The sequence below is a fragment of the Zingiber officinale genome, chromosome 11B (assembly GCF_018446385.1).
Source record: "Zingiber officinale cultivar Zhangliang chromosome 11B, Zo_v1.1, whole genome shotgun sequence".
In the NCBI taxonomy this organism is placed as follows: Eukaryota; Viridiplantae; Streptophyta; class Magnoliopsida; order Zingiberales; family Zingiberaceae; genus Zingiber; species Zingiber officinale.
In genome coordinates, this window is record NC_056007.1 from 5,986,558 (window position 1) to 6,058,646 (window position 72,089).

The 72,089-nt window shown below is 38.8% G+C and overlaps 2 protein-coding genes across 2 annotated transcripts; both read left to right on the top strand.

Annotated features, from left to right (window-relative positions):
* The first annotated feature begins 17,597 nt into the window (after positions 1 to 17,597).
* On the top strand, positions 17,598 to 19,999 carry LOC122033383 (upstream activation factor subunit UAF30-like). The gene is made up of 2 exons (XM_042592386.1): positions 17,598 to 17,894; positions 19,700 to 19,999. Exons 1-2 carry the CDS (start codon positions 17,667 to 17,669, stop codon positions 19,829 to 19,831), a joined length of 360 nt encoding a protein of 119 aa, XP_042448320.1. The 5' UTR covers positions 17,598 to 17,666; the 3' UTR covers positions 19,832 to 19,999.
* Positions 20,000 to 20,184: 185 nt separating this feature from the next.
* LOC122035348 lies at positions 20,185 to 34,749 on the top strand. The gene is made up of 3 exons (XM_042594755.1): positions 20,185 to 20,425; positions 30,776 to 30,954; positions 33,020 to 34,749. Exons 1-3 carry the CDS (start codon positions 20,185 to 20,187, stop codon positions 33,392 to 33,394), a joined length of 795 nt encoding a protein of 264 aa, XP_042450689.1. The 3' UTR covers positions 33,395 to 34,749.
* Positions 34,750 to 72,089: the final 37,340 nt, after the last annotated feature.

Sequence of the window (72,089 nt, forward strand, 5' to 3'; positions counted from 1 at the left end):
GTTTTATTATAATAAGGTAAGATCAATTTTGGACATATCGCTCCGGTAATGTCCTTCTCGCTAGCTGCGTCTTTTGCTTGATATCCTATGCTCCTAAGTTCATGCACACTTAGACACAGGATTAAACACAACATGACCTAACTTAGTTTGTTGATCACATCAAAACTACCTTGGGGTACCAACAATCTCCCCTTTTTTGATATGAGCAATTCAAGTTAAGTTAGGGTAAACTAACATAAAGTTTAAGTAATAAATTTTCAATTAAAGTGAAAAAATTGAAAATGTTTAATCTACCTCCCCATAGACTTAAACTTTCCTTCTTCCCTTTTGATCACATAAAAAATGGGGTAAAAAAAAACTAAGGGTAACTGTTTTAAAAGAAAACTTTAATTTTGTCAAACTTTGAAAAACTTAACAAGTTTTTGACAAACTTTGAAAAATAATTTTGAAGTTTTTGACAAATTTTAAAAATAATTTTGATATGACTAAAAAATTTTCAACGTAAATAATTTTAGAAATTTTAAGTTTTACAAAAATAGTTTCCTAAGTTAAACAAATTTGCAAAAGAAATTTTCTGAGTAAAAAAATTTTCTACGAAGGAAAAATTTTCTAAGTTAAAGATACTGCAAAATGTTTGAGTAACTACTAAAGAATTATTTATAATTAAATGTTTGATCAGTTAGTTAATTAAATATTTATTTTATAAATCGACTTTTAGGCTATGGAGAAGCACTAGACCTTCTTGGTTATTGGAGCAACAATCACTTTCTAAATAAAGCCTCTTAAGGAAATTAAACATTTAATCTACTCTCTGAAAGCCCTAAGTCTAATTAAATTTTAAGTTAGACAAGATTCTGGAGCCCAATATAAGTTCTTTCTAACTGGATTAATTAAGTATTTTTTAGAAACATATTTCTTTGAAAATTTTCTAATTTGCCCCTTATGAAATCTAAGATGCCAGCTTAGTCTATTATAATTTTGGATTCTAACATTCAAGTATGCATAAATTTTCAAGTTCTTTATTTTATTTTGTAAATTGTCATTTTCTAATTTTATTTTAACAAATTCTTCTAATGGACAAGATTTTACTAGAATTAATTTTAACTCTTTAATTTCTTTTTCTAGCTTGTAACAATTCTTTGATAAATATTTTATAAACTTAAATGACTTATTAGGAGGAAAAGATCGTACCTGACTTACCTTGTCAATCCCGTTATCTATAGCTCTCCTTGAAATGCTACTTTCTTTCTGCTCTCCCTTCATCGATGCTCTCGATGCTCATTTCGGATGAGCTTGCTTCATTTTCGTCGTCTTGATAGCTTGCCATTAACGCAAGTCTAGAAAAAGCCTCAATCTCTTATTCAGACAACGTTTCATCCCACGTCGCCTTTAGATTTTTGTGCTTGTTTGTTTGTACGGACTTTTTGTTCTTACCTTTGTCCTCATTTTTAATTTAGGGTAGTTGTCTTTAACGTATCATTCTTCATTGTAGTGGTAGCATCTGATTTTTCTTCTTTTTCTACCTTGCAGATGGTTATATTTGCTAGATTTAAATAACTTTTTAAATTGATTTACCATCTGATGGTTGGTCCTAGGAGGATCGTACCGGTTCCACTGTATAAAAATTTTGTACAAGTGTCGAACCTTTTCCTAAACAACCTATTGTGTTCTTTAGAAGTTAAATTAGGAATCGCAAACGGAACTTAACATTATTGATTCCAAATTTAACTTATCTGTTCTTAATGGTTTAGACTTGGATCGCAAGCAGAACTTAACACTATTGATCCAAATCAACCTATGTTATAAATTCAATTAAATATTAATTTCCAAAATTAGCTTTCAGGACTGCATGGCGAGGCACATGGCCTTCTTGGGTATGGGAGCATCCACCACCGCCTAGACAAAGCCTTTTAAGGAAAACTAATATTTAATTTCCTTATATAACTCTAGGTTTAACCAAAAAGAACAATCGAATCACAAATTCAAAAAACAAAGAAAAATAATTCGAAAAACTAGAATCTAATGCCTCTTGTGTTTGAAATTCATACAAAAGAAAAAAAAACTAGTATGATGCGAAAAATAATTACTAATTATACCTTCCTTTGCATGCAACGACCTCTTGATCTTCTACCGTATTCCTCTTCTTATCCTGGACATTGTGTGGGCAACGATCTACCGAGATAAGAACCACCCAAAGTCTTCTTCTCCTTGCAAGGTTCGGCCACCACAAGTACTCCAAGAATAGATGAGGTTCGGCCACCACCACCAAGCTCCAAGGGATGCTTCCTATCTCTCCTTCTTCTCCAAGCTAGAATCCGGCCACCTTCAAGCTCTAAGAGATGATGAGGTTCGGCCAATGAAGAAGAAAGAAAAGGAAGAGGGAAAAGCAATAGGGCTGGCCACCACCAAGGAGGAAAAGAGAGGAAAAATAGAATAGAGTCGTTACCCTTGAAGGTACCTCTACCCCCTCTTTTATAATCCTTGGTCTTGGCAAATAAGGAAATTTAAATAAAAACTTCCTTAATTCCTTTGCATGAAAAGGAAAATTTATTTAATTAAAAAAAATAATTTCCTTTTCATTATTAACATGGCCGGCCACCTATTAGCTTCAATCAAGGAAAGTTTAATTCACACAAGAATTAAAACTTCCTAATTTGTTTCCGAAAATTTATTAAAAAATTTCTCTAATAATTTTTTACCTTCATGGTTGGTTATAAAAGGAAATTAAAATCTTTCTTTTAAACATGTGGATGATTTCCAAAAAGGAAAGTTTTCTCTAAAATTAAAATCTCCTTTCAATCTACAAATAAGGAAAGATATCAAATCTTTTCTTAATCTTTTGTAGAAACTTATAAAAGGAAATATTTAATTTTAAAACTCTCTTTTAAAATCATGAACATAGTTACAAAAAGGGAAAGTTTTATCAAAATTAAAATCTTCCTATCAATCTACAAATAAGGAAAGATATCAAATCTTTTCTTAATCCTTTGTAGAAAGCTATAAAAGGAAAGATTTAAATTTTAAACTTTCTTTTAAAACCATGGAATCCACATAAGAAAATTAAAAAAAAATCCTTTTAATTAATTATGGCCGGTCACACCAAGCTTGGACTCAAGCTAGGGTCGGCCACCTCACACCTTGGTTTGGCCAGCCCTAGCTTGGGCTCCAAGCTAGGCTTGGCCGACCACCTTAAGGTGGGTAAGAAGGTGAGTATGGGTGGATATAAATCTCTATATTCAAGAGGCTACGATAGGGACCGAGAGGAGGAATTGGTTTTGGTCTCCCGATGAAATTAAGCTTCTCATGTTCGCCCCGAACACTCAACTAAATTTCATCAATAATAATTAATACCACTAAAGAATTATTATTGAACTACCGCACCAATCCCAAATTACGTTTTGGGCTCCTTCTTATTATGAGTGTGTTAGTCTCCCTGTGTTTAAGATGTCGAATGTCCACTAATTAAATGAGTTACTGACAACTCACTTAATTAATATCTTAGTCCAAGAGTAGTACCACTCAACCTCATCGTCATGTCGGACTAAGTCCACCTGCAGGGTTTAACATGACAATCCTTATTAGCTCCTCTTGAGGACATTCTCAACCTAGATTACTAGGACACAGTTTCCTTCTATAATCAACACACACTATAAGTAATATCATTTCCCAACTTATCGGGCTTATTGATTTATCGAGCTAAATCTCACCCATTGATAAGTCAAAAAAAAATAAATACTAAATATATGTGCTTGTTATTATATTAGGATTAAGAGCACACACTTCCATAATAACTAAGGTCTTGTTCTTTTATTAAATCAGTATAAAAAGAACTTACCTTAAATGGTCCTACTCAATACACTTGAAGTGTACTTAGTGTAACTTATTAGTCAAGATAAACTAATACCGAATTACACTACGACTATTCCAATGGTTTGTTCCTTTCCATCTTAGTCGTGAGCTACTGTTTATAATTTACAAAGAACTGATAACATGATCTTCTATGTGTGACACCACACACCATGTTATCTACAATATAACTTAATTGAACAACTACACTTAGCAGTAAATGTAGATAATTTGACCAATGTGATTCTTAAATGTTTATACAAAAAGCTAGACTTTTAATATACACTCTAACACCATCATCGACGTTTCCTCGTCGTCGAAAGAAGATTCTAAATCTAGTTCATCCATCTTCATCTTGAGGGCAATATTGTGCTTCGGCTCCTTCTTTGAATCTGTACATCTCGATTCATGAAGTTCAAAAGTTGAAAATGACTCTTCTAAGGTAACAGATTCTAAATCCTTAGAGATATAGTAGACATCTACTAAGGATGCCCATTTCGTATTTCTAGGGAATGTATTAAGAGCGTACCTTAGTGAATCTCAGTTGCTTACTTTTTCTCCGAGATTCGAAAGTCCGGTGATGAGCTCCTTAATCCTTGAGTGAAGGTGTACAATGGCTTCGTCTTCTTCAAATCGAAGGTTAGTGAGTTGGTTGCAAAGTAAGTCCTGTCTCGCGAGCTTGGCTTCGGACGTCCCTTCATGTAACTCAAGAAACTTCTTCCAAAGCTCCTTTACTGAGTTGTAGGCACTTATCTGGTTGACTTCTTGTGGCGGTAGGACGCTCAGCAAATGAAACTCTGCTTTGTCGTTTGTCACGTAGTTGGCCTGCTCCTTCTTCGTCCACTAGTATTCTTCCTTACCTTCGGGTGCTAGAAAATCAAATTTCATTGTTAAAAGCAATTCAAAATCGGTTTTAAAGAATACTTGCATTCTCTTTTTCCAGCTCGCGAACTCCCCCTCAAACTTCGGTGGGTATATGCTCGGTCCGGCCATTGATTCGGTGCTTCGATCGACGGTTAGTCCTCTTGAAGCGTCCTGGCTCTAATACCACTTGTTAGGTACCCTTGGCAACCGACTAGAGGGGGGGTGAATAGCCCCTGCACAAATCAAATAAAACAACCTTTTTCGGATAAATAACTTGATTAAAAGAACACTTGCATGTAAAAATAATAAAGAAACTTAAAGATAGAGACTCAATGGATTTACTTAGTTACAATCAGGGAGGTTATTAATCCAAGATGAAAAAGTGCACTAACAATTCTCCTTCAGGTGGGGAAGCCTCTTTATAGCAGTGAACGCTCAGAAATAGAAAGCTAAACAGAAAATGAAGTGCGTACAAGTGTTAGTTCTCTTTTTCTCGTTGTTTTTTTAGCTTTGGGAGCAAGGCTGCTTATATAGCCTTTCTTGGGGTGCCTGGAAGGTTTCCAGGCACCTAGAGAGGATAAAATTTTATTCCCTTCGCAATGGATCATGGTCAAATGTGATCTGGATATATAGAATTCAATTCCGGGTGCCCGGAAGGGTTCCGGGCGCTCGGAGTCCGGGCCTTCCGCTTTGATTTTGCTCACCTCAGTCCGGGTCTTCTGCTCCAGTTCCTCTTGCTTGGGTGATCTCGGCCATCCAGAATAGGGCTCACTCAAACCCAAGTTTTGGCCTTCTCGAGCAAGCTTCAGCTCCTGGCTTATCGTCCCTCAAAAACATCCGCACCTCTTTCTCGTCCGCCCACGTACTTTTCCGCAGCACCTCATCCCTCAGACGCATTGAGCCTATCGGCTCTCTCCCGTGATGTCCTTCTTGTTAGCTGCATCTTTTACTCAATATCCTATGCTCCTAAATTCTTGCACACTTAGACATAAGATTAAACACAATATGACCTAACTTGTTGATCACATCAAAACTACCTTGGGGTACCAACAGTTTTGATGTGATCAAACAAGTTATGTTAGGTCCTATTAGGTTTAACCTTGTGTTTAAGTATGTAGGAACTTAGTGTTGGGACCTTGACGTCCACTAGAGGAGGATGAATAGCATCTCACCCAAATCGATCGCTTCCTATAATGTTAGTGCACAGCGAAAATACAAAAACAAATCTAACAAATAGAATGCTAAACCTAAAGTTAATAACCAAGACAATCAAACCTATAACATGTTTATGTAACGTGGTTTGGAGATCACTTACTCCTACTCCACGGTTCTCCATAAGTTGGACAATCCCGATCCATCGGTGGACAACTCCTCGAAAAACCTCCGGCTAGCTCAAGCTCCTTGTCGGTGAAGAAACCTCGTCACAAACACTTGAATACAAGCACGCCGATCACACGAGGGCTTGGGAGACTCTAATAGGCTTTAACCAAGTCTATTTCGTCAACTTTGCCCAAGCACCCCCAACTCTATTGAATAGAGCTCGGGAGGAAAACACCAAGTGTTTTCTCGCCACCAGTCGACTGGTGTATGCACCAGTCGACTGGTCCTTTAAGTGAAGCCGACCGTTACCCAATGGTCGGCTACCAGTCCACTGCTACAGTGTACCAATTGACTGTTACAGTAACCAGTCGACTGTTATAGTGCCACAACAGTACTACTACATTGCCACTACAGTATTTCTACAGTGTCGCTATAGTACTGCTACAGTAAATCCTAAAACATAGGATTTTGCCTTGAGTACAATCACTCAGCACTCGTCCTCGCCTGACCAACCTAGACCTAGCCTTCTAACCTCCTTCATCAGCCTCGCGTCCCTCGGATGCCTCCTCATCCTTCACGACATGCCTTTTGGAGCTTCCTTCGGCCTTGTCCTTATTGTCAGGTCTTCCTTTCCCAACATGCTCCTCATCTCCGGGACTTCATCCATTGCCAAGTCACACTTGGACTTATGTTGCCAAAACTATATACTTGGACTTACACCGCCAAGACTCATCCTTGGGCTTTTCCTCCTTTGCCAAGATCACACTTGGACTTTCCTTGTTGTACCTGTATCCTACACACTCATAATGCATATCAAATATAACAATAAACCTAACTTAAACCTTTACCCAAATATCAAAACCTAGGGCAAATAGATTGCTCCAACACTTAGGAGCACAGAAAGTCGAGCAAAAGACGCAGCCAGCGAGAAGGACGACACGGGAGAGACCCGACAGACTCAGTGCGTTTGAGAGACGAGGTGCTGTTGAAGAGTACACGGGCAAACGAGAAGGAGGTGCATGGTGTTTCCGAGGGATGAGAAGTTAGAGCGGAAGGTTGCTCGAGAAGGTTGGAAGTTGGGTTCGGGTGATCCCTACTTCGGATGGCCGAAATCACCCAAGCGAGTGGAGCTAGAGCGGAAGACCCAGACCGAGGCGAGCAGAACCAAAGCGGAAGATCCGAATGAAAAAAGTCAACTGTGTTGAATTTCTTGGTCCGGGCGCTCGGACCAAGTCGGGATGCCCAGACCTGGTCGGGGCGCCCGGACCATCTGAGCGCCCAGAATCCAAACTTTACCCAAATCGACGTGGCGTTTAACCATTGCATCGGGGATAGAATTCTATCCCATTCCATGCGCCCCAACCAAGGCTATAAATACAACCCTTATCCAATAAGTTCAGCACAACACTTGTGATTCATTCTCGTTTTGTTTTGTTCTGTAATTGGGTACTTCAACTGCTGTAAGAGGCTTCTCCACCTGAAAGAGATTATTTACTGAACTCCAACTTCCTTGGATTAACAACCTCCCCGGTTGTAACCAAGTAACCCTTTCATGCCTCTTTTCTTTCAATCATTTATTTTATTTATGCAAGTGTTAGATTAATATTAAGTTGTAAATTTGAGAAAGATTCTTTTTATTTGTTAGGGCTATTCACCCCCCTCTAGCCGGTCACCAATGGTCCAATAGTATCCTCCTTCTCAGTTATCGACTCCTTAAGTGATTCCTGAATTGACATTTTTGTGATCATCATATTCATGTGGTTTGATCGCTTCCACTTGTTAAAGGTCACCTTTCGATCTATAGTGGAATCTTCAGTTAAAGGTACAGGGTGATCATGCCTAAATGTAAAGTCTAGATATATGCAGCCTAATAAGACTATAATATGCTCTTTCCATTGTCCAAAGTTTGTGCTAGTAAGCACAGGGATAATGTTGTTTAAATAAATAGACATTGAGAGTACTACATAAACAAAAGTAAAGAACATAGCTCAATTTAACAAACAAGGTATGTATATTTGTAGTTGTGCAATAACAAAATGCAATAAACAAAACATGCAACTATATAGGCATTAATAGAGATTCCTAGTGCAATCATTATATTAAGTCTTTGGATTAAATTATAACTTGCCATTGGTAATCTCTAAATAACTCATGATCATCTTTATTTGCTATATAACTCACCTTCTTTTGGGTTGACGCATTATGCGCATGCTACTCTATTCATAAACTTCCTTAGTTAGCTTATATTTTCTAGCATTATTCACAATACTTTTAATTGGCCACATAGTGCCCCTTCCTTTGGGTCGATACGCCATGTGCATGATTAATAAGTTTAACTTAATTTATGGGCTTCCTTAAACATATATCTGTCATAAGAATGATTTTCCTTTGAGCCAATCACCCTTAGCATGGACATACATCCCTCTACCCTAATACTCCTAACTTCCCCAATAGTTCTCACTTTGACAATAGTATAGGTTTGACTAAGTAGCAAGAGCGAAAAAGAATCCAAGAAAAAATTGCTGAAAACTGAGTTAAATTCTGTTATCAAGCGATTGGTGTTAGATATCAATCGATTGACACTCTTATTAATCGATCAAGAATGGATGTGAATCAATTCACAAGTGTGTCAATCGATTGAACACACATGAATCGATCTGCTAATCGATCCAGAAGGCCCCTATTCGCTCGTTCATCCATCTCAATCGATCAACTGATCAATTGACGAATGTCAATTGATTAGTTAATCGATTTAGTAACCTTCTGTGAACAACCCAACGAACGCCAATTGATTAGCTAATCGATTTAGAAGCTATCTGTTGATTTCCTTATGAACTTCAATCGATTAGTCGATCGATTGGTGAATCCTAATTGATTAGCCAATCAATTTAGAAGCTCTCTATTGACTTCTTTACAACCTTCAATCGATTGACTGATCAATTCAGAAGTCTTCTGTTGGACTTTTATCGCGATCAGGCAATCTCAATCGATTGACTTCTCATGTTGATCAATTAGTAAGCACCAATCGATCAGTTGTTAAATTCTAGACCCCTTTGTTCGTAAACTTGAGCATCCCAATCGATTAAGCCTTACGTCAATCGATTGGTAAACACTAATCAATTGGCTAATCAATTTAGGAAGACTCTATTTGCGACTCTCAATCAATTGAGAAACTTCCCAATCGATTGATATATAAGATGAATCTGATTTCTAAACACGATTTTCAGCCCTAAAATCAAGCCGCAATCATGTTCTTCATGGATAATGCGAAAAACTCAATTCATAGGTTAAATTCTAATCTATTAATACTACATTCAATGAATATATATCAATTTCACTCATCTATATGGAATCAAACGTAAAAGTTGATGTATATGTGCCAAAATGTTAAAAAAATAATCCTTAGGCCTTAAAAACTAATGATAAGCTAATCCTAAGCTCTGATACCAATTGTTAGAGTAACAATACATCATGAATGAATTAAAGGATACGTCTACAACAAGATCTAGTTATTATCAATATATTTCTTAAAGCACAATAGAAAACTAAAACAATAGCTAGCACAAGCTGAACTGAATTCATCGCAAAGCTATTGCTTCTTACTTGTCACCAGAGATTTGGCGAATGCTGCGGATGTTTTCCATAAGATTCAGTCGACAAACACCACACTCCTTCTCAATGGGGGAGAAGAAGCAAGAGGAAGAGATCTAGGTTCAATATGCCCTAATTGAATCAATCTCTTCCATTATATACCTGGCACAATCTATGAGGACTATCCACTATAAAAGTCCATCTCTCGTTAACAGCTCATCAATGTCAATGAACCAGGTTATTGGATCTACACATTAAATCCATATCCATTTAATCCAAACTATCTTTATATACATAAAAAATTATATCACTTAATTGAGTTTAGTTACTTTAATGATAATTAATTATGTGTGTCTTAATTGTAAGTCTATCTTATGGAGATTAAGTCCATCCATATAAACTCAATTGGATTTATTCCACTCATATGGACTTAATCCTAAGTTATTATCTAGTTCTTACTGATTTAGAAGTTTAAGGCCAGTTTGCTAACGGTGAAATTCTCTTGGCACGATGGAAAATGGGAGTGTAACGGGGAAAATGACTTCCATGATAGCCCCTCCACCTCGTTGTCTACTCTCCTCTCGATTGCTGATCGTGTGCAGAGTGCACAAGGCAGCCAGAGGACTTTTAGAACTTGTCTGCTCTAGTGCACTAAATGCAGATTTTCTCGTAGAACTTTTTCTTATTAAATTTGTTTTGCACAGACAGTCTTTATGCAACATGGATCTTCCTTTATCCTTAAGATCTATAGAATTTGAGGTTTAAAAATATCGATGATGTTTGTTAAAGTCTACTTTATCCTTAAAAGGAATGAGAACAAAAGAAAAAAAAGATAGAGCAATCGAAGTTGTCTCTTGTGAATTGTTAGTGTAGTATGTGTACACTGGATTAGTAGTTCTTACATCTTAGAGTTTGAATTACTTTGTTTTTGCATATAATGTTAGGTGCGCTTTTGGGCAATTGCCGTTAAATTAAACACCAAATTTATTCATGAATATAATATTAATTGCTTAGGTTTTTAACAATAAAATAATACGGTGAATAATAAAATAGTCTTCTTCTACCGGTTTAGTAGAGCGAGTCATAGTCGAAGACTTCGTCGCCTCTGTAAATAGTCTCCGACGTTGTCGTCATCGTGAAATGTATTCTATTGATTTAAATAACACTGACTTCCGCGTGGTCTAGGAAGTCCGAAGTGAATCTAAGAAGATGACTGTTAATGTCAGCATTTGTTAGTTTATATACCTGTTAATGTCAGCATTCCCCGCCATCAGAGCCATAGTCCGAAGTGATAATTTAAGCTAAGTTGCTGTAAAATGGTAATTAAGTATAGCTGCATTTGTTTTTAGGTGTTTCATCCCTTCAAATGTGTGATATCTTCACAAGTTCCAAATGTCTTTTGTGCTTAATGCAGGTACATGAACTTCCTGTCAGCCTTTATGGAGAGTTGTTCTATATCGACCGAACCAGGAGGAAGTTCGCACTTTCTGTTTGCAATGCTATCAAGGTGAAGCCACCCACTCAATAGATAAGTGGAGATTACTGTGCAATGATCAACTAGATCATATTTGATTGCCAAGAGTTCTAGTCACTTGAAACTCAGTGTCGACCATCCGAAACTTTTACTCAAGTTGACTTTGCTGGTGTCCGCCTACGTTGAGAGTCTACTATCATTCTAAGTAAAATTCACTCAACTCATTAGCTTATCTTATGGAGACTTTCTTTTAACTTCTCGTCCCTTAAATATACCGAGCCCTTCTCACTCCCCATGCATCCTTTTCATTTCACCGGACTACTATTCTGCCAAGCTTCTCGTACCTCAAATATATCAAGCCCTTCAACTTTCTTTTTGTGTTATTCTTCTTGCTCGTTTATGTCTTTTGCCCCAAGTATCTTGTCTCCAATATTCCTTCTCCTTTCTAACTCCTCTTATACCACTTTCCATTCTCCATCGAATCTTGAGTTATCAATTATATGCATATTCTGCTAAGTCCTTACACATTTGGTGGCAAAAGATCATATGTTGATCTCAGACGTCCCACACAGCTGGTCCCACAATCATTTGTAGAGAGATAAATTATAGGTGACTTTACCTTTGAATAGTGACCATTATATAAGGGAGTGTAGGAACTTGACAAACATTTTAGTGTTAGGAATTAACCTCCAGATCTCTTGGTGACAATGCCCCATATAATGAACATATGTCCATCCTGTGGGAATGAGTCCCTACCCACTTAAATACATATGTCATAAATATCAACAAAACCTAATCTAGATTCATCTGACCAATCATCAAAATGTAATGATCTACCAACACATTAACACTCACATATCCATCCTTGAAACACTTAAGTGGATCAAAATTTCAGATCAATTAAAATAATGGATAGAATTGAATTAATTTATTTTAAATATTAATTATCTCAATTAAATGATTATTATGAATTTTAAAAAATAATTAAATCAATCAAATTTTGATAAAAAAATTAAGGTTTTTTAATTTTTATTAGATCTATTATGTTTTCATTGAAAAGTCTTATATATATATATAAAGGTGGGGCCCGATAAGGTCAGGCAGTCAGAAGTCAAGGGGACATGCTAGTTAAAGACAATCCAAAGTCAAGGGGACATGGCGGTCAGAAGTCAAAGAGACATGGTAATCAACATTTAGGAGGGGAAAGGAGTTAGACTGCTTGACGTCATCAACGGCATAATCCCCAGTCGGGTATAGACAGATCAGGGCCCAAATCTGAGATATAAGAGGTAGCCTGGAGTAATGTCTGACCTGCCCCGATTGGTCGGGCTTCCTCCACTCAGCCCGCATAGCCAGGTCTGATACTTTCAATAAAGTAACTCCCGGTCGGCCATTTAGCGATCCAAACGTGAAAGATGAAACCCTCATCATAGCTCCTCCCCCTCATCAAGACTCGAGTCAAGTGTCACACCCGAACAGTCATCCCGAGCTGTCCGTAGTTAAACTCGGGCAGGACAGAAAGTGCTAGGCGACAACAATGTCAGGGAATCATAAACTCCTGTCAGGGAATAACTGTCATACGTTAGGAATATTCCAATAGTCTGCTATCATCTGTGAATGGAACTTCCTTTCACCAATAGGATGCCACCATACACCTTCTCTCATCTGATAGGCCCTGACATCCGACATTCTTTGACAACATGCAAGCTCTAAAGGAACGTAACATCATATAAAAAGGGAGGTCATCTCCCTTAGCCAGGTACGCGCGCACATTCACACTAGTCTTCTACAGTTCTTTTTTCCTTTGTACACTATTCTTCTGGAGAAAAAGTACCTGACTTGAGCGTCGGAGGGCTTGCGCTGGGACTTTTTCCCTGGTTTCTAGTCTCTAACGTTCCATATGCTTATCTGAGTATGCGCAAAGCCTAAGTACTGCCAGTCTTATCACCACTGTCCTTGAGCTCCATGTGGGGGTCCTCCTTTCCCGTGCACATACGCTAGGTGTGTTCAAGTCGCCTCTCCATCAACACCGACACCATCTCAGTCAGCCTTCGTCTGACTCAGATTCTGGACAAGATCAATTTGGCACCGTCTGTGGGAATCTTCTCCACCTGTTCTGGAACGTGAAGATGGATGACATCGGGCGGTTCTCTGCCATTATCACAGTCCCGGAGGATTTCGACAAATATACTATCTTCTCCTCTAGCTCCACGGGTATTCGGGAGTCGAGGGATTGACTTGAAGCTTCAGCTGGCCGACAGGTTAATTTTTCTATTATATTTTTTTCCCGACTCCACGGGTATTTGGGAGTCGAGGGATCGAGATAGATCCTTAGCCAATTGGCACAACTCCTTGATCAGGTATGTTACGGGCTCTGCTCCCTTTTTACGGTTACAAGATCTACTATATTTCCCTGATAAGAGAGTAAGATCCTAATTCCTGGATCAAAAACTAGGGCCCTAGATCTTTGATCGGATATTAGGGGCCCAGCTCCCCGATCAGACATTAGGGGCACAACTCCCCGATCAAAAACTAAGACACAACTTCTCGATCAGTGACTCGTAGTACAACTTCCTGATCAGGATCTAGGGGTCTCGCTCTTTGATTACAGGCTATGAGCCTTACTCTCCGATCCGGGACTAGGGGCCCAGCTCCCCGATCAGGTGTGTTATAGGCTCTGCACCCTTCACCATGGGGCTCTGCATCCTCTTACTGCTATAGGCTCTGTACCTTTCACCATAGGGCTCTGCATCCTCTTACTGCTATAGACACTGCACTCTATTACTACTATATGCTTTGCACCCTCCATCTATGGGGTTTTGCATCCTTTTACATCTACAGGCTCTACTCCCTTCACCCACGGTACTCTGCTTTCTTCTATTGCTACGGACTCTGCTCCCTTATATTGCTATGAGCTTCACTCCCTTTGACAGATAGGGCTCAGATTATTCTCTCCCTAACTCCGCGGACATTTGAGAGTCAAGGGATCGATACTATTTCTCTCCCTGACTTCACGGACATTTTAGAGTTGAGGGATCAAGTTAGATCCTCAGCCAGTTGATACCACTTTGTGATCAGGTATGATAAAGGCTCTGCTCCCTCATATTTCTACGGGTTCTGCTTCTATGGATTTCAGGGCTTCACCTCCATCATTTGGGGTTGAGTTATCGCCACTGGTCTCGGATCGGAGTATCTCCACGGGTCCCGGACAAGAATATCGGCACTGGTCTCGGACCAGAGTATCACCAATGACCTCTCGGTCGGCTTTCCAGACCCTCGCCCCAGTGCGAGTCATAAGCGAGCATGCTCTTGCAATCAACGACCTCCCGGTCGAGCTCCAGACTCTCAGCCCAGCGTGAGTTATAAGCGAGCATGCTCTCGCGACCAATGACCTCCCAGTCGGGCTCCAAACTTTTGCTCCAACGCGAGTTATAAGCGAGCATGCTCTCGCGACTAACGACCTCCTGGTTGGGCTCCAGACTCTTGCCTATGCGCGAGTTATAAGTGAGCATGCTCTCATGACCAACGACCTCTCAGTCGGTGTCCCAGACTCTCGTCTTGATGCGAGTTATAAGTGAGCATGCTTTCGCGACCAACAACCTCCCGGTCGGGCTCCAGACTCTCGCCCCAGCGCGAGTTATAAGTGAGCATGCTCTCACGACCAACGACCTACCGATCGAGCTCCAGACTCTCGCCTCAATGTGAGTTATAAGCGAGCATGATCTGACAACTAACGACCTCTCGGTCAGCTCTCCATACGCTCGTCCCGGCGCGAGTTATAAGCGAGCATGCTCTCACGACCAACGACCTCCCGGTGGGCTCTCGCCCCTTCAACTAGCGATCTGACTCTGCAGTCAGGAGTGATTCCGCTTTACGTTAGGCTTGGTTTAGTCAGTCAGACTTGTGCCTCCTTCGACTAGACTTGGAGGGAAGACTTGTGATGTGGTAAGTAGAGAGGGGAGGAGCATTTTGGTCATTTTACTATAGCACCCTTTTTAGGGCACTGTTCACGCAAGGAAAAAGGGCTTTTTGCTTGGGTTTTCTCCTCCGCCGCCACCACGAACCAGGAGGAAAGCTTCTTCTTCATCTCTCGCTGCCACCACTGAGGAGATCCGCCGGCGATGACCGCCTCTGGGCCACCTCTTCCCTTCTCCACGCCGACGCCACTACGTCATCTCCCTCACGCACGCCACCACCCTCCTCACATGGACCACCACTCGTGGCTACCTATGCCGCCTCGCTCTTGCGCATGCCGCTCGCCGTTGAGGCCTGCAGTTGCTGGGACAGGACCACCCCTCTCCTCTCTTCCTCCTCGGCGGCCACTGCCCCATCCAGTGGCTACCATTGCATCTGGCCACCAGGACGCACCTTGTCGCTGTCTTCTCTCACGCATGCAGCAGCTCTCTTCCCCCTCACTATCGCCGTCCCCAACCTTCACCATCATCGACGGTCACCTCTTTCCTTCCTCCTCTTCTCTTATCCGTGAGACATCGACGCCTCGCAGCGTCGTTGCCATCGCCGCCTTGCAGTGTCGTTGCCATCGTCGACTGATCGCTGGCCACCCAAAACTCGCTCTAGCACAGAGGGCGTTGTCATCACATTCCACGACCCTCATCTTCGCGCCACAACCAGCTGTCGCCTCCTTTTCTCCCTCTCAACCTTTGCCGACCATAGCGCCCGCAAGAGCACCCGCTCCACAGCCCCCGGTGAGGGACCTCTGATCGCCAGCAGCACTTCCAGTGAGCCACCTCGTTGCCTCGTTGCCCACCGATGACCACGTTGATGCACTCCACACGACACCGACTTCGTCCCGATTCCGATTCTGTGTCACTATTGTGTTCCGACCCCTGTGCCGATCTAGTTTGTGTGTTGTATCCTGAGCTATAGCTGTAGTGCATCTCGCTATTATGTTTCGGCCTTCACATCGTTGTTTTGTTTCGGCCTACGTGCCGATCTCATATCTCGGCTTGTGTGTCGATCTCAGATCCCGGTCTGCGTGCCGATCTTATATCCCGGCTTGTGGGCCGATGTCATATCTCGGCCTACGTGCTGATGTCATATCCCGGCTGGTGTGGCGCGCGCGAGGTCCCGACCTGCATGTCATCTTCCGGATCCAGGTCGCGCTCGACTAGGTGCCATTAGATCCAGCTCTTCATCCTACTCAGAGTCATCTGCTATTCCGGGTCACGACAACTCGAGCAGTATCCTGACTAGCTCATCGATCCACCCGAGGGCGCCCCCTGGGTCAGGGTACATTACCATACTCACACTACATTCATTTTAGTATTATACGTCTTAGTCTGTTACTTATATACTCGTTGAATCTGCCTCGAGCATCGGGATACCAGAGACCAGAGCGACCCGGTCACTGACTACAAGTAGCGTTGACCAAAGGACTTCTGACGAATTGGTCAACATAGAAGTTATCTCAACATACCCCCTCCGGGACATTACGATTTGGTCAATATTCCATCTACCTTATTCGATAATCTGTCTGACTCAGATTCTGAACAAGATCAAAATATATATATATGAAAAAATAATTAATTTACTTATCGATCGGATACTCAGCTCACCCCTAACCATCCCTTTTGATAATTACACCGTGTGACCATTTATAATTTTCTGATTTACTATTCGTAATTGTGTGGAATAATCATAAAAGCGCCATAGAGATAACAGATTTCATCCTTTCTGAGAATTACAAATAGAAAGCTATCATAGGAAAATAAATGATAGAAAATGCTTGCATAATAATAGAAAGGTTTTAATTTCTTTAGCACATTAACATTGTGATACGGGTACGATTTGACAACCATAAATTATTAATAAGTTTTGTCAATAAATGTTAAGGAATTGAATCTATTAACATTTATTGAATTGAATAAAATCTATTCCTAATCAATTTGATCCTCTGTTGAATCTATTATGGGTTTAAAATTGTTTACATGGTGCCACATGGCATATAGTCAAGGCATAGCGAAACTAAAGTGAGTGTCATGATTTGATCATGTGAATTTCATCAAAAAATTTGAGTTAGATGGTTGTGGGTTGAAGTACCCGGGAACTATGAGTTCAAATTTTCTTTCCTCAATTTTTTCTGTCCCCGTGTTCCTTTACCGATCGAACGGATCAGATTATATCTCAAGGATGTCTTGCACATCACGATGATACTGTACACATCTTAAGGATGTCATGATGCCTTGAGATGTAATCTGGTCCGTCCGATCGGTAGGAAACATGGGAATAGAGAAATTTGGGGACAGAAAATTTGAACCGGAAACTATCAATTTAACATTGGAAGACCATCTATTAAAAAAATTATTTACATTATACATATATTGTTAATAAATATTTATTAAATTAAACACTAAATTGGTTCATGAATATATGTTAATTGCCTATGTTTTTAACAAAGCGAATAATAGAATAAATAAATTTGTTAACTTTGTTAATAGAGGCATTAATTAAATAGCAAATTGATTAAAATGTTAATCGTGGTATTTTCTTTCTTAAACCCCGGGCACATTAAAACCGCGACGGGCGACGGCAGCAGCAGCAGCGAATAGCCATGTCTAGGGTTCTAGGAACTTGCAGGGTGCTCATGGCGGCGGCCAAGGGGGGGTCGAAGGAAGCATCAGCGAAGGCGGTGGCCACGGGGGCGGCGAAGCCCAAGGGGCCCTTTCATCGGCCGCTGCCTTTGTCTCCAGCGATGAGCAAATTCCTCGGCGTCCCAGAAATCGCACGGGTGGATGCCGTCAAAAAGATCTGGGAGCACATCAAAGCAAACCAGCTCCAGGTCCGAACCCCGCTTTCTCCTTTGCTAATAGTTTCGTCAATATATCTAGGGTTATGGGAAATCATAGTCATGCATTTGTGATTTTTTCCTTTTCTTGAATCTTATCGTTCCAGGATTGTTAGGGTTATATCTCACTGTTGTGGCTAAAGTCTTTACTAAAACTAATTATGGTCTGGTATGCTAAATGTTGTTGCCATGAAGTGATCACTATGGTTTTGGTGATTCCTGCTTTGTGCTTTTAGTTCTACATTACAAATTTTGTCATCAGTTGATTTCTACTCGATTGATGGTCTATGGTGAAGTGATTGAATCTGTATAATTTTATTATGTAGTTCTTATTGTTTTTGGAGGTTTAGGGCCAGTTTGCAAACTGTGAAATTCATGATAACCCCTCCACGTTGTCGCCTACTCTCCTCCTGATTGCTGATCATGTGCAGAGTGCACAAGGCAGCCAGAGGACTTTTAGAACTTTTCTGCTCTAGTGCACTAAATGTAGAAAATAGATTTTCTGCTAGAACTATTCCTCAGAAAATTTGTTTTGCACAGACAGCCTTTAAGCAACTTGGATCTTCCTGTCTCCTTAAGATCTATAGAATTCTAGGTTTAAATATATTGATGAAGTTTGGTAAAGTCTACTTTATTCTTAAGAGGAATGAGAACAAAAGAAACAAAGATAGTTAGAGCAATTGAAGTTGCCCCTTGCGAATTGTTAGTGCAGTATGTGCTGGATTGGTAGTTCTTATTTCGGTTTTGCCATTCGCTCCTTGGCCCTCTTCAGATCCATGCTAGCCCCTCCACCTCGTCACCGACTCTCCTTGCGATTGCTGATCATGTGCAGAGCGCACAAGGCAGCCAGAGGACTCTTAGAACTTTTCTGCTATAGTGCACTAAATGTAGAAAATAGATTTTCTCGTAAAACTTTTCCTCAGAAAATTTGTTTTGCACAGACATTCTTTATGCAATTTGCATCTTCCTTTCTCCTTAACATCTATAGAATTTGAGGTTTAAATATATCAATGAAGTTTCGTAAAGTCTACTTTATTCTTAAAAGAAATGAGAACAAAAGGGGAAAAAAAAAGATAGAGCAATCGAAGTTGCCCCTTGTGAATTGTTAAGTGTAGTATGTGTATGTGCTGGATTAGTAGTTCTTACTTCGTTTTTAGCCTTGTGCTCCTTGGCCCTCTTCAGATCCATGATAGCCCCTCCACCTTGTCACTGACTCTCTTCCTGATTGATGATCATGTGCCTAGTCCACAAGGCAGCCAGAGGACTCTTAGAACTTTTCTGCTCTGAACTTTTCCTCAGAAAATTTGTTTTGCGCAGACAGTTTTTATGCAACTTGGATCTTCCATTCTCCTTAAGATCTGTAGAATTTGTTGAGGTTTAAATATATCGATGAAGTTTGGTAAAGTCGAGTTTATTCTTAAAAGGAACGAGAACAAACGAAAAAAAGATAGAGCAATCGAGATTGGATTACGAAGCTAATTAATCGAGATCTGAAATTATGGTTGACTTATTAAGTAGAAGAAGGCGTGTTCAAAGATATTATAGTTTGTTATGTTGAATTATGGATTCTACTTCTGATCAAGAATGTAAGTAAAGTGGTTGGCGATAATTTGATTTGCCTTTGGAGTATGCATGCTCAGTCCATTAACAAGAACAAAAAAACACAATTGCTATCGATGTATCTTATACTCCCAACGATTGACTTAACACTTATCAGCCCGGGATATATGCTCCAGTTCTTTGTCTTCACTTAGCATATTTTGCAGCTCCATCTGATCATCTCTCTTTTGCCATTGCAGAATCCTTCGAACAAGCAGGAGATTATCTGTGACGAGAAGCTGAAGACAATACTCGCCGGTAAAGATAAGGTCGGAATGCTCGAAATCGTAAGGTTGATCGCGCCTCATTTCGTCAAACCCCAACAAACCTAGGTGCAGAGTCCATGTTCAATATTTCTGTTGTCTGTTAGTTTCCCTTTCTTCAGTGAGGGAATCCAAACCTTCGAATAAAGCACTTCTTCATGCTGTTTGTGGAACATCTTGTGATATTTATGTGTTATTAATTCCTTTTTAAAGGATAATCCGATGAGATTTTCATAATCCTATATTTTAACACATTTTAAAAATACTCTTTTAGATTAGATTTTTTTTTTTTTTTGTATATTAACATGGGAAAAAAAACAAAACTTTCAACACTGATATTTTATTTTTTAAAATAAATAAATAAAACAATCATTCAAAAAAATTATCTTGCAAAAGAGTTAAAGCGAGGGGGTAAAATGTAAATGCGATATACGCCACGTGTCCGTACAACATTCTTTAAATTCTTCTCTTTTTCTCTTCGTCTTCTATTTCCCGTCTCGCTCGTGCCTTGGAATCGAGAGGGAGGGTATGAGTTTCGAAGATTTGGAATCAGGGCGGGCCGGCGGCAGCATGATCCAGCGGAGGCGGTGCGGCCGTGCTGTTCCAGATCACTACTTCCGACCGAAGCTTCGGGCGCTTCACTCCCGATCTCCGGGAGAAGCTGTGAGTGCCTTTTCTCCGCCGATTATTGGTTTAGGGTTTCGAGTACGTTTTTGTGATAAGCATTGAGAATCAACTACTCGGCCATTTTGCGTCACTTCCCCTCTAGTTTGTTCCGCCTCCATTTCTATCTTGCTTCCCAAGTAAACCTAGCCCTTTTTGTGTGCGTTTTTTCTTAGAGGAGACGAAGTAGGGGGAAAATTGCAGTGTGTCTGAAGAGAAAAGAAAAGAATTGAAGTATCTCGGGTTCTCTCTATTTCATATTAATTTGTGTTTATTAAATGTTAATTTCATGTTTTTCATTCTCGGCAAAAATAAAATAGAAAATTGGAAGTTATTGAATTCTTTACTCTCTAGTTTTTCCAAGTCCACTTCCTTACAAGTGAATACATCCAAGGATTTCTTCTGTAGTTTTTTCCTCATCTTGTTTGTCAATATTTTTTTCTCTTGACTATATGAGTAATTTCTCTATCAAACTTAAACAAGCTAATGAAACAGATTGTTTTTCTGCTTATATGATTGTTTTCCTTGGATGTTCAGACATTTATGTTTCCAACTTTTGTATTCGGAGTTGCATAATGTTGTTTCTTTTGCATGAAACATTCATTGTGTCACATCAACCCACAACCTATTCAATATATAGTCGAGTGTTACGACCCTCTTAGATTATCAGGCATTATCTATTTCTTTCTGATGCACCATGTGATGAATCTCTAACTAGAGGTGCACATATTATAACTAACAACCTTAGAGTCTACTGATGATAACATGGGCAATATTCATAGGGAGTGGGTTTAATGAACTCAGCGGGTATCAAACAGATATGCATAGTAAAATATAACTATCAGTAATAGTCATGCAGTACAGTCTCCTGAACAATAAAAGATAATGCAAAACTGAATAATGGAGAAAACTGTACTCACCGAAACCTCCTATCCTGACATAAAGGTGAGAACCATACAAACAGATATAAGATCATTAGACCAAATACATAATGTCTCTTGTATGCATGTCAATCATATGCAGCCACCAAAATGCAGCATCCAAAGTGCAGCAATCACACACAAATAAATGCAATCCATGCATATGGTGTAAATGACATGGTCACCCTGACGCCAGTCAGCCACCGGCATCGCGATGATAAGGTTGAGTGGGTAGGGCTACGAGAACTGTGCACTCTGTCGTCACTACTTCTAAGTGATTGAGTGAACAGGATGCTGTCGGAGTACACCTATCCTCCTACCTCAACTAAATGGGAGAGCCGAAGTTCTCATCTCCCTGTGTCATAGTCAAGAGGAGGGATCCCTGTCCGCTACCACGCTGCGTCACCACTACCCATGAGCGGCCGAGCGGAGCCCTGACAGAGCAACTGCACACACTTTGCTTGATGGACCACTAACCCATGAGTGGTTGTGTGTGCAGATCATGTATCTGGCGATGTGCTCAACTACAAAGGAACTGACAATCGCTCTGCATGCAATCACGCAAGATGGTGTATGACACTAAAACATGTAACACCTGACAATATGCGCCTCAATCTAATATGTAACAAAAAGAACAATGAATCTATAACAATAAACTAGGTATCATAATGTCTAGGTACACATGCCAGGTATAACTAGTAGCTAGTCCTGTACCCAGTAATGCATTGTATGTCACTATTTCTATGAACATAAGTACAAAGGGTAAGAATCAAGATGATATAGGTCTAAATGAATATCAGATAAAATAAAGGCATACCTCAGGTATCAAGTAGTGGCATATCAAGGTAGATATAAACATAACAATTACTACTAGCTATAACATACTATGCATATCATAATGATCATATCAAAAGAAGATAAGTCAAAGGTACCCGCCTTGAAAAGGAAATCATATCAGAAAAATCCGACGGTGCCTAACTCGTCCCAGATCCAAGACCTGCAATCAAGTGTAATTCACACGGTTACCAGAGAGGATGTGCAGCGGGCTGATAGATCCGTCTTCCGAGGTACGATTTTACTTTATGCATTGTCAGTTGATATGCTAATTGATACTGGTAGTTCGTATTCCTTTATTTCTCGTATATTTATGAGGGAGATTTGTAGACTACCTACTCTTAGGCCACAGCAACTGACCGTCTCCCTCAGTCCGGTGATACATTGGACGTCACTCAGGAGGTCAAAGGATGCCCATTAGACTTCGACAATATTATACTCACTGTAGATTTATTAGTACTGGAAATGGTCGAGTTCGACATTAACCTCGGCATGGATTGGCTGTCAGCATATCATGCCACAGTTGATTTCCAGACGAGGGTGGTCACATTTCGACCTCCGAACCAACCTTCGTGGGATTTCATTGGCATCAGGGACGACGGTATATTGACCATTTTTTGCGATTCAGGCTCAGAAGCTGTTGTCACATGGCTGTCAGGGATTTCTATTGTCATTGATTAATGCTGACGATAACTGTAGTTCTCAAATCTCAAACGTTCGAGTGGTCTGAGAGTACTCGGATGTATTTTCAGATGAGCTACCAAGCTTGCCTCCTCGAAGGCAAGTGGAGTTTGCTATTGAGCTGATTTCGAGGACCGCGCCGATATCGAAAGCTTCTTATCGTATGACACCGAAAGAGTTGGACGAGCTAAAGGTTCAACTCCAGGAGTTTTTGGACAGGGGATTTATTCGTCCTAGTATATCTCCGTAGGATTTTTCGGTATTGTTCGTCAAGAAAAAAGATGGTACTTTGAGGTTGTGCATCGATTACAGGCAGCTGAATACAGTGACCGTCAGAAATAAGTATCCCTTACCATGGATCGAGGATTTGTTTGATCAGCTCAAAGGTACATCAGTGTATTCCAAGATTGATCTGCGGTCCGGATATCATTAGTTGAGAGTCAAAGATTCTGATATTCAGAAGACATCATTCCGCACCAGATACGGACATTATGAGTTTTGGTAATGCCATTTGAGCTTACCAATGCTCCAGCGGTATTTATGGATTTGATGAACCGTGTCCTCCTGGAGTATCTAGATCGGTTCGTTATCATCTTTATCGACGACATTTTGATCTACTCGCGTTCGGAGGAGGAACATGCACAGCATCTTCGCATAGTCTTGGAGACTCTTCGACGACATCGTCTATATGCGAAGTTCAGCAAGTGTGTTTTTTTTGGCTACCCTTAGTTGATTTTTTGGGACACGTGGTTTTTAGCCGAGGTATTTCGGTAGATCCTCAGAAGATCGAGGTTGTCACCAACTGGGAGCAGCCGAAATCAGTTAAGGAGATTCGTAGTTTCTTGGAATTGGCTGGATATTACAGATAGTTCGTTGAGGGTTTCTCCTACATTGCTATGCTGCTAACACTCCTGACCAGGAAAGACGTGAAGTTCACGTGGTCAAAAGCTTGCGAGACCAGCTTCTAGGAGCTGAAACGGAGATTAGTGTTGGCACCAGTTCTGGTTTTGCTCTCTGGAGAGGATGGACGGTTCTCTACAGGGTTTGGGCGCTATTTTGATGTAGCACGGCAGGGTAGTCTCCTATGCTTCTCGTCAGTTGAATGAGCATGAGAAGAATTACCCAGTACATGATCTGGAGCTGGCCGCCATTATCTTTGCTTTGAAGATTTGGCGGCATCATTTGTATGATATTACATTTGAGATTCTCACTGATCATAAGAGTCTCAAATATCTTTTCACCCAGAAGGAACTCAATCTCTGACAGAAGAGATGGATGGAGTTCCTGAAGGATTATGACTGTACCATTAACTACCACCCGGGGAAAGCTAATGTGGTTGCCGATGCACTTAGCCGGAAGTCTAGAGGGACTTTACATTGCCACCGAGTTTTTGTCACGGACTTGATTCAGGGATTCTCCGAGTTGGGCCTTGAGGAGCAGAGACTGACTGATCAGGGTATCCTTGTTACCATGGTTGCCCAGTCATCGATCAGGGCGAGGATCCGAGAGGCCCCGGTCGATGATCAGCGCTTACAGTCCATTGATAACCAGATAACTTCCGGGCAACAAACAGAGTTCATCCGATATGACAAGGGTATTATTTATTTCCGAGGCAGATTATGCGTACCTCAATCTCACCCGGTTATGGAGGAGTTACTTCAGGAGGCTCATCGCTCTCGATTTGCTATCCACCCAGGCGGAACCCGCATGTATCGAGATTTGAGGCGTTCCTATTGGTGGAACGACATGAAGAAAGATATTGCGGAGTTTGTAGCTAGATGTCTTGTCTGTCAGCAGGTGAAGACTGAGCATCAGAGACCTGCCGGATTATTTCATAGGATTCTTATTCCGGAGTGGAAATGAGAACACATCACTATGGATTTTGTGGTGGGACTGCCTAGGACACGACGAGGTTATGACACGATTTGGGTAATTGTTGACCGATTAACCAAATCCGCGCACTTCTTAGTGATTCAGAAGACCGATTCTCTGGATTGATTGGCAGAGCTGTATTGTCGGGAGATCATCAGATTGCATGGTGTTCTTTTAAGCATTATATCAGATAGAGATTCACGGTTCACGTCTCGGTTCTGGAAGACTCTACAGCATGCTTTGGGTACACAACTCCGTTTCAGTACAGCATTCCATCCGCAGACAGATGTACAGTTAGAGCGGACTATCCTGACATTAGAGGACTTGCTGAGGTCTTGTGTTATGGATTTCGGAGGCATCTGGGAGGACCACCTGCCATTAGTAGAGTTCGCTTACAACAACAGCTATCATTCGTCTATCCAGATGGGGCACCGTTTGAAGCGTTGTATGATAGGTATTGTCGGACACTCATCCTCTGGGAGGAGGTTGGGGAGGCCCAGCTGATAGGACCTCAGAGAACTCAGGAGGAGGCAGAGTTGGTCCGCACTATCAGACGGAGGATGTCTGAGGTGCATGACTGTTAGAAGAATTATGCTGATTGGAGACAGAGACCCTTGGAGTTCTCTACTGACGACCATGTATTTCTGAGAGTTTCACCCACGAAATGGGTGAAGAGATTTGCCTTCTGAGGTAAACTAGATCTACGATACATTGGACCTTTCCAGATCTTGGAGAGGATTGAAGCGGTAGCTTACCGTCTGGAGCTATCACCGTCTCTGTCAGGCATTCACGATGTATTCCATGTGTCTATACTGAGGAGATATGTACCCGACCTAGCACATGTTCTGTCAGATATATCGGTTCCCATTCGGCCTGACGTTACCTACGAGGAGGTTCTTGTACGGATTCTGAACCACAGAGAGCGTCAACTGCAAAACAAGACTATTCGGTTGGTTAAAGTGAGATCACAGTATCATTCTGACGAGGAGGCTACCTGGGAGCTCGAGAATACGATCCGAGCTCGATACCCCCATCTTTTTACTTGAGGTATGTGGGTTAGATTTTTCGTTCCGTATCTATACTGGTTATTTATTGCTAGTACTTGCTAATGGTAAATAACGTAAATTTGGGGACCAAATTTTTATTAATGGGGGAGGATTTAAGATACCGTAACAAAATAATAATAGCATAATAAGGTTTAATAAACGAATAACTTTAATGAAATTTTTAGGAATTTTCTAGGAATTTTTCAGAGCTTGTATGTCGTATTTTGAGGAGATGAATTTATAGGCTTTGGGAAAAGTATGTTTGGGATAATTATTTAGTAGGAGTTGATTTAGGAGTGTACTTAGGGTTTGATTAAGCAAAATTTAAGTATTTATACATCGCTACAATAACCTAACCTAGTATTTCTCCCAATTCTTTCCTCTTCCTTGATCTCCGCCGACCTTCTCTTCTCTTCCTCACGACCCTCTCCACCCAATACTCTGCCTTTTCCTTGCGATCTCCCTGCACCGCTCGTCCCACGCGCCGCCGCACTTGCCAATGCCGTAAATCGGTGCTAGTCGGCCATCAGCTACCCGAGCCCTGTCGCATGAATCCTAGTGTCGGATCCTCTTGCCTCGACTTCTTCATCTGTCGACCACCGATTCCGACGTCATCGACACTGGTGGTGACCCTCTATCATTGACCTTCGCCAGAGCAGGTCGGGGCCACGACTAGCGCCTCGGCGATCGCGATCAGCCATCAACCGATTCATCACCTCAATCACTGCCGGACCTTCTTCTTTTCGATTCATCGTGGTCGTCACTTCGCCCTTCTCTGTCTTAGAGCCTATCTGTGCTGTGCCCAACTTCGAAGAGGAGAGCTCCATTTCCAGCACAACAACATTTGGGTTTCGTCTTAGAGATCAAGTTTTAGGTAAATATGCTTGGCATTAGATTTAGCAGCCATCTGATTTCATCTTGTTGTTGTGCCCTAAAGTCCCTACGAGGCTTCCTCCAGATTCAGAGAGGGACGATCCTCTGATACCCCCTCTCCTCTTCAAATTCAAAGAGGAGAGTTTTACTTCCACCACAGCAGCACTCGGATTTCGTCCTGGAGAAGTTCAGATCAGATTGAGGGAAGTTTGAAATGGAAATCAACAATTCCACCTAATTCCGGCCTTAACTTCCGACAGCAGACTTTCCCGGCCATGAGTTCACAGAGGGGGCTTCGTACTTGGGTGAGTTGTTGAATTGATTCATTTTTAGTTTAATCTGAGATAAGCGTGGAATGCTTAGGGATATTGTGATTGATTATGGATGAGAGTAGTCAACTCTTGTTAAGATGAATTAAATATGGTTGATTTATGATGAGTTAATTTAATCATTGGATTAGTTGAGGTGGATGAATTATGTAGGGTAGATTCATGATGCTTAGTAAGTGGTATAATAGATTGTGGATATTGAATGGATTCTAATTAAGAATTCATGGATTAGATTAATTGAGATAAACAACAATTAGGGTTGAATAATAATTATTGCAAATGGTGCATTATCTTATCGGTTTTGGGAACTAAGTTTAGCTAGTTGATATATAATGTAATTAGCTAAATTGCACATCATGTGATTTGCAGGACGTTAATTTGAGACAAGCGTATCGACGTGGGATTTTGCTTAGTATGATCAACAGATAAAGATGGGTACCTCTGACTTATCTTCTTTTGATATTGTCATTATGATATGCATAGGATGTTATAGCTAGTAGTAATTGTTATATTTATATCTGCCTTAGTATGTCATTACTTGATACCTGAGGTATGCCTTTATTTTATCTGATATGCGTTTAGGCTTTTATCATTTTGATTCTTGCGTTGTGTACTTATGTTCATAGAAGTAGTGATATACAATACATTACTGGGTACAGGACTAGCTACTAATTATATCTGGCATGTGTACCTAGACATTATGATACCTAGTTTATTGTTATGGATTTATTGTTCTTTTTGGTACATATTAGATGGAGACGCATATTGTCAGGTGTTACATGCTTTAGTGTCATGCACCATCTTGCGTGATTGCATGCTGAGCGATTGTCTGCTCCTTTGTAGTTGAGCACATCGTCAGTTACATGATCTGCGCACACAACCACTCATGGGTTAGTGGTACATCAGGCAGGTATGTGCAGTTGCTCTGTCAGGGCTCCGCTTGGCCGCTCATGGGTAGTGGTGATGCAGCGTGGTAGCGGACAGGGATCTCTCCTCTTGTCTATGACACAGGGAGATGAGAGCTTCGGCTCCCCCATTTAGTTGGGGTATGAGGATAGGTGTACTCCAACAGCAACATGTCTACTTGATCACTCAGGAGTAGTGACGACAGAGTGCACAGTTGTCATAACTCTACCCACTCGACCTCATCATTGTGATGACGGTGGCTGACTGGCGTAAGAGGTGACTGCCATTTGCACCATATGTATGGATTGCATTTATTTGTGTATGATTGCTGCACTTTGGATGCTTTATTTTGGTGACTGTATATGATTGACATTCATGCAGGAGACATTATGTATTTGGTCTGACGATCCTACACCTGTTTGTATGGTTCTCACCCTTATGTCAGGATAGGAGGTTTCGGTGAGTACAGTTTTTTCCGTTATTCAGTTTTGCATTACCTTTTATTGTTCGACTGTTACTGATAGTTATATCTTGATACCCGCTGAGTTCGTTAAACTCACTCCGTTGATTTAATTATATTTCAAGTTAAAGCCGTTAGGAGGTTCCAACTGCTAGTCCCCTCTACATGTCGCAACGGTTTCTATTTTGATCTTTTGATTCATTGCCATGTGATCTACAAACTCGTGATGTGTAGTTCTTGCGTTCGTGGATTTTAATATCGAGTTTTGGGGTATGCTACCCACGTTTTTTCGCTGCGAAGGTTTTGTTTCTTTGAGTATGTTTTATATATATCTGTGATGTTTTAAATATCGACACGCTTTTTCGTTTTATGTTGTCAGCCAGAGGCTATCTTTATTAAACTGGGTGGTTGTGACTTGATGTATAGTCAGCCAGAGGTTGTACTATTACAAACTGTGTAGAATGTTTTATTTTCTAATGGTATATGTTCCGGCCGGGTTGGATGAGGATTTTGAGGCCCTGAGGGTTATATATTCAGGATTCATATTGTCACCGGTACAGGGGAGATGTTGCTAGATTTTCGTTGGCAGGGACTACTCTGGGGCATGACATTATGTTGTTTAACTGATTCCTTAGCAGATCCCGTCTCGCGAGCTTAGCTTCGGACGCCCCTTTGTGTATCTCAAGAAATTTCTCCCAAAGTTCCTTTGATGAATCGTAGGTGTCGATCCAGTTGACTTCTTGTGGCAGTAGGACGCTCAACAGATGAAACTCTGCCTTTTGTCATGAAGTCGGCCTGCTCCTTCTTCGTCCATTGGTATTCTTCCTTTCTTTTGGGCGCTACAAAATCGAACTTCATTATTAAAAGCAATTCAAAATTGATTTTGAAGAATAGCTGCATTTTCTTTTTCTAGCTCGCGAACTCTCCCTCGAACTTCGGTGGATATATGCTCGGTCCGACTATCTCTGATACCACTTGTTAGGACCTTTGGCGGCCGACTAGAGGAGAGGGGGTGGGGGGTGAATAGCTCCTACACAAATCAAGATAAAAACCTTTCTCGGCTTATAACTTAAATAAAATAAACACTGTATAAAAGAATAATAAAGAAATTGAAAAGAAAGATGCACAATTACTGGGTTACAACCGGGGATGTTGTTAATCTAAAGTGAAAAAGTGCACTAAAAAATCTCCTCTAGGCGGAGAAGCATCTTGCAGCAATGAACGCACAGAAAAGAAGCTAAACAAAAAACTAAAAGCGCACAAATGTTGTTTCTTAGTATTTCTCGTTGTTCTGAGCTTTTTGGAGCAGGACTGTTTATATAGCCTCGGGGCACTTGGAAGCATTCTAGGCGCCTAGAATGGGATAAAATCTTATTCCCAATGCAACGGTTAAAGACCACGTCGAAAGTGATAAAACTTGGAAGGGTTCCGGGCGCCCTGAAGGGGAAAGTCAATATTTTATTGACTTTCTCTCCGGGCCTCTAGTTTCGGCTCCGTTTGTTTTGGTCTGGGTCTTCCGCTCCGCTCGCTTGGGTGATTTTGGCCATCAGGAATAGGGTTCATCCGAACCCAACTTCCGGCCTTATCTTCGAGCAAGCTTCTGCTCCGGCTTCTCGTCCCTCGGAAACGCCGCGCACCTCCTTCTCGTCCGCCTGCATACTCTTCCGTAGCACCTCGTCCCTCAAACGCATCGAGTCCGTCAGCTCTCTCTTGTGCCGTCCTTCTCGCTTGCTGCGTCTTTTGCTCGACATCCTGTGCTCCTAAGTTCTTGCACACTTAGACACAGGATTAAACACAATAAGATATAACTTAACTTGTTTGATTATATTAAAATTATCTTGGGATATCAACATCATTGAGAGTCTGAAACTCTACACTCAGTGAAACCTTTTAAGCATGCTTGAATATCAAGAGGTTGCTCACTTTAGTGCTTTAGCATTTTCAATTTAACTGAGCTCCCTCTTTGGCTTTAACCGAGCTAATCCATAGGGTTACATGTTATTTATCTCTCTTACAAGGTAAGATAGGCCGCTGAAATCAAATCACAACATATTCTGTCACAAAGAAAGGAACTTGGAACTAAAAGCCACAAAGGGTTTACATAGGCTTTCAACAAGATGGATTATGTCAGCATGGAAGCTTAAGAAAAAGACAATAGAAATGACATTCAATCAATTATCATACAAGGAGCCAGCCTGTCATCGTTCATTTTATTTCCTAAACCCGCTTGTGATACTACTGCATTTTGATGTTTTTTCTTTTTTGACCTTAAGGGATCAAAATATGTCATCATTTCGTCCTCACCATGGTTTTCCTTTTAGATTGTTTACTTTCTTTGAGCAGCTATTTTGGTCATCATGGAACCTAACTAAAGTTGATAACCAATTTGATATTGGTTTGTCAACTGAGTAATACTTTTGTGTTGCTAGATTGGAATGGTTCCTCTTCAAAGGCAAAAAGCAGCCCTACAAAGGCTACCTTAAGCCATTCCATCACAGAGAAAGAGAGGTCACATTCCTCAGGTCAAGCAGCTTTTTTTGGCTTTCCTAAAAGTTCAAAGAAAATCTTTGAAGTGGATCTTTTTAGGCCAAATTCGGTGAGCATCAAGGTATGTTATTGGCCTCTATCATAATAGTATCTCTAACTGCATTAAGGAGGGGATAAGACTGGCATGAAGGCTTCCTTATCACATGACCGCACGGACTGTCGTTCGATTTGCACATTAACTCTAAAATGGATTTGTGCATGAAGTTAAAGAACTATTTATATTCATAACCTTTAGTTGCTACAAAATTATATTACAGATGATAGTTATATGAAATGTAAACTTTGTGCACAAGTTCACACTTTCAAATTCATGCACAAATAAAGAGACACCCCTAAGAAGAGAGCCTTCATGCTAGTGCTTTTCATGAAACTTTAAATTCTTCTATAGTTCGTATAATACACATGTGAAAGAATCTCTGACAGAGACAATAACACTCATAAGAATTGTCCTCTGCACACTGATATCTGAATCCTTTGTGCCTTATTCATGATATTCCAAAACCCTGGCTTGCATTATTTCAACAAAGTCAGGTTGGCAGTATCTTGAACTTTTCATTTGTCTGGAGACATGAAGAACCAGACGTCCTATGTTGGTTTGGTCGGGTTTGATTTCGTTCAGGTTTCCGAGCATCAACGATGAGCCACCGGAGGAGTGCAGGCCCCACAAACATGTCCTGTTGTAATTTAATGAGATCAGGGAATCTGACAAAGGCAGAGAGAACAAAGTCAAATTGTTGCTGGTTGATGGCTACCATTCAAGGGAGCTGCCACTGTCTCTGGCCATCACGCAGTGAGAATTATTCCCAGACTCTGATATGAAGTTATCATCTTCAGCCAGCCACACAATTCATATCTGCTTCATCTTCTCTTCTTTCAAACTTGGATAGGATAAATTGAGGGTTGGATCAACAACTTTTTGGTTCATAATGTTTCCGAGTGAACCGGTCCAATCCTGATCGCATCCTGGTCTGGTTTTAAAAAAGATGCATTTAGTAGTGTACCTTGTTTATACCTCTGCCTTTGGTTGAGAGTTCAGCTGAAAATTGAGCTGAAGATAAGTCGCAACACATTGACATATAGTTAATTTATACTCACATAACCGATAAATACTTTCGGAGATTCGACATAACTTCGCACTTTTTAGCATCTTAGGATCTATACCTATGTTCTCACATGATGGTGTTAGTTCTGGGACGGATTGACGATGGCACTGAGGGTGAATATATTCACCTTTTACCACAATTGTTTATTGATAACAAGTATATGTCTTACCTTTTCTTCCTTTTGGATACCCATTTAGTATTGATTGTATTTGCACAAAGCCATTGATCTTTTAGGTTTCCATATATAACTAATTTATTAGATTTTTTTTTAGTTAACACCATGTCAGACTAATCTTGACAGACACTAATTCGGTTTTATAAAAAAATTTTACTAGTCATAAGGTGAGTAGCCTATTAGTCTAGTGTTAGTTGTTGTAACAAAAGTAAGGGTGTCAAAAATGAATCCGATCCGACGATCCAATCCGAGTCGATCCGAAAAAAATCAGGTTTGGGTTGAGCATTTTCGGGTTCGGGTTGGAGAGAAAAATTTTTGAGTTGGGTTGGGTTGGGTTCGGGTTGACCCGGGTTGACTTAAATATAGGATTTTGTAGGTTTTTTTGAGGTTAAATCAAATTTTATTTTAAAATTTTAGATGTTTTTATATATATTAATATCATGTTTGTATGATAATGATGAAATATTGAGATAAAAGTGAAGAATTATAGGGAAAATAGTCTAAAAAAATCATTTTGAATCAGATTTTTGGGTCATATGGGTCGGGTTCGAATTGATCGGGTTGGTCAGATTCAGGTTCGGGTTTAGGTATTTTGGATTGAATTCGGGTTTGGGTTGAGTTAAAAAAAAACCTCAACCCGACCTAACCTAATTCGATCCATCCGAATTGATATCCCTACAAACAAAAGACTGTTTTTATTCATCAAATATGAGTAGATAGTTGAATTATTTAAAAATATTCATTGTTATTTAGTGTTAAATTAATCGGATCCTTTAGTTAATGAATAGTATTCCGAAACTTTTGTTAATCGGATCCTTCTGATTGGATAGCTCCGGTTCATAATCCAGGAACCCCTTGCCACGCGTCACGATTTCCTTATTCCTCACCTCTATAAATGTGGTCTACGAGTTCTTCGCCACAACGTCCTCACCGTGCTTATCAGATTGCGAGCGGAAGAGGAGAGGCAGGGCTTTCTCCTCACGCCGCCAGGCTTCGGCAGACGCTCGGCCGCCTCTGGTTCGCTTGGTGCAGGTCGGGAACGCTCCAGTCTTGCAGCGCGGACTAACGAGCCCGATCCCGCCTTGCACCAACTGAATCGGAGACGGACTGCGACCTTCTTCTTCGAATCCGGCCCGATCCAAGGTTCTACGGCCTTTTTTCTTCGTTATATCATCAGATTTGCAGGGATCCTTTCTCGGTATTCATGCTCTGCTCTGCTCTGAGGTAGGGCTTTTCCCTGTTCCTTCTCAAAGCTAGGTTTCCATGGAGTAAAGTTAGTCCTTTGGTTATTTTGGTGCTTATTGCTTCTTTTGATTGTTCTTTACAGTAATCATAGTTGAAACCTGAGTTGATCTAAAGTGCCGTTTGTCAGAAATCCAAATCAGAATAACAAAATTAGAATTAGATTTAAGATTTTGCATCCTTCTTGGTCTATTATTTGAGATTCGTATATAGTTAGGGTTTAAGCTCCAATCAGAAAAATCTAGTGATATTACTATGTGAAAATTTACTTTTCACAGTATGGTTTTGTTTGAGATTAATATGTGATAATATTTGATTTTTATTATATTATATTATAAATCTTATTCCTAACATTATTTTGACATTTCTGCATTTCAGTTTTATTTTGATGTGTATTTCACTCTATTTTAAAAACTTATAGGGGATCATTCCACTTCATAATTAAAATAATTAGAGGATATATTAATTTTATCCACATAATGATAGCAAATAATTTTGTTTGTAGTTTTTCACCTCAATTTCTTCTGTTTGCTTATTTTTTATTGACCAAACAAATCTATATGTTTGTCAATCCAGTTATAGTGCATAAACTTTGATTCTTGTTTGATTGTCAACTTGTTGTGGACCATTACACCTAAAGCTGCAGTTCTCTTTTCTGGTTTAAGCTAGAGGCATTCTAACATATGAACAAAACTTGTATGAAGAGGCTCTTTAGAGACATTTCTGCAGAGTCCTCCTGTAAAGTCTTAGGGTCAAAGACTCTGAAGGGCACTTCAGAGAGTTTCTCTGTGAAGGTCCCCTTCATATAAGTTTTATTGCATTGATTATCTTTCTTGAATCCCTCCAAAACCTTGTCATGAGATTCCTCATTGGTCACTAAAGCACTTCCTCCATGGCATTATCTTGTTTTGTGGAATAACTATCAATTGGTTCGACCATTGAGCCAAAGATACCAACACTGATGAAGAATGAGTACCCCTGAGCAGTCTCCTTCAGATGTATCGGAAACACAAGCCAGCCCGAAGGTTAAGGGAAGTTTCAGATTACAATAAAATGGAAATTTGAAGCTGATGATATGAACCCTTTCTTCTCAATAGTTTCTTCGAATTTTGGACAGACTTTACATTGTAATTTAAATAGAGCCCTATCTTTAGCCTATTACTGTCTCAACTCCCTTGCTCAGGTTTATTCAAAACCCTTTTTTACATGGTAACTGCCCAGAGTATGACCTTTTGGTTGAGGATTATGGTGAATGCCTATGTGTTTGCCTTGACAAGTTTGTACAGTTGATGCTATTTACTTATTGCAATTAGGTGTTTCTGCTGTGTGGTTACCCTATCATTAACTCTTATAGGTTTATTTATTTGTTATTATAATAATATGATTAACAATATTACAGTGACATGAACTATATTGCTCTTGTGAAACCATGCAAGGAACTCGTTAATCTTGAAGAATGTTGAAAACTGTTAGGCAATCAGAGTATATACAACCTCAAGTCTGACCCAACAATTTCCAACAGCAATTAAATATGTTAGTGTTGTGAACTCCGTCCATGATGAATTATCCTGTCAAGCCAGTTTCAAATCCTGATAAAAAGGATGATTATATTAGGTTGTTAGTTAACGTTAAACTAAGATAAATGTTCAACGAATACATCTTTTAAATTATTGTGATAATACGAAGTAGTTTCTTAGAAGGAACGTGTTCTAGGGTTTGATTGTAATATCTTGGTAAGGACTACATTATCAAAATTCAGACGTAGTGTTAAATATACAGGAGTTAGTGTTGCAGTGTCCAACTATAACCCGTGTTGTGGTGAGTCGCCCCATGGTAAGGCGGCCCAGCTCGTGTCATCCATTTAGCTGGGCGAGCTGACTTGTTATCTAGATAGATTGCGTCTATGAGTCCATCAAAAAATTAAAAATATATATATATATATATAAAATTTTATATCATAAATGTTTTACTTTTTAAAAGATAACATCAATTTCCTTTTAAGTATGTTTTTTCACAAGATAGTCGCATATGTTTTCTAAAAATATATTTTTTTAATTTAAATGGATCGAAAATGGACACTCATGTTTGATGAAAAGTGTTATTTTTATTTTAAGATTGTAACAAAGAAGACAATAAACTGACATAGAATTTGACTTTACATGTGCTTTTCAATTTATAGGCTAACTCAAGCTCGTCGCGGGTTGACTCGTGCTGGTTGTTGGCTTAGACGGGTTGACTTGTTTGGATCCACCTTAAAATGGATTGTTAAAATTTTAACCAAACTTGTTTAAATTGTTTGGAGGGCGGGTTAATTCGATGGAAATTTAGATTTTAAGTTATGGTATATAAGAAAGAGTAACATAAGATATGAAGTGTATATTGTTGTAGATAATTCGTTAAAGGATGAAGTCGTAGAAGTAGTTAAAAATAAAATAAAATTATAGCTCTTAAGATAATAACGGTGAAAGAAATTATGAATATAATTAACCTACATATACCTTAAATACGATTATATGAAGATGAATATTGTAAAATATTCTGTCAAATAAAATGATTTTAATAGAAGATGATTTAAATGAGGATGTGGGAATGAAAAAAATGAGGAATACGAGAGTGTATAGAGGTTATGGACTTAGAATAAGAAATAAAGGAGAGAAAATTATATTAGATTTTATGATAGTATATTATCTTATACTAATTAATGTATTTTTTAAAAAAGAGAACACTTGGTCACATCAAAAGTGACGATAATAAATATATATGATATTGTTAAATAATAAAGAAATAAAAGAATAGTGGAAGAGGTATTTTTAATAACTTTTTAATAAATATTTTGATGATCAATTTAATTTAGTTAATAACTCGTAGATGTGGAAATGCCAAGTAAAATAAAGTATTGAATGATTTTAAAAATTATTTAACATAATATTGATAAAAAAAATATTTGATTAATGAAAGATAAGTATTTTAGTTCTTTTATATAAAAATAAAGAATATTTATAAAATTGTGTAAACTATAGAGATATTAAATTAATGAGTCATACTATAAAATTTAAAAAAAAAGTAATAGAAAAATTTTAAAAAATATATCATGAAAATTAATTTGGATTCATATTTGGAAGATTGATAATATAAGTTATACATCTTCTCAGACAATTATTTGAAAAGTATAGGATGGAAAACAAGATTTATACAGTGACATAGAAAAAAATTTCTAATAGAGTTCTAAATAAAATTATATGGATTTTTTTTTTTAAAAAAAAAAAGGATTTGCATAAATTTATGATATGTATGAGAATGGAATGACAAATATAAAAATGTTAAGCAGATTAACTAAAGTATTTTTAATAAAGATAGAATTAAATTAAAGATCAACTTTAAATCTCTATCTTTTTATATTCATTATGGACGAATTCAGTGTACACATTCAAAAGGAGATCAATTATCTTAGATTTACCTTAGTGGCCCTCTAATGTCGACTCACTGTACACATTCAAGATATAATATTATGATGCATATTGTTTACCTATGATATTATTTTGATAGATGAGATATGTGAAAGAATAATTGCTAAATTAAAATTTTGATAGGAAACATTAGAAGTGAATAGTTTTACTCTTAGTAGAATAAAGACAGTATATATAGAATTTAAGTTGAGTAATATTAGACGTAATGAACAATTGATAAGATAGAAGATGACGAATTGTCCAGAATTAAAAGTTTAAGTATTTATGATCATTTTTTGTAAAATGATGAAAAGATTGAGAGAGATGCATGTTTTAAATATAATACAAAGAGAAAACATAAAATTTTATGTAATTGTAAAGTACTTCTAAAATTTAAAAGAAAGTTGTATAAAACAGTGGTTAGAATTGCATGTTATATGATGTTGAATATTGTGTCATGACTCGAGCACATAATCAGATGATAGTTGAATAGATTGAGAATGTCAAGAAAGATATGTTGACATGCGAGATAGATAGAATAAGAAATGAGAATTAAATAGATGAGAAATGTCTTGACATATGAATTTAAAATTTATCATAAAATTTACAATGAAATAAATATTTCTGGTAAATTTTGCTATAATTCATGGCAAAATTTGCTATCATTTTTTATATTCGTCGTTAATATATAACAAATTTTAGAACCAACTTTTTTTTTTAATTTTGTAATAATTTTTTTATTATAATTTTGTTATTAATTAACGATAATTTTTTTCTAATTTCATTATAAATTTGTTTTTTTTTTTAAATCTTTTTCATCACTAAATTTATATTTTTTTAATAAATGATTCAGTTAGACGATACGTCACTATGAGAAATATGAACATCAAATGGAGAAAAATTCGATTAACAATAAAATTAATTGGTGAGAGTAAAACTCGATTAACAGTAAATTAATTGGTGAGAGTGAAAGTAAGTACTAACTTCATTGATTTTTTGAAAGAATAGGAGTGTCAATTAGGATGGGTTAGATGAAATTTGGGTTGGGTTGAATTTGTAATAGGGTTGGATTTGAATTAAATTTCAATCCTCAAAAGATCCTGAACCGAATAATTAGAAAATTTTGATTCAAAATAATTTTTTTAATTATTTTTTTATAATTCTTATGGTATCTCAATACTCTATTATTATAATACTAATATTAATATTAATATATAAAAACATCTTAATTTTTAAAATAAAATTTAATTTAATCTAAAAAATTCATTAAATTTTAAATTTGGGTCAATTCGAGATCCAAATCTGATTTGAAAATTTTCAACCTGAAAATTTTCAACTGATTTGAATTTGAAAATTTCTAATCTGACTCTCATTGTTTTTAGGTCGGATCATATTTATTTGAAAATTTCTAACCTTCCATTTATCTTTCTTTTTTCTCATATTTTTATATCTTATACACTTTTTTTTATTTTGAAAAGAAAGACGCCCCCTCTGATTGAGTGTAACTCAACGGGAAAGAAATGTCATTTTACTCCAGCTTGATTATATTATATATAATATTATAAATAATAATTATTATTTATTAAATGACTATTTAAAAATCTAAATATTTTAAAATAAAAAATTAAAATTAAAATAATAATTAATATATTAAATTAATAAAAAATTTATTAACTTTCAATTAAGTCTATTAAAATTATTAATTTAAAGTTATTTAATTAAATACTAACTTATCCTCTTACTCCTGTTTCGATCTCATGATGAGTCTGGCGCGTCGTTGAATCCAAGTAACACATCTTGTCTCATTGTCGGGCTCGTCGTCAAGCTCAAGTGATGTGTTCATGCTTGTTTAATGTGTCCAACTAGACTTGAACAATATGTCCGAATGCATTGTTGGGCTTGGCAGGGGCGGATCCAGAGGAGGGGCGGCATCGGCGGTCGCCCCCCTTGCCGGTAATGGAACCCCTAGTAATATGGGATTTCACCGGTGGAGATAGAAGATATTGTCCCTTGTTCCACGTAAAAATCGTCCCTCCATACTTGAATTTCTGAATCCGCCACTGGGGCTTGGGCAACATGTCCGGATGTATCGTTAGGCTTGGGCAACGCTTTCGGGCTCGTCCTCGTGCGATGTGATCAGATTCTTTGTTGGGCCCAAACGACATATCATGGTGGTGAAACAACTACGGCCGACAGTGGTGACGACGATTCCTGGTGCGACGGTGGTAGAAAAAGATGTGTTGTCAAATAGGATAAAGATGGTACGATTAATATCCTCGGCAATCACCTTAGCCACCATTTAGAGTACCTGTAAAAATAGGGTTAAATTAATAGGATAAAAGGGTTATTTCTTTATTACTTGAGATTTTAACCAAAAGGTAATTACCATTAAAATATTGTATATTTTTTCCTTAAAATAAATTATTTTAATTTTTTATATTTAATTTTGTAGTATGCAACTAACAGGACCATTTTAACTATCCACCGCTGGATCCGACGGACCAAATTCGGACGGGTTGAACCTTTGCACATGTCCAATCGTGTACGGTCCGATTCATCCTGGCCCCATTTCCATTTTCATACATAGTATAATTTTTTTGTTCCTCAGCCCACTACGGCACTGCCGTTCCCCTTCTTAATTTAATATAATTACATGAATAAAAGTAAATTATAAAATTAATTTATAATTATTATCAATTAGCTAGCACTGTAATTTTAAGTTTGAATTACGATTTAGGTGGTCAATATCATTCAGTTTTTAATTTTAATTTTAAATTTTAAGAAAAAATTTCAATCCGCATGCTCCTCATCCATCCATGGGCCTAACTACGTGGGTTACGGGTCTAGACGGATCAGTCCCTTTTTACTCATCTTAAAGTAAATTTGTAAATTTTCAATTTAACATGTTTAAATTGTTTAAATCACCTATACTAAAAAAAAATTAATCAAGTTAGGTAACTTCAAGTCTGGGATGACCGATCCAGTCCCACGGAAAATTTTCATCGGTTATCAAGATAAATCAAGAAGCACTTATAGTGGGTAGTCTAGAAACTCAATATTCTTTAGTTGCGTATGTTATTTAGAAAAAAAATTTCTATTAAATCAACGATATTACTGGAGAGGTTTGGTGTTTCACTGTACGATAAGAATCATGGAAGAAATCATAAAATACAGGACTTCAGTTGGCATTGGGAAGATGTTTATATTATCTTTATAAGGAAAAGTGACAAGGACTATTGTTAAATACTATGCATTACCTAAAAAAGTTTGCTATTTTTTGTTTAATACTATAAATCAACTACTACATTCTAAAAGTAAATTCTAAATGATATACCACACATAAAAAAAAAAATCTCTATATATGATATCTTGTATGTCCGTTTGATTCGTCCGTGATTTACCTTCTCCGTGTTGATCTTGGAATGGATTGGCGGGGGCATTGGGACGAGCGTATTCGCTTTTTACCATCTTGTATGTTCGTTTGGTGAGCAACATTGGGTGATTCAGAGTGAATCTAGACGCCCGGATCACTTCCGATTGACCCGAGTGAAGTCATGATGCGTATAGGAGAAAATTACTTAGGTGATGTAGCTAGAACTGCATGGGAAGCCTACAAGATAAAATTTTTAGAAGAAATAGCTCGTATAGTAGCTCAGTGAAATAACATCTTAAATTTTTGTCATATCATTCATAGACTTTTAACAACTAGAGATGCTAATGCAGGATTATATATTTGACAAAGGGAAGCAGAGACTTAGAATAACTTCAACTATTTAGTTGGAACTCGATTAAACATTTCTGTAATGATTTCCTAGCACTTACTGTAGTCTTAAGAAATTATTGTAATATAGAATTAGGCGAAAGACTTTTCAGTAAATTACCAAGAGACTTAGGTAAAGAAATTCACCAAGCTTGGACAGAACCCCAATTTAATAACATAGGAGTTCGAATCCAACATATCATTTGTGTATTTGTAATTTTTATTTTTTTACATTTTTCTTTTTTTTTAAAAAAAATATATTACTTTTTAAATGTTTTTTATTTTTTCATGTTTTTTATTTTTAAATTTTTTTTTACGTTTTTACGTTTTTTTTTTCATTTTTTTATTTTTTTATTATGTTTATTATTATTATTTTTACGTTTTCCCTATTTTTTTATGTTTTCTCTTGTCGTAGGGTATTTTTGGTATAAAAAATTATTAATTTGGAAATTAAGAAAAACTTCAATTTTTTTAATATTGCTTCATGTTTCCACTAGAGTTTTCTCTAGTTTCATCTTGTAGGATCAAACTTAAAGCTAGAGGGGGTGAATATCATTGCAAATTTTATAAGTAGATAATAACTAAAATAATTGAATCAATAGAGTAACACAATAGAAATAAAATTTAATTAAAATGATTTAATCAAGTATAGCAAAGTAATGTAAGCATGCACAAGACCTAACAATCGAACATGCATGTAGTTGATCAACAAAATCAAAAATATAGACACACAGCAATTATAACAATATAATTCTTATTTCTAATTTTCACTTTCTAAAAAGTCTCTAGACGTGAAAAAATCTTACAGAAAAATAATCTAAAAAGTTAAGCTCAAATGCAATAAATATAGTAGCGCAAAAACAAATAAAATGTTACTCTGGCGACGATTCGAGTCGGAGAATTGAGGCGTGGGAGGTGGATCGGCGGAGGATTCTAGGGCAAATAAACTTAGGATTTAATATGAAACTTAGGTTTATGTAACTTCCAACTTAATCCTTTTTACCCCTTTATCTCCATAAAATATAGAAGGACTTCTTTAAAAATCTAGAAAATTTCAATAAATTTTATAAATTTATATAACTCTATTTTCCTCTTAATTTCACACCAATATAAATTTATTTTCCTAAATCAACTTAATTATATCCTTTTTTTTAAATCATTTATATATATAATGTGTGTGTGTATATCTATATATATACACACACATTAGTATATTACACCAACTAAGAATTAGCTCATGTTTAACTCCTAATCGGGTCTTCACATGCCTAGCTCCATTAGGACTTAAGTCATTGTCTGGTTCACAACCAAGACTTCACCACTTCTCAAGTAACCTGCTCCTGCACACTTGACATAATTTGTTAGATCATAACTAATTTAACTTTAACTTTAGTCATACATCAAAACTCTGGATTACATATTGTGCTCTTAGTATCAACACATCTCGCTCAAGCATAGTTCACCATCTTTTTAGTTCCGACCAGCATGCTCCAACACAAACCCTTCACCAAAGATCTAGGTTGGCCTGCATTGCACTCCTACAAAAAGGGGCTCCTACCAATCTGTACAAACTCAGCGACTCACACACATATCAAACTCCTAGGTCCATATTTCAAAATGAGTCAAATGGGGAGGTCATTGGGTGATGCCTTAGTGCACAAGTGCAACACGTGGAACGTCAATGGTAGACGCTGCATCCTTGACCACATTAGAAATATGCCATGAATGTGCATAATGGGTTTGGGCTTAGACCACCATCATAGTCTACAATGATATGGAACACTCCGTCTACCCCTATTCACTTCACTAGTGGCAATTTCAAGTACACTTTGACCATCATCGCCTGTATGGTATGCTTTAACAACACTAGACTAGACTTCTTCACATCTTGACCCTTTTCTTCGTTTTTTCCTTTAAATTTTTGTTGGAAACTATAATAATAAACTGTTCTTATGATTCCAAATTATCAAAATTTCCAGTAGCATTTAATTAAGTTCTAGGGTGTTGTTGATCAGTTGGGTTCCCTTCCCATTGGAACAATTATGTCGGGAGAGAAAGAGAAAGGATGTTTTAATAAAATTAGGGTCATTATTTTTAATATATTAAATATATTTTTATGTATATATTTTTAAAGAGAAGAAAAAAGAATAGGGCCCACATGATTAAATATTTACACAATATCAATCTATTAAAGCTTCAAATTTTGCATAGATCTCATCAGGGTTCCAATGGATAGAGTCACGAGACTCTTTTTTTTAACAAATTAAATTTATTTTTAATTATGAATGTTATTTTATAAAACATATTCTATTCCTCTTCAATATCTCTTAATTAATCATAGCCTACTCTTGTTATATTTCTCATTCGTTGATGATGCTTTCTCTTTGATCAATAAAAACATGAATTAGAAATTTTTTTATCTTATGCATACAATGTAAAATAAAAATGCTAGTTTTTTTTTAAGTTCCCCCTCTTCTCCTTTCCAACTCCCCTCTTTGTACTTCTCTTACTCATTGAGATTGGAGAAGAGAAACTCCACCTAACACTAACACGGTGATCCGATCGATGCTACGATGCTCCTTGATTGATTAAATTTAAATGTTTATGCATTCATCCATATTGTGTATGATCAAAATGGAAGATTTTATTTTTTTTAGCAATAACAAATTAAATATCTTTACCATTTCACTTCCTCCATAGACATTAAGTTTAATTTTTATGTAGATATATTTATAGTCATAAATTATTCGATTTTCCCTTTGTCTCTATTTTTCTTTTGCTCTGTACCTAAAAATGTTTCATTTAGTTTTTGATAAATGATAATAGCTGGTTTGGTCTTATTGTGATCTTTATTTTCTAAGGATTGTATTCAGTTTTATTATTTTGTATATTATTTTTTATTTATTTATTTTTTGAGCTTCGCTGATGATGAATAGTTGAGCATGAGAGCATGATTTTTTTTTTTATTGTTATCCTATTTCATTTTCCTTATTTCCTCAATTTTATTCCTTTTTTAGAGATTGTTCTCTCCCTCTTTCATTTAAATAATTAGACATATTTCTATCTTTCTTCATTTTAAAATAATTTTGAATACACTTATTTTTAGTTAAGTGAATTGTAAACTTATTATCTACTTTAAGTGTATTCTTATATCTAATAATAATATTCTATTTAATATCATAAAACTAATATTTCTATCAAAATTTATTTATTATTATTATTAATTTGTTTTACCTAAGGTAATATAACAGTTAAATTTTTCAAACGGTTAATTAGATATTTAAGAGTTGAATCCTAGATGTGGTGCGCTATAGAGATTTTTCACAGGATGATAACTTAAAAATGTTGGTCATTTGGATACGTTTTCATGTGCACTTTTTATTATTATTTTTATTTATGTATGTTTTTTTAATTAGACGGTCTTGTATATAAACATTATGTTGTAAATTGTGATATCTATAAATATTAATATTCTTTATAAGTTGCGATATGCACGGACAAGTATTCGACGTATTGTACTTCTTACCTGTACAAGTGCTAAAGGTTTTTCAAAAAAAAAAATACAGATATCTAATTTTTAAAATTTAACTAATCTGTGATCATTTTGTTCATGGAAATTTATAAGGAGTAATATACTTGGGACGAGATTTGAACGTTTATTGTTTAGCGAGTTCGTTTCACCGTTTATCATTGCATTATAGTTAGTAGAAGGCTTCTAGGGCGTAGCACACACGGTGAGCAAATGATTAAGGGTTGAGTTTCAGAAACTCATGATCTGATATTCATCCCACCATACCTCTCATTTGAGTCCGTCCTATTTTTTGCTATCGTATAGGCTACGATCCCACGGTGACATGATAACTATGAGTTCACAGTTTCATGGCCACTGACTTCATTGTCGTTTGCAGTTAGAATTTGTTAAAGAGGGTGAAAAGTTCTTCGGATGGATAACAAAAAAAAAAAAGAAAAAAAAAGCGGACTGATTTAGAATATGGCTATATTTTTTTTTTCAATAGATAGATAAAGGAGAATTTTATTTAGTTGGATAAAGGTTTGATTGTTGTTATTGTTATAAATAGCGGAAAACATCTAGATTCTTATAGAATCTATTTTTTCTCTTAATTGTGCAATAAATAGGAGCATCCACATTAGATACCTTATTCAAAGATTTTACTTTAAATTTTGGATAGGATAGTTAAAAAATCTTTGCATCAGCTACCCTATGCATTCCCTAAATTATGCATTTATGATGTATTGAAAAGTGGATATCCAAATTTAATAAAGTAACTTTTTTACTCTAAATTATACATTTTGGATAGGGAACCTGATGTGAATGCTCTAAGTATGCTACTATGTTATATAATATGAAGCATTTGAGTTTAGAAGCACCCCACAAACTGGATTCTTTTTTCTGTTTGACAAACTATTCTTTTTAATTGTTTTTGTAATTATTAGTAACTGCTCATACCTTAAAGTAATATGATTGGAAAGTGGAAACAATTAATTTGTTTCAATTTTTACTCTTAATTGTTGTAAATAGAGCTCCACCTTGGCGGGAATTTTGAATGCGGGAATTTTGTGCAACGAACTGTCTTACTTTTTAGTTGTTGTAACTAGAGGAATGGGTCTAGATTCTTATACCATCTATTTTTTCTCTTAATTGTGCAAGAAATAGGGTATTAGTATTCTATACAATATGCAATTTGAGTTTAGAAGCACCCTGCAAATAACATTGTTTTTGTTGTTTGATAAACTATTCTTTTTAATTTTTGTTGCAATTATTATTAACGGCTCATGCCTCAAATTAATATCATTGAAAACTATTAATTTGTTTCAATTTAACTCTGAACAAATGATTTAAGAATAATTCTGACTTTCAGATTAATTTCCTCTTTGATTTAAATAATTAGTTATAGATAAATATACCTTTCTAAGTGCTGATGATCAACTCTAAGTCAGTTTCTTTGTACTATTATTGGTTATTCGAATAGTCTGAAAACAAATTTATTTTCTGAGCTTACAAGGTTGAATCAATCAACAAGACAACATAGAAAACCAAAGAAGAGAGAGTCTTAAAAGTTTGCCTCAGTTTGACACACTAGAATTCTCGATTGTATGTATCTAGTTGAAGTCATCCGCAGGAGGTGCAGTTGCAAACCTTAGGAACGAAAGCACAAGTACCAAAAGGCTTACCCGGGAGGTTGCAATTGATGATAAAACAACAAGGCATTATCGAACAATCGGTGGTATTGCCGACGGCACAACATCTACACTTGTCGCAATGCTGAAATTGTGCTAGTATATGATGCTCAACTTCGAAATGTCGATGCTCTATAACATTCATTGGCTCATACTCAATGGCAGTAGCAAAGAAGACAAGTCCTATACATGATCGATCATAGAAGAAATCTCAAGATTAGGACTTGATTATATTAGGAAGAAATATATATTAATTACCTTGGTTGAGTAAAGTGAGAAGGATGATTGCCAATAGTCCTATCATAAGCTTCCTCATTGTTTCTTATTTTTTAGGATCGATATTGTTAATAATGATAACTTAGAACCTATCTTTATAGATATAGATTATATTCCTAATTTTATAAACTATTAAGTATACATTGAATTTCTTACATAACATTTAAAAGGGATTTCCTTTTATACTTATCAATTAAAAATAATTTTTTTAGAAAAGGAAAGGGGTTTTTTTTTTAAAAAAAAATCCTTCTATTAAAATTTTTAAAAAATATATAATTAAAGGAATTTGATATATCATTAATTATTACATTACAAACCTACTAATTATTTGTATGTACAATTCATTGTTTTCCATATTTAAGTTATCTGATAATTATGTATAGAAACTTTAATTATAATTATAATAAGAGCGTTTTAAAAGTATAAAAGTTACCAATTATTAATTATTTTAATAAAAAAATTCTAACCAGAAATATATGGAAAGTTAAATGAATTTATTATTATAGTTATTTTACCTTCTTTTATTTATACTATTTTTATATGAACTTTCTCTCGATAGTTTGGATGTCTTTGTCTATAATTTCTAGTCTCTTTTTAGTTCCTATATACTTCGGATGCCCTTTTTTTTAGTGAATTCATTAAAAAAAGAAAAGTGAAAATCTAAAATGACTTAATTCTGTGTATAAATTATAATTTTTTAGTAATTTTTTACCTTATAAATGTATTTAATAAGATTTTTTCCCAACTTTGATCTAGAAAAAGAAAAAAAAACTTCATTAAATATATTTATAAGATAAAAAAATACTAAAATATTATAATTTAAATACGAAATTAAGACATTTTAGATTTTCACTATTTTGATTGAATTCACTAAAAAAACAAAAAAGGCATCAGAAGTAGCATAAACATAAATACAGAAACTACACTGATTAAAGTTATTATTATTATTATTATTATTATTATAAAATATTTTTTTAATATAATTATATTAAATAAGATACAATAAACTGGTAAATTTATTATTATGTTTTTTTAATATTATTATTTAGAATAATTAGGTACATTTATTATTATGGGGTGTATTCAATCTTATATTTTTAATTACTTTTAATGATTTTTATGAATTTTAAAAGTATAGGTCTATTTAATTTAGACTTTTATAAACTTTATAAAAATTTAGTGATATCAAAATTAGATTTTTATAGAATTTTAAATCTTTTGGTATCCAAATTTTATGGAATTTCATGGATTCTTTTAAAATTCTTTGGATACAAACTTTAAAACCTTGGTAAACTTTAAAAAATAAAAGAAAAAAATCATCTATTCATTGTTGAGATTTCTATAGACTTTTAACCCAACACATCTCTCTCTTTTCGATTGCTACCCCCTCTCTTTTCCCTTCCTCCACAGTTCTGCTTCTTCCTTACTCATAGATCGACCTCTTTTACTGTTGAATTCGAGCTCCATCTGCTAATTAAGCACTCTCTTTCCATTTCCTTAGCTTTTCTTTGATCTCTCTCTTTCACCGTTTGGCTTTATTATTATAGTTCGTCTGGAAGAAATCTTGGTGCTTTGTATTTTTTTGAGTTTGATGCTTGATTATTGTGTGATTGCCGAATTGTATGTGCATATTTTATTTATGGGACTATTTTGTTTGTATGTGTGACGGTACAAATTGATCTTTTAATTGGATAAATTTTTGGTGTACGATATGGGATACTCGATTTTTCTTCGCGTAGTGTTATCTCAACAAGGTTTATGAGAAGGTCATGTACAGGGCATCGTGGCTGGTCGACATGTTCTTGGAGACGGGGAAGGAGAAGGAGAAGTGGTCAAAGGAAATCTAGGCCTCTTATACCAAGTGGGGCAATACAGGGAGAGATATAAAGGAAGACGAATTGACCTATAAAAAAATAGCTTTAATTTTTGAGGATTGCCCCTACTTTTTTTTTGGTGAAAGAATCTAATATTTTTATAATTTTATACACCTCTAGGGGCACTTGTAAAAATTTGAGGTGGGACAACTGCCCCACCGTGACTCCACCCCTGATTACATGTATAATATAATACGTGAACGTGTATGATTAACGAACTCTCCTTCATAACAAATTAATTTAATTCTTTATATCAGATATTAAACTGATAAGAATAAATTCTATACTTAATCTTAGTCAAAAGATAGTCCATAAATTGGATAAGAGTGCATCAGACCCATGCAATAGTGGCATCAAATCCATGCCCAGCAGCAAGCTACTGTAACAAACTCCCCCTTATAAAAAATTAATTTAATATCATACTTGATCTTAGTCAAAAAGATGAGAAAAGTATGCTTTTTAACATCGCCAACCCAAGGTATTTATAGACACTTCTTTTCTCATAGTGTTGTCAATTCTAAGATGTGAGACTAAAAAAACCTCTAGATTTCTAATTAATTAATGAGAAAAATTCTCAATAATATATGCAGCTTAATCTCGAACTCTAGATCTCTAATTGATTAATGAGAAAATTTTCTAATAATATGTCGTAGCTAAGTCTCGAACTCTGAATCACTAATTAATGTATTTGTGAAAATTACTAATAAACCTTAGAATTATTTTTGGTCTAAATAGAAAAAAAAAGATATTAACGTAATTTTATTTTAGGCTTTACCAAAGTTAGAACTTCACTTTAGCTCAATATATGAAAAGAAATCAAAGAGGAATTTGAAATAATGAATGACAAGTTGGGTGGGTTGTTTGCTGTTGTTTCTTCTCCTCCCTCAACTCCTCAAGAGGATTCTATGATCTGTGGAGCAATGAGTTTAAACTATATAGTTTTGGTGTAATTTGCACTAATGATCTAACTCAAGTTTTAATGAATGACAAGTGAATTAAAGTTAAAGTGTTTGTGATCTAATTACTTTACCAAGTGTGCAGGAGTTGACAGGTCTGACGAGTTTGGAGGACCTGACACCAGGCTGAAATCCAGCTAGGTCTGTGTGACCCGATAGCTAGTGTGAAGTCCAGATAGGTAAAGAAGTGACCAAATATATGTCGAAAAGTCCGGTTGGGTCTGCAAAAACTGATAATTGACCGAAGTTCAGTTAGGTCTATGAGTCTGACAACTGACGAGAAGATCTGGTAGGTCAAAGGCAAGTCAAGCGACTGCAGTTGGTAAGTAAAAGGTAAGCAACTGGAGGAGAGATCTAGTGAGGACACGTTTCCGGTTGAGAGAACATTAGGAGTCAGTCCAGCTTAGGTCTATTTGAGAAACATAAGCTGAGACCGTGACTAGATCCTGGTCTTGGGGAAACATGATCTAATTAATACTACTACCTTATTGTGCTAACTTTGTTTTGCAAGATAAACATATTTTGGTTGCCCGGACTAACTCTTTTTACAGGAAAGAAGAGGATGAAAAAGAGTGGTTCGAGCGCTCGGAGTTGATCCGAGTGCCCAGACTATCTTCGCCCGGACTGGTGCTTGGCCAGCCACATAAGCGGTCCGGGCGCCCGGAGTTGGTCCAAGCGCTTGGACCAGAAAATTCATCCAAAAATTAAGTTAGAGTGTGCGATGATTGGCCAAACCCACGTCAATAGTGTTGGTGCAACATCCCTCAGGTCAAGGTTAACCTGGTTGACCAAGCTTGAGTTTTGGTTTGGGTTTCGATGTTTGACAATACAAGGTTGATTGAAGAAGAGTCAAGTAGGTCAAGGATGACCGGATACTTGACTGGGAAGTCCTAACTCGGATGTTAGGCAGAAGGAAAGACCTAGTGAGTGAAGCCAGGCAGAAGAAAATCCTGGTGAGTGAAGCCAGGTGAAAATCCTAGTGAGTGAAGCTAGGTGAAAGTCCTGGTGAGTGAAGCCAGGTGAAAATCCTAGTGAGTGAAGCTATGTGAAAGTCCTGGTGAGTGAAGCCAGGTGAAAATCCTAGTGAGTGAACTTAGGTGAAAGACCTGGTGAGTAAAGCCAGGCAGAAGAGAAGTCCTAGTGAGTAAAGCTAGGCAGATTGGAAGTCCTGGTGAGTGAAGCCAGGCACGGAGAGATCCAGATGGGTCAAGGTTGACCAGACATCTGGTGAAAGTCCAAGTAGGTCAAGGGAGTGACCGGATACTTGGCAAGATGAAGAAAAGTCCAAGTGGGTCAAAGTAAGTGATCAGACACTTGGTGAGGGAGTCCTAGCAGGTCAAGGGTGACCGGATGCTAGGCATGATGGACCAACATGTCAAGGTTGACCGGATATTTGTTTGGGAGGCTTGGGACTTGGTTTTGGGTAAAAACCAGAAGTCGAATCGATTAGCTGATCGATTGGCTGGAGCCAAATCGATCAGTGGATCGATTGGGGTGTCCCTGCGAGAAGCCTTCGTCCCAATCGATCAGTGGATCGATTGGGAGGAAGTCGCGAGCGCACAGAATGCCTCTGGATCGATCATCCGATCGATCCAGAGGTCCCAATCGATCAGTGGATCGATTGGGAAGGTGCTGTATGTCGCGATAAGCCCTGGATCGATCAGCCGATCGATCTAAGCGAATTTCCAGAGCACAGAGGCGCTCTGGATCGATCCGTGGATCGATCCAAAGCCTCCCCGATCGATTGGGAGCAATCCAATCGATCGGGATCCGACCGTTGGCGCAGATAAAGGTCGTTGGCGTGCGTCTTCTTCGGCAGAACTTCTACTGTTCAATCACGATCTTCACCAGCAACTCAACAGCTCTCACTAAGCTCCAGATCGCCAGTTCTTGAAGGTTCTTGGAGGTTCTTCCAAGTCAAGAGGCGGATCAAAAGCAAGAAGAAGAAGCTAGGGTTAGAGCTTTTGTACTCCTTGTAAGCTTGTGCTTGTATTCCATTACCTTTCCCTGTCTTCTTGTATTGAGAGTCTTGTAGGGCTTCTCCACCTTTGGTAGTTACCATAAAGGAGTGTTTCATAGTGGAGGGTGCGTGAGTAGGTGTGGATCCTTGGACTAGTCACCTCTTGTGAGGTGGATACCAAGTAAACCATCCTTGTTAGCGTTGCGTGTTTTTGTTTCTTGTATTTCCGCTACATATCTCTGAAGAAACAAGCAACGACGAGCACCTAGCACGCGACGAGCTATTCACCCCCCTCTAGCTACTTTTCGGTCCCAACAAACAGTCCAGGCGCCCGAAGGGGGTCCAAGCGCCCGGAGGTGGATAAACTTCACGGATGAAGTTTTGACGAGATTTCGCCATATTAGCACAGTCCAGGTGCCCAAGAGTGGATCTAGGTGCCCAGATGGGGCTATAAAAGCAGCCTTCAGCCAGCAGCTTCAGAACATCAAGTGCTATGACTTTCATTACTGCACGCTGCTTCGAAAAAGCTCCTACGAAGCTGTAATGCTTCTCCGACAATTGACGATCAAGTTCTCCTTACTTTCTTTATTGTTGGTAATCTTTTTTAGTTCCCTTGTACTTCATTACTGTGTTATTTGAACTATTATTGGATTGCCTAACAAAATCACTCAATGAGTGCAAGCCTTGGAGTAGGAGTCATCTGTTAGGACCAAAAGTAGCTAGAGGGGGGGGGGGTGAATAGCTCGTCGCGTTCGCTCGGTGGTCGGCGTTGCTTGTTCCTTCAAAGATGTGCAGGAAACAATCACACAACGCTAACAAGGTTGGTTTACTTGGTATCCACCTCACAAGAGGTGACTAATCCAAGGATCCACACCAACACACACACCCTCCACTAAGTAAAACTCTCCTTTATGGTAACTACCAAGGGCGGAGAAGCCCTACAAGACTCAATACAAGAAAAGAGGGAAAGGATACAAGAAATACAAGCTTACAAGCTTACAATGAGTATAAACCCTAACCCTAGCTTCTCTTCTTGGCTTTGATCCGCCTCTTGACTTGGAGAACTTCCAAGATCCTTCAAGAACTGGCGATCTGAGCTTTGTGAGTGCTGTGGAGGAGCTGGCGAGATATCTGGAGTGAATCGGTGAAGAGATGCCGAAGGAATCGTGCGCCTGCGGCCTTTATCGACGCCAACGGTCGGATCCCGATCGATCCGAATGTTCCCAATCGATCGGGGAGGCTTTGGATCGATCCACGGATCGATCCAGAGCACCTCTGTGCTCTGGAAAAACGCCTGGATCGATCCACGGATCGATCCAACGCTTATCACGCGAAGCAGCAGCGTCCCAATCGATCCACTGATCGATTGGGACATCTGGATCGATCCACGGATCGATCCAGAGGCTCTCTGTTCGCTAGAAAAGGCCTGGATCGATCCACTGATCGATCCAGCTCCTGGATCGATCCACTGATCGATCCAACACTTGGTTTTTGCCCAAAACCAAGTTCCAAGCCTCTCAAACCAACATCCGGTCAACCTTGACCTGTTGGTACATTATGCCTAGCATCTGGTCACTCCTTTGACCTGCTAGGACTTCCCACCAAGTGTCTGGTCAATCCCTTTGACCCACTTGGACTTTTCTATTCATGCCAAGTATCTGGTCACTCCCTTGACCTACTTGGACTTCCATCAGATGTCTGGTCAATCCCTTTGACCTATCTGTATTTCCTCGTGCCAAGTATCCAATCAATCCTTTGACCTACTTGGACTTCCCAACACCAAATGTCCGATCATCCTTGATCCATCTGGATTTTCCCTTACCTGGCTTCACTCACCAGGACTTTCACCTAGCTTCACTCACTAGGGTTTTCCATCTGCCTAGCTTCACTCACTAGGGCTTTCACCTGGCTTCACTCACCAGGACTTTCACCTAGCTTCACTCACTAGGGTTTTCAATCTGCCTAGCTTCACTTACTAGGACTTTCCTTCTGCCTGGCTTCACTCACCAGGACTTCCATTCTACCTAACATCCCAGTTAGGACTTCCCAGTCAAGTATCCGGTCAGTCTTGACCTACTTGACTCTTCTTCAATCAATTTCTTATTGTCAAACATCTAAACTCAAACTAAGACTCAGCTTGGTCAACCAGGTCAACCTTGACCTGAGGGATGTTGCACCAACAATCTCCCCCTTTTTGATGTTTGACAATACCACAATAACACTTACAATACCACATGTAAGTTAGGCTAATCCTATAGCCTCAATCTTCATGCCACTAGGTAATGAACACATAAATTAAGCTCTTCATTCTCCCCCTAAGAGGGCACACTCCCTCTAGGTAATGAAAGCCTAACTTACACCCATTCACAGGTCCTTTCATTCTCTCCCTATTGGCACACATCAACCCATCTTTTGGGCACACATCAACCCATGCCCCAATTTTGGGTACACATCAACAAATCCATTTATTGACGATTCTCCCCCTGAAGAGTTGCTCCTCGTTGTTCACAACATCACTCGTTGTGATCAACACGATAATGAAGGTCTCATACCCTTCATTTATCCTTAACTTCTCCCTCAATGTAGACAAATACCCAACCTTGAGCATTTTCTAACCACTTGAGTTCCCACTTGAAATAATGAGGATATCCACTCCCCATTTCAAGTTCAAAACCTCAATACATGAGCATTTTCTTTAAAGAAGGTTAACCACCTTCCAAGGTTCATGAAAAATAATTTTTCATGTCTTTAAAGAGTCCCTCCCCCTAAAGACATGGTGGTAACTTCTGTCATTGCACCAACAATGACTTGGAATCCCTAAATCTTTAGGAAACCCAAATTTAGAAGTTTTGAGGTTCAAATACTCAAAATTTGAAACAAACCTCAACCTAAACTTCAATGAAGCCTTCCTTAACCAATCCATCCTTGTTTTCACATGAAAACACCCTTTGTATGTATACAAATGTATTTTAGGGGTTTGGAATGGTTACCTAGACTCAAAGAGGTTCAAAGATGCTAAAATCAGGCCTTCCCAGCCAAAATCAGCAACTTGGATCGATTGGAGTTGGGTTCCAATCGATTGAACCTTTCTGAATCGATCCACTGATCGATTCAGACTACCTGGATCGATCGGCTGATCGATCCAGCGAGCTTCTGCTCGCGGGAGACTTGCCTTCTGAATCGATCCACGGATCGATTCAGGCACTCCAATCGATCCATGGATCGATTGAAGCTCTGATAGTTGCTGAAATTCCATTTCAGTCAACTTCAGAAACCCCTAGAAAATTCTACAAAAATCCAAAAATTATAAAATTTCGTGTAGACATTATTTAGGGCATACTTAATCATGGAAAAATAGTTTTCTATGAAAATACATCATATTTTCAAATATTGACACAAGCTTGAAAACTTGCTAAAACTTTAGTGTTTTCTTCAAGTTTGTGTCTAACTATTCAATGGTGATTACTATCAAAAGATAGCCTTCACCATGGTTTTCGAAAAGCATCTTTTAAAAACATTTTCAAAACCAATATCCCATCATGTTCCTTGGGCATAATGCACATGACTTGTACATTAGCTTTCCCAATGATGGGAAAACACATAACTATGTGTTTTGATGAACCTAAAAACTCAAAAGAATGCACTAAATCAACATCTTGAGCTTTGTTCATCATCCTAACATCTCACTTGTATCTAATGTACACTAAAACACATACAAGTCACCTTATAGTCTTTGTGAGATGTAGATTTTGGTTTTGCCCTAATTTAGGGATCATGCATATCTATCTAGGCATTTTAGAGATATTAGACATCCACCTAGGATGTCACTTGTTAATAAGTGTTGTTAAATGCCATTTGTCCTTAATTACAAGGAATTAAACTAATGCATGATAATGTTATGGCATACATCAAAATAAAATAACTTTCAAAAGAAAGATTCCTATAACTACATGATGTATGAATGTCATGACATGATATTTTTGGATTTTCCATAATAAAACATGAATGCAAAAATAGACATGATGTCATGGCATATGATGGGCAAACAATCATGGCAAGATTTAACATAAATAAAATATACCTAGATTAACTATCTAAGTATCCTTAAAATCTTAGCTAAACTTATAACTTAAACCTAGATTGCCCTAAAGTGCTTCAAGAAAATGTCAAAGCCTAAATTGGCATTTCTAATTCCCTTAATTAATGTATGCCAATTGAAAAATAAGCATATCCTCAAATGTTGGCATATTTCATTTTTCCTCAAGAGTGATTACATAAATCAAGGCCCAGATTGCCTTAAAGTTTCAAGATAATACCAAAATCCCAACTTGGTATTTCTCAAGGTTTTCCCAATTTGTGCCATTTTAAGATAAAATCAATTTTTCCACCAATAGGCACATTTTACTCTTTCAAGAAGTAAACATTTGTTCCATTCCATTTTCAAAGGTTAACAAAAACCTTGAAAATGCTTCTTGAGTGTCAATTTCCTCAAAGTTGGGTTAACTACCCTTCTAATCGGAGTTGACACTCTCTGACCCATCTATGGGGTAGAGAAGATGCTCCTAGGAACCCAACACCTATTGGTGCTCCTTAGATGCTCTAGGTACTCACTAGGGATAACTTCCCTAGATACCTTCCTAGTGACCTTGTTGGGCTTCTTAGAAGCCTTGGTCACATTTTCTAGGTCAACTCTAGGGATAGCCTCCCTTGTGACCTTGTTAGTGACTTTCTTAGACTTCTTAGAAGTCTTAGTCACTTTGGTTGCAAAGACACTTCTAGGGATATCTTCCCTTGTATCTTTGACTTGACCTCTAGACTTAGGGTTTGTTCTATAGCTATATGGAACCCTATGATAACTAGGCACATCCTTTTTAGCTTTGGGTTTGTATCCCAAACCTCTATGGCCATTGGATGACCTTTGTGCTCCTAGCCCTAGGTATTGCTCATTTTGCCCTTTTAGGATATTTTCCATCCTTTTAAGGGTCTTTTCCATTTTATCAAGTCTTGACCTCAAGACTTGATTTTCTATCATTAAATCCTTAGGTTTTGGTCCATGAGCATTTTTGATCTTGGGCATGTATCTATTTTCCTTAGTGTTCCCGCCCAAGTGTCTATCTACCTTCCTAACCTTAGGTTGGGTAGTTTTGACATGCAGGGCCACATGTTTTTCCTTAAAGCCCTCATGCTTTCTATTCTTATGGTAAATTGCATTAAAATGATAAAAATTAGAACTATCATGCTTTTTACCATAATGTAAAGGGGTAGGCTCAATAAAAGATACCTTCTTCTTTCCCTTGAAGGCTCCCCCTTGACTAGTGCCTCCTTGAGCCTTGACCACCTTCTTCCCCTTGGGCATTGACTTCGGTAATGCCCCTTTTGATTGCAAGAGAAGCATATAATATGCTCCTTGCTCTTCTTTTTGTTGGGGATGATCTCCTTGGGCTTCACCTTGCCCTTTTGTGCCACTTGGCCCTTCTTCTTGGCCAATTTAGGGCACTTGCTCTTGTAGTGCCCATGTTCCCTACACTCAAAGCATATAATATGATTTTTATTATTAATTGAAATATTTATACCTTTGCTTGTAGGGGTGGCATCTTTTCCTTTGGATCCGGAGGTAGAAGCTTCCTCTTGATCGGACCTTGATTCTCCTCCATTTGATTTTTCTTGACTTGTGGAGATAGAATCTTCTTCCTCCTCTTTGTCTCTTGACCCGGATGTAGAAGCTTCTCCTTCTTCTTGATCCGGCGTCACCAAGGATTGCTCCCCCTCAATCCTAGAGGTGGAGGCTTCATCATCTTGAATATGAAACAAGGAGTATGTTCCCTCCTTGTTCCCTTCGTTGCATTCCCTTGAGGATGAAGCTTCTTGGATTTCCTCTTCTTCGGAGGTTGAGCATCTCTCAACCTCGGAGTCCTCCTCTTGGTCTTGCTCCAAAGAGTCACCCTCTCTGGATACTTCTTGCTCTTGTACAGTGGAGGGGATCTCTTCATGAAGCTTGGCCAATTTGCTCCATAATTCCTTTGCATCTTCAAATTCTCCAATTTTGCAAAGGATGGTGCTTGGCAATAAATTGACCAAAAGCTTGGTCACTTTGTCATTTGCCTCGCACCTTTGGACTTGCTCTGAGCTCCATTTGCTTTTCTTGAGAAGCTTGCCCTTGGAGTTTGTTGGAGCTTTGAAGCCTTCCATTAGAGCAAACCATTGCTCTATCTCCATCATAAGAAAATTTTTGATTCTTGATTTCCAAGAATTGAAGCTTGCCGATGTGTATGGTGGAGCCACCCTTGTGTCAAATTCAAGCCCATCTTGGAATTGCATCTTGAAGTTGAGCTTCTTGAACTCTTTGACTTTTGATGAATTTGCTCCAACTTCTTTACCCTCTAGCTTTCCTTGTTATGCTTGACCCTTCCGGCGATGATTCCGGTGAAGAGCGGCCTCGCTCTGATACCACTTGTTAGGACCAAAAGTAGCTAGAGGGGGGTGAATAGCTCGTCGCGTTCGCTCGGTGGTCGGCGTTGCTTGTTCCTTCAAAGATGTGCAGCGGAAATACAAAGAAACAATCACACAACAATAACAAGGTTGGTTTACTTGGTATCCACCTCACAAGAGGTGACTAATCTAAGGATCCACACCAACACACACACCCTCCACTAAGTAAAACTCTCCTTTATGGTAACTATCAAGGGCGGAGAAGCCCTACAAGACTCAATACAAGAAGAGAGGGAAAGGATACAAGAAATACAAGCTTACAATGAGTATAAATCCTAACCCTAGCTTCTCTTCTTGGCTTTGATCCGCCTTTTGACTTGGAGAACTTCCAAGATCCTTCAAGAACTGGCGATCTGAGCTTTGTGAGTGCTGTGGAGGAGCTGGCGAGAGATCTGGAGTGAATCAGTGAAGAGATACCGAAGGAATCGTGCGCCTGCGGCCTTTATCGACGCCAACGGTCGGATCCCGATCGATCCGAATATTCCCAATCGATCGGGGAGGCTTTGGATCGATCCACGGATCGATCCAGAGCGCCTCTGTGCTCTGGAAAAACGCCTGGATCGATCCACGGATCGATCCAGCGCTTATCGCGCGAAGCAGCAGCGTCCCAATCGATCCACTGATCGATTGGGACATCTGGATCGATCCACGGATCGATCCAGAGGCTCTCTGTTCGCTAGAAAAGGCCTGGATCGATCCACTGATCGATCCAGCTCCTGGATCGATCCACTGATCGATCCAACACTTGGTTTTTGCCCAAAACCAAGTTCCAAGCCTCTCAAACCAACATCCGGTCAACCTTGACCTGTTGGTACATCATGCCTAGCATCTGGTCACTCCTTTGACCTGCTAGGACTTCCCACCAAGTGTCTGGTCAATCCCTTTGACCCACTTGGACTTTTATATTCATGCCAAGTATCTGGTCACTCCCTTGACCTACTTGGACTTCCATCAGATGTCTGGTCAATCCCTTTGACCTATCTGTATTTCCTCGTGACAAGTATCCAGTCAATCCTTTGACCTACTTGGACTTCCCAACACCAGATGTCCGATCATCCTTGATCCATCTGGATTTTCCCTTGCCTGGCTTCACTCACCAGGACTTTCACCTAGCTTCACTCACTAGGGTTTTCCATCTGCCTAGCTTCACTCACTAGGGCTTTCACCTGGCTTCACTCGCCAGGACTTTCACCTAGCTTCACTCACTAGGGTTTTCAATCTGCCTAGCTTCACTTACTAGGACTTTCCTTCTGCCTTGCTTCACTCACCAGGACTTCCATTCTACCTAACATCCAGTTAGGACTTCCCAGTCAAGTATCCGGTCAGTCTTGACCTACTTGACTCTTCTTCAATCAATTTCTTATTGTCAAACATCTAAACTCAAACCAAGACTCAGCTTGGTCAACCAGGTCAACCTTGACCTGAGGGATGTTGCACCAACATCGTCAAATGCTCTGAACCAAGTAAAAAATTACTTGTGTTAGCGTGTGCTTGTCTTTTTCTTTCTCGCTTAGCTTCTTTCTCCTTAGATTTTTATCTGCTACGTACTCTCGATTTTTAAATAAGTGACGAACGTTATTCACCCCCCCTTTTGTTGGTGCAATATTCCCTAGGTCAAGGTTGACCTGGTTGACTGAGCTTGAATTGGTTCAAGCTCGAGTCTTGATGTTTGGGTTTCGATATTTGACAATACATGGAGACAAGACATGGAGATTACAGGTGCAATTGTTCATGTGGTGAGATTGTGAAAGAGAGTCAAGTAGGTCAAGGTTGACCGGATACTTGACTGAAAAATCCTGGTAAGTGAAGCCAAGTGAAAGTCTTGGTGAGTGAAGTCAGGCAGAAGGAAAATCCTAGTGAGTGAAGTTAGGTGAAAGTCCTGGTGAGTGAAGTCGGGCAGCTGGAAAGTCCCGGTGAGTGAAGCCGGGCAGCTGGAAAATCCTGGTGAGTGAAGCCAGGTGAAAGACCTAGTGAGTGAAGCTAGGCAGTATGGAAAGTCCTGGTGAGTGAAACCAGGCAGAAGGAAAGTCCTGGTGAGTGAAGACAGGCAGGAGAAAAGTCCTGGTGAGTGAAGCTAGGCAGATTGAAAGTCCTGGTGAGTGAAGCCAGGCAATTAAGAAAAGTCCAAGTAGGTCAAAGTTTTGACCGGATACTTGACACGAAGAAAAGTCCAAGTGGGTCAAAGGGATTGACCGGACACTTGGTGAGCGAGTTATAGCAGGTCAAGGGTGACCGGATGCTAGGCATGATGTACCAACAGGTCATAGGTGACCGGATGTTGGTTTCGGGGGCTTTGGACTTGATTTTGGGCAAAATCAAGGAGCTGGATCGATCAGCCGATCGATTGGCTCATGCCCAATCGATCGGCCGATTGATTGGGTGAGTCCCCACGAAAAGCTTCCTTCCAATCGATTGGTGGATCGATTGGGAGAGGCTCGCAATCGCACAGAACATCGCTGGATCGATCAGCCGATCGATTGGGAGGCGCGATTCTGAGCGATAAGCCCTGGATCGATCGGCCGATCGATCTAGGCAAATCTCGAGAGCACAGAGGCGCTCTGGATTGATCGGTCAATCGATCCAAAGCCTCCCCGATCAATTGGGAGCAATTCAATCAATCAGAATTTAACCGTTGGCGTTGGATAAAGCCGTTGGTGTGCGATTCCTTCGCCATTGCTCGCACTGTTCACTCTCGATCTACACAGCGATCTTCGAGGGTTCTTCTCCAGAGCTCACCGCCAGCTCTTGAAGCTTCTTGGAGCAGCGTTTCCAAGGTCAAGAGGCATCCCAAGCAAGAGGAAGAAGATAGTTAGGGTTTATTGTACACGATCTTGTAAGATTTACTTGTATTTGCTTCTTCTCTTCTTGTTTGTTGTGTGAGTTTGTAAAGGCTTCTCCGCCTTCGGTAGTTACCGTAAAGGAGTGTTTTCATAATGAAGAGTGCTCGTGTGTGTGGATCTTTGGATTAGTCACCTCATCTTGAGGTGGATACCAAGTAAATCCTTTGTGTTAGCGTTGTATGTTTTGTTTCTTGTATTTCCGCTGCATATCATTGAAGAAACAAGCAACGAAGAGCACTACGAGAGCGCCGAGCTATTCACCCCCCCCCCCCCTCTAGCTATATAATTGGTCCCAACAAGTGGTATCAGAGCGAGGCCGCTCTTCACCGGAATCATCGCCGGAAGGGGCAAAGAGCTAGAGGGTGAAGAAGTTGGAGCAAAATTCTTCAAGTCAAAGATTTCTTCAAGCTCAACTTCAAATGGAATTCCAAGATGGACTTGGATTCGACACAAGGGTGTCTCCACCATATGTATCTACAAGCTTCGATTCTTGGAGATCAAGAATCGAAAATTTCTTGATGATGGAGATAGAGCAATGATTTGCTCTAATGGAAGGCTTCGAGGCTCCAAGAAATTCAAAGGGCAAAATCCTTAAGAAGAGCAAATGGAGCTAAGAACAAATTCAAAGGTGTGAGGCGAATAACAAGGTAACCAAATTATTGGTTAATTTATTGCCAAGCACTATTCTTTGCAAAATTGGAGAAGTTGAATATGCAAAGGAATTGTGGAGCAAGTTGGCCAAACTTCATGAAGAACCCTCCATTGTACAAAATCAAGATAAATCCAAAGAGGGCGACTCATTGGAGCAAGACCAAGAGAAGGAGGACTCCGAAGTTGAGAGATGCACAACTTCTGAAGAAGAAGAAGTTCAAGAAGCTTCATCTTCAAAGGAATGCAATGAAGAGGGCAAGGAGGGGGCATACTCCTTGTTCCATGTACAAGATGAAGATGAAGAAGCCTCCACCTCTAGGATTGAGGGGGAGTGTAGATCATTGACACCGGAGCAAGAAGAAGTCTCCACATCCGGGTCAAGAGAAGAAGAGGATGAAGAAGCTTCCACCTCCACAAGTCAAGTCAAATCAATGGGAGGGAAATCATTTTCGGATCAAGAGGAAGCCTCTACATCAAAATCAAAACGAGAGGAAGCCATCCATACACATGGAGGTAAAAATACTTCAATTAAAGATAAAAATCACATTATATGTTTTGAGTGTAGGGAACGTGGGCATTACAAGAGCAAGTGCCCTAAATTGACCAAGAAAAAGAGCCAAGTGGCACCAAAGGGTAAGGAGAAGCCCAAAGAGACCGCTCCCTTAACAAAAAAGAGCAAGGAGCACATTGTGTACTTTTTGTGCAACCAAAAGGGACATTATAGAAGTCAATGTCCCAAGGGGAAGAAAGCGGTCAAGGCTCAAGAAGGAAACACAAGTCAAGGGGGAGCCTCCAAGGTAAAACGAAAGGTATCATTTATTGAGCCTACCCCTTTAAATAATGGTAAAAAGCATGCTAGTTCTAATTTATATCATTTTAATGCTATTTACCATAAACATAGGAAGCATGATAGCATTAAGGGAAATCATATGGCTCTTCATGGTAAAACTACCACACCTAGGGTTAGGAAGGTAGATAAAAATTTAGGCAATAACTCTAAGGATTTTAGTTATAAGCCTAGAAATAGAAATGTTCATGGACTTAATGATAAATCAAAAACTAAGGATTTATGGAAAGAAAATTAAGTCTTGGGGTCAAGACTTGATAAAATGGAAAAGACCCTAAAAAGGATGGAAAATATCCTAAAAAGGCAAAATAAGCAAAATCTAGGTTTAGGGCAACAAAAGTCATCCAATGGCCATAGAGGTTTGGGATACAAACTTAAGGCTAAGAAGGATGTAATTTCTTACCATAGGGTTCCATATAGCTATGGAATCGAGTCTAGGTCTAAGGGTCAAGTCAAAAGTACAAGGGAAGTTATCCCTAGGAGTATTTTTGCAACTAAGGTGACTAAGACTTCTAAGAAGTCTAACAAAGTCACTAAAAAGGTCACAAGGGAAGAAATCCCTAGGGTTGACCTAGAAAAGGTGACCAAGGCTTCTAAGAAGCCAAACAAAGTCACTAGGAAGGTATCTAGGGAGGTTATCCCTAGCGAGTACCTAGAGCATCCAAGGAGCACCAATAGGTTTTGGGTTCCTAGGAGCATTTTCTCTACCCCATAGATGGGTTAGAGAGTGTCAACTCAAATTGAAAGGGTAGTTAACCTAATCATGATGAAGTTGACACTCAAGGAGCATTTTCAAGGCTATTATTAACCTTTGAAAATGAAAAGGATTATCATTTACTCTTAATTGGAGTAATATGTGCTATGAGTTAAGAAGTTTTGATGTATTTTCAATGGCACAACAAAATATGAGTAAAAGAAATGCCAATTTAGAATTTTGTCATTTTTTTAGAAAGTTAAGGGCAATTTAGGCCTTATTTTTAAATTGGTTACTCTTGGAAGAGTAGATTGTGCCAAAAATTTGAGGAATATAGTTAATTTCAATTGGCACAACAAATTAAGAGTAAAAGAAATGCCAAGTTGGGAGTTTGGCATTTTATTAGGGACTTAAGGGCAATCTAGGACTTAAATTTTAAGTTAGCCAAGGTTTTAGGATACTTAGATAGGAAATCTAGGTATTTTATTTATGCTCAAACTTGCCATGATTGTTTGCCTTTTATATGTCATGACATCATATTTATTTGCCTTGGCATTCATACCTTATTATGGAAAATACAAAAATATCATGTCATGTCATACATACATCATATAGTCATAGAAAATTTTCTTTTGAAAATTATTTTTTGATGTATGCCATAACATTATCATGCATTAGTTTATTCCTTGCAATTAAGGACTAATGGCATTTATTAACAAGTAATATCCTTGGTGGATGTTCATAACCTCAAAATGCCTAGGTAGATATGCATGATCCCTAGATTAGGGCAAAACCAAGACTAACATCTCACAAAGAACTATTAGGTGGCTTGTATGTGTTTTTGTACACATTAGATGCAAGTGAGATGTTAGGATGATGAACAAAACTCAAGATGTGATTTAGTGCATTCTTTTGAGTTTTAAGTTCATCAAAACACATAGTTATGCATTTTCCAATCATTGGGAAAGCTAATGTACAAGTCATGTGCATTGAGCCCAAGGAACATGGTTGGATATCGGTTTTTAAAATCATTTTAAAATACTTTTGGAAAACCTTGGTGAAGGCTATCTTTTGATAGTAATCATCATTGAATAGTTGAGTACAAACTTGAAGAAAACACTAAAGTGTTTACAAGTTTTCAAGTTTGCGTCCATCTTTGAAAATATGAAGTATTTTCTTGGAAAACTATTTTTCCATGATACTATATACCCTAAATAATGTCTACAATGATTTTTATGATTTTTGAAATTTTGTAGATTTTTCTAGGAGTTTCTGAAATTGACTGAAATGGAATTTCAGCTTTTTCAGAGCTTCAATCGATCACCCGATCAATTGAAGGGTCTCAATCGATCGGGCGATCGATTGAGAGCAAGCTTCTCGCGAACAGAAGCTTCCTGGATCGATCCACTGATCAATCCAACTCTCTTGAATCGATCAGTGGATCAATTCAAGCAGGTTCAATCGATTGGGACCCAACTCCAATCGATTGAGAATGCTGATTTTGGCTGGTAAAGCCTGATTTCAGCATTTTGGATCATCTTTAGTCTAGGTAACCATTCCTAACCCCTCAAAACATATTTATACACATTTAAGAGGAGTTTTCATGGTGAAAACAAGGATGGATTGGTTAAGGAAGACTAAGTCGAAGTTTAAGTTGAGGTTTGATTTCATTATTGAATTTATGAACCTCAAAACTTCTAATTTTGGGTTTCCTAAAGGTTTAGGGATTCCAAGTCATTGTTAGTGCAATGACAGAAGTTTCGTTCATGTCTTTAGGGGGAGTTACTCTTTAAGGACATGAAAATTTATTTTGTATACACCTTGGAAGGTGGTTAACCTTCTTTAGCGAAAATGCTCAAGGTTGGGCATTTGGATATAATGAAGAGTGGATATCTTCATTATTTATGTGGTGTTTGCTCACGGGTGAGCATTTGATGACAATGAAGGGTATGAGACCTTCATTTGCATTGTGTGTAAATATACCAAGTGGTGTATATGCTCAAGGATGAGCGTTTAGAATAATGAAGGGTATGGGACCTTCGTTATTGTGTTGTGAGCAACGAGTGAAGTTGTCAACAACGTTGGGTAACTCTTTAGGGGGAGAGTTTTTGATGTGTGCCAATAGGGGGAGAATGTGTGGTTAAGTTAGGCCTTCATTACCTAAGAGGGAGTTTGCCCTCTAGAAAAGGAGGAGAATGAAGGAAACCATCATTCTCATATTGGATGAAGGGAGTTGAGGCTATTGGATTAGCCTAACTTACTAGTGGTATTGTCAAACATCAAAAAGGGGAGATTGTTGGTGTAATATTCCCTAGGTCAAGGTTGACCTGGTTGACTGAGCTTGAATTGGTTCAAGCTCGAGTCTTGATGTTTGGGTTTCGATGTTTGACAATACATGGAGACAAGACATGGAGATTGCAGGTGCAATTGTTCATGTGGTGAGATTATGAAAGAGAGTCAAGTAGGTCAAGGTTGACCGGATACTTGACTGAAAAATCCTGGTGAGTGAAGCTAGGTGAAAGTCCTGGTGAGTGAAGTCAGGCAGAAGGAAAACCCTAGTGAGTGAAGTTAGGTGAAAGTCCTGGTGAGTGAAGTCGGACTGCTGGATGTTGGTGCAATATCCGTCAGGTCAAGGTTGACCTAGTTGACCAAGCTTGAGTCTTGGTCATGGTTTCGATGTTTGACAATACAGGTAGACACATGGACAATGTAGGTGCAGTTGTCTATGTGGGAAGAGTCTGATCAGGGACTGATCAGTGTGGATGAAGAAGAGTCAAGTAGGTCAAAGTTGATTGGATACTTGACGAGGAAAGTCCTAGTGAGTGAAGCTAGGTGAAAGTCCTGGTGAGTGAAGCCAGCCAGTTGGAAAGTCCTGGTGAGTGAAGCCAGACAGAAGAGAAAGTCCTAGTGAGTGAAGCTAGGCAGTATGAAAGTCCTGGTGAGTGAAGCCAGGCAAGGGAAATCCAGATGGGTCAAGGTTGACCAGACATTTGGTGAAAAGTCCAAGTAGGTCAAAGGGATTGATCGGATACTTGGCACAAGGAAGAAAAGACCAAGTAGGTCAAAGGGATTGACCGGATACTTGGCAAGAAGAAAAAAGTCCAAGTGGGTTAAAGAGATTGACCGGACACTTGGTGAGAGAGTCCTAGCTGGTCAAGGGTGACCGGATGCTAGGTTTTATGTACCAACAAGTCATGGTTGACCGGATGTTGGTTTGGGAGGCTTGGGACTTGGTTTTGGGTAAAAACCAAGAGCTGAATCAATCAGTGGATTGATCAGTGGATTGATCAGTGGATCGATCAGTGGATCGATCCAGGCTTTTCCCAGCGAACAGAAAGCCTCTGGATCGATCAGTGGATCGATCCAGGCCTCCGGATCGATCATTGGATCGATCCAGGCCTCCGGATCGATCAGTGGATCGATCCAGGCTTTTCCCAGTGAACAGAAAGCTTCCGGATCGATCAGTGGATCGATCCAGAGGTCTCAATCGATCAGTGGATCGATTGGGACGCTGCTGCTTCGCGCGATAAGCGCTAGATTGATCCTTGGATCGATCCAAACATTTTTTCAGAGCACAGAGGCGCTCTGGATCGATCCGTGGATCGATCCAAAGCCTCCCTAATCGATTGGGAGCAATCCAATCGATTGGGATTCGACCGTTGGCGTCGTTTATAGCTGTTGGCGTGCGATTCCTTCAGCAGAACTTCACCGATTCATTCCAGATTCATCACAGCTCCTCCCCAGCACTCTCTAAGCTCCTCACCGCCAGTTCTTGAAGGTTCTTGGAGGTTCATCCAAGTCAAGAGGTGAGTTGCAACGAGAAGAAGAAGAAGCTAGGGTTTTTACTGCATCTCTTGTAAGCTTTTGCTTATTCTTTACTACCCTTTCTTCTACTTGTATTGAGAGTCTTGTAGGGCTTCTCCGCCTTCGGTAGTTACCGAAAAGGAGTGTTTATTAGTGGAGGTGTGTGTGCGTGCGTGGATCCTTGGACTAGTCACCTCTTGTGAGGTGGATACCAAGTAAAATTCTATTGTTAGCATTGTTGTAGTTTTGTTTCTTTGTATTCCGCTGCGCATCACTTTGAAGAAACAAGCAACGAAGCACGACGAGCACACGCGAAGCTATTCACCCCCCCCTCTAGCTACTTTTCGGTCCTAACAAGTGGTATCAGAGCGAGGCCGCTATTCACCGGAATCATCGCCAGAAGGGTCAAGCATAACAAGAAGAGCTAGAGGGTGAAGGAGTTGAAGCAAAATTGTCAAAGAAATTCAAAAGCTCAACTTCTACAATGGAATTCCGAGATGGGCTCGGATTCGACACGAGGGTGGCTCCACCATACACTTCCACGAGCTTCGATTCTTGGAAATCAAGAATCAAAAATTTTCTTATGATGGAGATAGAGCAATGGTTTGCTCTTATGGAAGGCTTCAAGACTCCAACAAACTCAAAGGGCAAAGTTCTCAAGAGGAGCAAGTGGAGCCAAGAGCAAGTCCAAAGGTTTGAGGCCAATGACAAAGTGACCAAGCTTTTGGTCAATTTATTGCCAAGCACCATCCTTTGCAAAATTGGAGAATTTGAAGATGCAAAGGAATTGTGGAGTAAATTGGCCAAGCTTCATGAAGAGATCCCCTCCACTGTACAAGAGCAAGAAGAATCCAGAGAGGGTGACTCTTTGGAGCAAGACCAAGAGGAGGACTCCGAGGTTGAGAGATGCTCAACCTCCGAAGAAGAAGTCCAAGAAGAAGCTTCATCTTCAAGGGAGTGCAAAGAAGAGAACAAGGAGGGAGCATACTCCTTGTTCCATGTACAAGATGATGAAGCCTCCACCTCTAGGATTGAGGGGGAGTGTAGATCAATGAACCCGGAGCAAGAAGAGGCCTCCACATCTGGGTCAAGTGAAGAAGAAGAAGATGGTGCCACCTCCAAAATTCAAGAAATATCAAATGGAGGAGCAAGTGCCATCCCTACACGAGAAGGTATAAATGTTTCAATTAAAAATAAAAATCATATAATATGTTTTGAGTGTAGGGAAAGTGGGCACTACAAGAGCAAGTGTCCCAACTTGGCCAAGAAGAAGGGTCAAGTGACACAAAAGGGCAAGGAGAAGCCCAAGGAGACCACCCCCGGGACAAAGAAGAGCAAGGAGCACATTGTGTGCTTCTTGTGTCAACAAAAAGGGCATTACCGAAGTCAATGCCCCAAGGGGAAGAAGATGGTCAAGGCTCAAGGAGGCACTAGTCAAGGGGGAGCCTCCAAGGTAAAGAAGAAGGTAACATTTATTGAGTCTATCCCTTTACGTTATGGTAAAAAGCATGATAGTTCTAATTTTTATCATTTTAATGCAATTTACCATAAGAATAGAAAGCATGAGGGCATTAAAGAAAAGCATGTGGCCCTACATGCCAAGACTACCCAACCTAAGGTTAGGAAGGTAGATAGACATTTGGGCAAGAACACTAAGGACTTAGTGAGAGAAAATCAAGTCTTGAGGTCAAGACTTGATAAATTAGAAAAGACCCTAAAAAGATTGGAAAATATCCTATTAGGGAAAAATGAGCATAACCTAGGTTTAGGGGTACAAAAGCCATCAAATGGCCATAGAGGTTTGGGATACAAAACCAAAGCAAAAAATGATGTACCTAGTTATCATAGGGTTCCATATAGTTATGGAACAAACCCTAAGTCTAGAGGTCAAGTCAAGGATACAAGGGAAGATATCCCTAGAAGTATCTTTGCAACCAAAGTGACTAAGACTTCTAAGAAGTCTAAGAAAGTCACTAACAAGGTCACAAGGGAGGCTATCCCTAGAGTTGACCTAGAAAATGTGACCAAGGCTTCTAAGAAGCCCAATAAGGTCACTAGGAAGGTATCTAGGGAAGTTATCCCTAGTGAGTACCTAAAGCATCCAAGGAGCACCAATAGGTGTTGGGTTCCTAGGAGCATCTTCTCTACCCCATAGATGGGTTAGAGAGCGTCAACTCCGATTAGAATGGTAGTTAACCCAACTTAGAGGAAATTGACACTCAAGGAGCATTTTCAAGGTTTTTGTTAACCTTTGAAAATGAAATGGAATTATTATTTACTCCTTGAAAGAGTAAAATGTGCCTAATGGTGGAAAAATTGATTTTATCTTAAAATGGCATAAATTGGGAAAACCTAGAGAAAAACCAAGTTGGGATTTTGGTATTCTCTTAGAAATTTAAGGCAATCCGGACCTTGATTTATGTGATTACTCTTGAGGAAAAATGGAATATGCCAACATTTGAGGATATGCTTAATTTTTAAGTGGCATAAACAAATCAAGAGAAATAGAAATGTCAATTTAGGTCTTGGCATTTCTTTGAAGTATTTAGGGCAATCTAGGTTTAACGTTTTAAGTTAAAACAAGTGGTATATTTTGAGTTAGCTAAGTGGTTAAGGATACTTAAAAAGGAAATCTAGGTATATTTTATTTATGCTAAACCTTGCCATGATTGTTTTCCCATCATATGCCATGACATCATGTCTATTTTTGCATTCATGTTTTATTATGAAAAATCCAAAAATACCATGTCATGACATTCATACATCATGTAGTTATAGGATATTTTCTTTTGAAAATTATTTCCTTTTGATGTATGTCATAACATAATCATGCATTAAGTTTAATTCCTTGTAATTAAGGACAAATGGCATTTAACAACACTTATTAACAAGTGACATCCTAGGTGGATGTCTAATATCTCTAAAATACCTAGATAGATATGCATGATCCCTAGAATAGGGCAAAACCAAAATCTCACATCTCACAAGGACTATAAGGTGACTTGTATGTGTTTTAGTGCACATTAGATACAAGTGAGATGTTAGGAAGATGAATAAAACTCAAGATGTTGATTTAGTGCATTTTTTTTTGAGTTTTAGGTTCATCAAAACACATAGTTATGTGTTTTCCCATCATTGGGAAAGCTAATGTACAAGTCATGTGCATTAAGCCCAAGGAATATGGTGGGATATTGGTTTTGAAAATGTTTTTAAAATGATTTTGGAAAACCTTGGTGAAGGCTATCTTTTGATAGTAATCACTATTGAATAGTTAGACACAAATTTGAAGAAAACACTAAAGTTTTTGCAAGTTCTCAAGTTTGTGTCAATCTTTGAAAATATGATGTATTTTCATAGAAAACTATTTTTCTATGATAAATTATACCCTAAATAATGTCTACACAAATTTTTACGATTTTTGGAATTTTGTAGAATTTTCTAGGGGTTTCTGAAATTAGCTGAAATTGAATTCCAGCAATTTCAGGCCTTCAATCGATCAGTGGATCGATTGGAGTGCCTCAATCGATCAGCCGATCGATTGAGAAGGCATTTCTCGTTAGCAGAAGCTCGCTAGATCGATCAGCCGATCGATCCAAGAAGACTGAATTGATTAGTGGATCGATTCAGCAGGGTTCAATCGATTGGAACCCAACTCCAATCGATCGAAGATGCTGATTTTGGCTGAGAAAGCCTGATTTCAGCATTTTGAACCTTGTTTAGTCAATGTAATCATTCCAAACTCCTCAAAATACATTTGTATATATAAAAAGGGTGTTTTCATGTTGAAAATAAGGATGGATTGGTTAAGGAAGACTAAATTGAAGTTTAGGTTGATGTTTGTTTCAAATTTTGAACATTTGAACCTCAAAACTTCTAAATTTGGGTTTCCTAAAGGTTTAGGGATTCTAAGTCATTGTTGGTGCAATGACAGAAGTTACCACCATGTCTTTAGGGGGAGGGACTCTTTAAAGACATGAAAAATTATTTTTCATGAACCTTGGAAGGTGGTTAACCTTCTTTTAAAAAAAAAATGCTCAAGGTTGAGCGTTGGAACTTTAATGGGGAGTGCATATCCTCATTGTTCAAGTGGTTACAAGTTGTGACACGTTCAAAATGCTCAAGGATGGGCATTTGACTACATTGGGGAGAATGTAGATTTTAGGATAAATGAAGGGTATGAGACCTTCTTTATCGTGTTGATCACAACAAGTGAAGTTGTGAACAACGATGAGCAACTCTTCAGGGGGAGAGTCTCAAAGGGGAGAGTTATTCAACAAGTTAAGTTGTTGATGTGTGCCCATAGATGGGGGCATGTTTGTGATGTGTGCCAATAGGGGGAGAATGTATGGTTAAGTTAGGTCTTCATTACCTAAAGGGGGAGTTTGCCCTCTAGAAAAGGAGGAGAATGAAGGAAACCATCATTCATATATTGGCATGAAGGAAGTTGAGGCTATGGGATTAGTCTAATTTCCTAACTCAACATGTGGTATTGTCAAACATCAAAAAGGGGGAGATTGTTGGTGCAATATCCGTCAGGTCAAGGTTGACCTAGTTGACTAAGCTTGAGTCTTGGTCATGGTTTCGACGTTTGACAATACAGGTAGACACATGGACAATATAGGTGCAGTTGTCTATGTGGGAAGAGTCTGATCAGGGACTGATCAGTGTGGATGAAGAAGAGTCAAGTAGGTCAAAGTTGACTGGATACTTGACGAGAAAAGTCCTAGTGAGTGAAGCTAGGTGAAAGTCCTGGTGAGTGAAGCCAGCCAGTTGGAAAGTCCTGGTGAGTGAAGCCAGGCAGAAGAGAAAGTTCTAGTGAGTGAAGCTAGGCAGTATGAAAGTCCTGGTGAGTGAAGTCAGGCAAGGGAAATCCAGATGGGTCAAGGTTGATCAGACATTTGGTGAAAAGTCCAAGTAGGTCAAAGGGATTGATCGGATACTTGCCACAAGGAAGAAAAGACCAAGTAGGTCAAAGGGATTGACCGGATACTTGGCAAGAAGAAAAAAGTCCAAGTGGGTTAAAGAGATTGACCGGACACTTGGTGAGAGAGTCCTAGCTGGTCAAGGGTGATCGGATGCTAGGTTTTATGTACCAACAAGTCATGGTTGACCGGATGTTGGTTTGGGAGGCTTGGGACTTGGTTTTGGGTAAAAACCAAGAGCTGAATCAATCAGTGGATTGATCAGTGGATCGATCAGTGGATCGATCCAGGCTTTTCCCAGCGAACAGAAAGCCTCTGGATCGATCAGTGGATCGATCCAGGCCTCCGAATCGATCAGTGGATCGATCCAGGCTTTTCCCAGCGAACAGAAAGCTTCCGGATCGATCAGTGGATCGATCCAGAGGTCTCAATCGATCAGTGGATCGATTGGGACGTTGCTGCTTCGCGCGATAAGCGCTGGATTGATCCGTGGATCGATCCAGACATTTTTTCAGAGCACAGAGGCGCTCTGGATCGATCCGTGGATCGATCCAAAGCCTCCCCAATCGATTGGGAATCGATTGGGATTCGACCGTTGGCGTCGTTTATAGCTGTTGGCATGCGATTCCTTCAGCAGAACTTCACCGATTCATTCCAGATTCATCACAGCTCCTCCCCAGCACTCTCTAAGCTCCTCACCGCCAGTTCTTGAAGGTTCTTGGAGGTTCATCCAAGTCAAGAGGCGAGTTGCAATGAGAAGAAGAAGAAGAAGCTAGGGTTTTTACTGCATCTCTTGTAAGCTTTTGCTTATTCTTTACTACCCTTTCTTCTACTTGTATTGAGAGTCTTGTAGGGCTTCTCCGCCTTCGGTAGTTACCAAAAAGGAGTGTTTATTAGTGGAGGTGTGTGTGTGTGCGTGGATCCTTGGACTAGTCACCTCTTGTGAGGTGGATACCAA

What these genes read in the sequence shown, in the direction of transcription:
- LOC122033383 (XM_042592386.1), top strand. Translation starts at nt 17,667, where the DNA reads ATGTCTAGGGTTCTAGGAACTTGCAGGGTGCTCATGGCGGCGGCCAAG. An exon ending in TCAAAGCAAACCAGCTCCAG is followed by an intron (nt 17,895 to 19,699) that starts GTCCGAACCCCG and finishes TTGCCATTGCAG; the next exon opens with AATCCTTCGAACAAGCAGGA.
- LOC122035348 (XM_042594755.1), top strand. Translation starts at nt 20,185, where the DNA reads ATGCGATATACGCCACGTGTCCGTACAACATTCTTTAAATTCTTCTCT. An exon ending in CCCGATCTCCGGGAGAAGCT is followed by an intron (nt 20,426 to 30,775) that starts GTGAGTGCCTTT and finishes TTGTGTTGCTAG; the next exon opens with ATTGGAATGGTTCCTCTTCA. An exon ending in CAAATTCGGTGAGCATCAAG is followed by an intron (nt 30,955 to 33,019) that starts GTATGTTATTGG and finishes TTCATAATCCAG; the next exon opens with GAACCCCTTGCCACGCGTCA.